Here is a 64,419-nt window from a genome sequence, read left to right on the forward strand (position 1 = left end):
ATAATGGTCACTAACAGTGAAGAAAAAACTTCAATCAGAAAGATATTGTTGGTTATGCTTACTAGGGATTAACTTTGAGAGCCGATTCCTGGAGTCCTATAAAATAGTAATAACCATTGAAATTCAATTATATTGAGTATGAGACAAATATCACCAGTGGCAATGGATAGTAATCTCAGAATTTCGCCAATTGACTGGAGTTAGAGACGTAAACTAATGGATTCCAACCCCATCGTTTGAAGGTTTAATGTCTCGCCACGAGACCTGAAATTCCTGAGGTCGATCCCTGGTAGAACTATGGATGTGCACTACTAAGGAGTCCTATGCTGGGGTGAAACAACTATCCAGCACCTCTTATTTTCAATTGTTATCAAACTAAATTCAGTCCGTAATGTAAAGCTATAAATCTAAAAAAACAATCGTTTTTGAACAGATCCCAGTTTGCTTAGTAGTTAAACAGGTGAATTATAGATAGTTTTATATGATAGAGTAATCAGTGTATTGAACATATTTCATACGGAGTAACTAACAGGCATACTACTTGGGTTAAATGCTTTGTACAGATACATAATAGTTTTGATTCCTTAACATATATAACCACAGACTTTTTAAGTCATCTAGTACTTCTGTCTTCTAAAATCTATTTGCTCGATATTTTACGATAAATATCATCAGTAAAATTCGACCTTGTCAATCATAGCCAATATTTTATCAGATTAACTGAATCGACATGGCAGTTCTCAGTAGTCAGTTTTAACATTATTAACCCCAACCGATAATACGGTGATAACAGTGAACAATTGTTGTAGATATGTGATATAATAGGTCGGAGGGGTGCAGAAATAACTTTCCTTTGTCTACCCTCAGATGAAAACTTGACATTATTTCATAGAATCATATTCTCTAATTTTAATCTTTTTGTATTATCGCTTATACTACTACTACTACTACCACCACAACTTTAGTAGTCATTTTATCAATTACATATCGCTGCGCTGCTGTTGTGGCAACTTGGAAAAATGAGCATTTGTGCCAGGTCCTAAGTTGTTCATGATTGTTAGGGTGTAGCTAATGTCTTGACTGATTTTTATTACTAGTTAAATTTTTTTGAAAGAGTTAACAGTATGACTAATATACTAAACAAATTAATATTTACGGAGCAGCACTTTATTTTTGAGTTGAGAATTTTAAAAAACGATCGATATGAAACAGTTAATCTAGGTATCCTAAATATTGATAGTAATGATACAAACAAAAAGGAGAATCGAGACAGTATCACTTGATCAAGGTACATTTCATGAAGTTTGTACAAATTAGTAAGATAGTACAAATATCCCAACCAGTATGAATACAAGTGGCTTATTATGAACTAGTTTATGAAAATTATGTATTCAATGTAGGTTACTTCAGTTGTTAGTAGTGCCAATAATAGATATCTTTCTAACGTAGCCGATTAATTTAATGTGGATCAAAAAATGAAGTTAGGCTCACGTAATAAACATGAATGATGACATATAGGTTAAACACAACAGGACTATTTATTTAGGCCTCAGACAATTAATTTCGATAAAAAACGAAGATATAGTACGGGTGATAAGAAGAGAGAAGTTAGAGTAACAAATATGCATTTGAAAACGAACAAAAAGATATTATCGAACCAGTCCAGTTCTGAAAATTCCACGTATTCAGTCAACTTCACTTCTAAGTAATTGCTCACAGTTGATATCATAAAAAAAGCACCCGGAAAATATCACAGCCCTTACACAAATCAAATGACGAACTGTGGAGCATATATATTTGAAGCCTACATGTACCAATGTTTATGTGTTTAAATAAATAAATCGGATGACCAGTCAGTCATAATTAACATAGAGCCTGGCATGGATGGAAATCGCCACACCATATTACCACAATGGAATCACGTTATGAAGGCGAATATCAAAGTAGTTGCAGTATAAGTGATAGTCCAAAAGGATTAGAACTAGAGAACATAACTTGAAAAAGAATTGGTTTGTGGAATAAAACGTATAACATAATCTCAGAATCTGAGAGAATACCAAGAGTGAATATGTATGCGTCACCAAACATCTGAAGCTAATGTTGGCGATAACTGCATGAACCCTAATCACATAGATCCCATCTAGCAGCATAGCTCAACCCAAAAGTCAGTGACTTCATGAACTATACAATATAATGGATTAGGAGCCCTTAACTTTCTTCCAACTTACTCCTAGATCATTAAATATCATACGTAGGGGTAGGCAGTGGTTGGGTATAAGCAACATAAATTTCAACCACCTCTGTCGAAAAAGATTCATAACATTACTAACTAATTTACCATTTTTGGCTAGTAAGTTGCGTCCAACACCAACAGTGGTCATCCGAACTTATGCGAATACTATTTCAAAGACATCTGTAACCGAATTCGTAGATGTAAACAAATTTTCACGGGGCTAGTTACAGACTATATATCTGAGCATTAATGATCCTCCCTAATTACTTTCCTTTTCAGATCATTTATTATTTATTCAAACACATAAACACTGGTACAAGTAGGTACCAAACAGATGTACGACACATAAATCATTCGATTTCTGTGAGGGCTGAGATACTGTCCGGGTGCCCAGACTGAAACAGGTGATTTTGGGGGAGGGGCACACCCCGAGCCTTTGACCTAAAGGTATAATCCACAAGGCAGTGGAGCAACGTAAGAAGATGCAGTCCTATGGTAGCTGATTACCGACAATAGGTTCATACGCCATTTGTTTCCTTAGGATCTTGGAGTCCATGTACACCATTGGTTTAGAATAAGGGTTTTCAAACTCCTCTAGGCAGATCTTTCATATCCACCGACCCGATAAAGCGCCGGACATTCGGTTTTTATGCACTCAATTTTGTAAACAACACCTCGCCTCAAGAAGGCAGTGAGTAGGACTTCCCTGGCAGTGGTTGTATGCACGAGGCCATAAAGCTGTAAATTATGCTAAACGAGATTTTTACATTTTCCATTCATGGACTATGTGAAATTCTTCAGCCATAGCCTCAAACCAAATATCTCGATCATGACCAACGGATGCTCTAATCATGAAAAATATATGATGAGCAGAAGTTAAAAAAAATGTCACTGGTTAACTAATGTTGCTCATTTCTACTCTTAAGTAATCGCTTTTCGATGCAATAAATCGTAATATATTGGTTGAATAGTTTTGGTAGTGGTTAGTAGCGAAATCCATGTCACGGGTTTCGTTCCAAGTGGGATTCGTCAGTTAGATGTATCTACACCCTTGCTGATAACTGAACTCGGACCCTGTACCTTTTTTCCCCGAAAATTCGACTTGTTCTTTACTTAGCTACAGAGTTCAGATAATCACCGGATTGAAATTGTTGATTATATAGTTTGCATAACTAAGAATTTCAATTAATGAGCGTATATTCAATCAATTGATTACTGGCGCAAATAAAACCCCCACAAAAACTTACTAACTTAGTCATACCAAATGTTTCAGTAATTTTATTGATGGATTCTATTGGAAGTATGATCACTTACACAAACAAACACATGCATAAAACCATGTACATATCAGGGAATTCGATACTTTCCTCAAGAAATCAAAGCGATGAATTTATTCACAAAATTCATTTTATTTCTTTGTTTTTCTTCAATCATTTATAATAATAATACTAATAGTAGTGATAGTTGTGGTAACAGTAAAAAGAAATATTGAATAACGCAAACAAGCAACATTGATATGAGGTTGAACAGGAGAAGAGAATGTAGTAACCACCGCGAAAAAGGGAAGAAAACACGGAAAAAAGTTACAGTGTGAAAGATAAGATGAAGAGTACACTTGCCGACCTCAGATTATCTTAACATGAGTATGACAACCACCATCGCCATTACAAAAGTCGAATTCTTTTTGAAAAATAAATAGATAAGTGATTAACGTGTATAGCTGCCTGAACAAAAATATACATATTTTAAAGATGAGAGAAATATATGACAAGAAAGATTAAGTAGGAGAAATAACACAAAAGAGGCGTGGCCTCTTCATTCCCATATTAACGCCACTTTAACCTAATAAACAATGAGGGAGAAAGTATAAGTACACAAAGGTGGGTTGAAGGAGGAGGTAAGAGCAATTGAACTACTGAAGAAACAATACAATCAAGGTTCAATGGATTTATAAGAATGGGGAATATAAAAAAAAAGAAAGAAACAATAGAATTATTTGTTTCATACGACTAGTCCTTTAGGTGTTAATTCTAATTGTAGTGTTTGTCAACATTTCAGTTACGTACTAATTAAACAAAAGTTGAAATATTTCACTGAGTACAATAAACAGTTTTCCATAATTTTCTTTACTACATGACCTTTTACTCTCATGTCGTGAGGTGAACAAAGTGAAGAAAAGAACGGTGTGTGTGTGTGTGAAATGGAGGGAAAGATAAATAGTTGGATAAACAAAATATTGACAAGATTTGAATTTCTATTCTTCTCACCTATTGTTATTACTACCAGAAGCTTATTACATAATACCGAAAAAAATTCCGAGGTAGACTTGATTACTCCTGAGTGTGAACATGAATGAACACATGTAATTATATATATATATTCCTTATTAGCCTGTCTCAAAAAATGCACCCAAGATATACACGCACAAACAAGGAAAATAATTTATACACAAAACTACGCAATATATATACACATAGCGCACACTGTGTAAAGGCATGTAAAAAAAAGCGAAATTTCTTAAACATACACACAAATAGAAGAGAAGACATTGGGATAAAGAGGAGAAAAGTCCTATCTGGATTGATTAACTGACTAAATACAGTGTATAAATAAAAGAAATTGAGCGATGATCTGTCTACAGAAAAGACTGATGATAGTTGATGCTAGCCCGAGAATGAGCATTTCTTGGTAACTTTCTATAACTAATATATATAAAAAGGAGTACAGCTAGAAAATATCTACACAATAACGGTATCATTACATCAGAATACATAAATATTCGAGGTAGATTAACGGAAGAAAAGTAGAAGTGACGTGAGATTGACAGCCGGTAAGAAAGTGATAAAGGCAACAGACCATAGACATACAATTATTATATTCATCTATTTAGAAATTAATTGTAGACAGATCAAAAGAAAATAAAGATGAAATACCTCTGTACATAATCAAAATAGTATAATCGAAAAAACTACTAATGAAATTCTTCTCAAATAACATTATTCACTGTATCCTATAAGTTCATTTATTTCTTTAATCGACTACAGACAAGATAACACTTGACAAAAGTATCATGAAAATGTTTGGTTTTCTCGATGAATAAAACAAAAATCCTGATGGTTGGTAATGATTGTCTTGTACAGTTTTTCGAAAAGAAGAATGAAGAAAGAGGAAAACAATACGAAGACGAAAATATAGAGTTGGGGGGGGGAACTGAAGCGATATCTTTTTTGTCCCAGTGAGACAACAACAACAACAATGGTGGTGATGATGACGACAAAAAATGGATGCCAAAATATATATATTAGATCAATATCGACACATGTACATACATATACACTATTAACACTTGCATGAATATAAACACAACATACGATATATTAGACGAAAATTAGAAGATGAAATGAAATGAGAGTAACACAAAATTAGGGAGAAAATCACGTACACACGCATAATTTGATTTTAAATGCAACAATGACGGTGACAGGAACAATAATACCCTGTCCATATATATGGAAAATGTTCTCATTTCATTGGCATTGTTGTTTACTGTAATTTATTCTACAAAAAAAGTAACAACAAAAAAAATAAATAGACCTGAGCTCAGTTGTAAAAAGGTTTAAAATAGTAAGAGTAGTTTGGAAGACAGAGAGAGGAGGAGAAAAAGGAGAGGAAAAATACACAAAATATATTCCTGTTGAAATGCATCCATACACTGATGTACATTTATTTGTATTGAATTAGAAAATACTAGGTCTGACAGCAACTGCATGTATGTGCGTAATGTGGTGAGATGAGCAGATATTTGCCTGCTAGAGAATATATGTATATATAAGTGAAATACACACTGTTTATCTTTAAGTCGAAGAAATATTTTACAGTGAAGGGGATGAAGGATCCAAGTTGACTCTTCCTTTGCAGATGGGAATATGAGGTAGATTAGTATTTTTGATTGTATTTATTTCTGTATGTCTGTGCGATAGTGGTAAAGTAATTAAATGTACCGCTTCCTACGTGTATAGTCGTAAATACCAAATAATAATTCTATTATCGGGGAAAAATGTGTAAAATGTTTAATTCACAGCCTAGTACATATACAATATAAACACGACTAGTTACAGAAAGTAATATAACAACAAAGAAAGCAACAATAATGCAGTGATATTTTGAGTTTTCAATTTCAATCTCACTTGTCATAATCATAATTATCACCATCATGAAATTCAAATTTCTTCAAGTTTTCATTTTCTTTGTTCACCTATACACAGAGTATACACCAACAGATACATGTTAAAGAGAAACCATAAATCTATTTCTGTTCAGTTTAGAAACACTGAGAGTAGAATTCTTCAAACATGAGTTGTGTAAGTGAAGTTAATATGATACCAGATTGAAAGATGACAATAGTTCTTCTTGCCTTACTTGTAGTTCTCTTTCTCTTCCCCAAAAGACACGAATATAAGATTACAAGTAAAGCAAAAAATAGATGAGCAGGGAGAAGTAGAAAAAGAGAATAAATGCTTTTCATGATAATATTGAGGTATGATTTACGAGTGTTGTTGTTGTTGTCGCCGGCATTGTTGTCACTGTTGACAAGGACTCGTGTAGTTGTTCATTAAATCTGTTAATATTATTTGCAGTAATAACATGATCATCATTGTTAATAAAACAATGATTATAAACCAGTTGATTTGTATTCGTTGGAGTATATAACGGAGAATTAGTATAAGAATTAAGAAATGCTGTACAAGACAATTGTGAATCAATGTTTTTCAATAATGATGCATCATTATTACTACAATTGTTATTTCTATTGTTCAAATGAGGAATAGAAGTAGGCAAATGAAGAGAAGTAAGTGAGAAAGTTGAAGGAATAGGAGAAGTAAATGGTGTAGTAGATAAACTTCCTGTAGTATTTATCATCATTGTAGTACCACTATTCGGATTATTTGTACATAATGAAGAAGCTTGATTAGTATGTTTTATAACTTCATCACTTAATCGACAATCAGCATCCGTAGATAATGATGATGTGGGAATAACTTTTGAATTAACATTGGTATATGCAAATTGACATGTTGGTATTACATAAGATGATGTTGTTGATGGTGGTGATTTCATTGATGATGTCATTGGATTACAATAAGACGGTTGCACAGGAAGTGATACTCGACTACGTTTTGTTAACAACATTTCACTTAATAAACTTTCATTTGGTATTTTACCAAGTCTATATCGTATGAGTAAAAAATTTTCTAACTGGAAAGCAAGAAATTTAATTTCTGCTAATTCTAACAAAATCTGACCATATCTATCTGGTACAAGAATAGTATTCAATTCATTTGGTGATCTATGATCAAGTTTTTGAGATTCACTGGATTCATTTATTAAACGCAGAAATCGTCGTGAACGTTTCAATAAGAAATGACAAAATTTTCCCTGAATTTTCAAGGCATAACTTAAGTTTGATGTGAGAAAGGTATCTGAAAAAAATAATAAGAGAGGTAACATGATTTCTATGTGTTTATCACAAATATAAAAACAGTATTGAATAACAATAGTAATCTCAATATTATCTTCCAAGCATTCAATAATTGTACCTAGTCGATTAAGTTTACAGTAGGATTGGAAATAAAACTCATAATTTCATTTCCTTGATAGTTCTTTGAATTTAGGACTAGATGGTTCTTTAAAAAGATTGATATACAGAAAGCTAAACTGGAAAGGACAGTTTAACAAGCTTCCATAATCGGGTATCATTGAGGGCTAGACGAATATCCACAGAGGACACAACTGAAGAGTTAAATATAATTGGACGAATACTCATAGAAAATGTTTTTCTTTGATACATTTTTTTGAAACTGAAAAGCTGAACAGATAGTGCTCATAGAGTACGGAAGACTTTATTTATTAACAGTGAGTCCCAAGACGATATAAGAGTAGAAATCCTGAAGAAAAATCGACTAATTTAAAAATTTGAGAAAGTCCTTTTATTTGGTGAAGTGTTGAATGGATTTTTTTCAGAGAAAAAATGTATCAATAAATAAATCAACTGTATGCTACCTCAGTGTGCATCCATCGGTCTAATCGCAGTAGGTTTAAGTGTATCTTAAGAACTAATTCATTTAATACTGTGAGCTAATTTTTCCAAACACTACTCATATGAGAGTGGGATGAGTGTGTCGGTCTAACCTTTTTTCAGTTTTCTTAAGTTGGATAAGTTTTATTGAAAAATAAAACAAAACTATAATTGTTCGACTTGAATAACACTGACAACAACAAAAGAAAAATAAACAGCCACAATCGTATTGTACTCTAATTTTCAAAAAAAAAAGTAACAAGATAGTAAATAATCACAATCATAGCAAATTACTTTAGCCCTATTCTCAACTATTTTAAGGTCAACTTGCTAAACTATCGGTAATATATTCCTAAGGTCGTTTGTTTTTACTTTATTCGACAGTGCACACATATATACACACAGTATTATTATTATTATCGCGTGAATATTAAAGCTTATGTTAATGAAAAAAAGTAATTTCAAATCAGACTAAATATTCTACATATATTTACCAAATATTTATATAATAAGGATATTAGACTGCTAGAAAATGATGGGGCTTTGAAGGGAAGAATAACCTTATATAGGGTACGGTCTATCCATGAGCTGATTAGACGAACATAATACAAAAACCGTGAACTAGTTTTAAGTATTACTAACATGTTCTTGTTAAGAATACTAGAAGATTTAACATTTGCTCAAATTTAAGATAATAAAGGTGATTCAAAAGAAATACAATAAGTGAGTTTAGTAATTTTACAGGAGAAATATATGAAGTTGTATGTTTAAAGTTGATGAATAGTCTGAGTATTTAAACAATAGGTCAGTACAAGTAACATAAATCCAAGAACAGAAACTGAAGTTTCTGCCCAAAACTCAAGATGATATCAAGTAGTCAATCTAATAAAGGCTATAGGAGACCGCATAATACAATAAACTGGGAAACAGATAAATAGACCACCTGTGATTTCACGTCAAATCGGAATAGGCATATAATGGTTCTGAACTGAGCTATCGGTTTAAGACACGAGAAATAGGTGTGTTAAACATTGTAATGTACATGTATTAGAGAAGCTTCGGGTAGTTTTAGCCATTTTTTAAAATAACAAAATATACCAATTAAGTGAATCTAATTAAGCAGTCAACTAACCCACATCAGAACTTCTCACCGAAACCATTAATAAAATCACTCACTTTCTAGAAAAATACGGTAATAATAGTGATTATATGTATTGGGAACATCCGTGAAGTCAGATACCACTACCGAAAGTTATTTTTCAATTATTACTCATTAGAAATACTCGGATAAAATGTTTTATGATATCGACAAACTATTTCAAGTATTATAAAGTCACACCGTTAACTTAACAGTTGCAAGATTATCATTATTCTAGATACACTGAACATTTATTAAACTGTAACGAAATTGATTATGAGCTACTTCACTCATTTAGTAGTGAATAATTAATATGTTATTCTAACTATATTCGTTAAAATATCAGTTTTTAACTTTCTAGGTAATGTTTATTTAATTGAACGAATTGTAGCTGCTTTCTGTCAATCAGCTTGAAACTTATCAAGTTTCAATGATCACTATGATTATAAATAAAATGACGTTGACAGTCATGAAACAAAAATCAATCAAGACTATAATTTAAAATAACACAAGATAGTGAGCTTTGGAGATTATGGAAAACAACGAACTATACAATCGATACTACTTAACTAATCAACTTGAGTTAGTAGAGTTGGTCATGAGCAGATGGTTCATTATCAAACAAGAGAGGATAAATAGATGAATAATCAGTAAAAAATCTTGGAATAAAAACACGCTTACCATGTTTCAAAGGATTAAACAAAACAATAAATTTCAAACAAGTAAATTCTTTATTATCCAACTGAAGTTTTTGAAATATTGTCAATAAATCATTTAATTTATGTTTTAAGTCTGACTGACCGCCACCACAGTTATCGACACCACCTAGAAGATTATTTAATAGATTTTCAATAAGATTACATATTTCCATAGATACAGAAGAATGGGATAGTAACGAAGATGATGTTGTCGTTGTGTTATTAGTAGTAGTGGTAGCAGCTAATGGGTTATTTTCATTACAATTAATAGGATTTGCATTCATTGGAAATAACGATGAGCAAACATTCAATGGATCCATGGCATTTTTACAACGTCTTTTAGAATCCGTTAATATCTGATGAAGGGAGCGTTAAAGAAAAACTAAATTAATCATCGTAGCGGAAACAAATATTAATTTGGAAAAAAAAGTGCTTATGACAGTTAAATTGTAATGAAGACTTGGTTAGGGTAAACCAATTTGTTATATTATGCAAAACCACACTGCATTTGTAAAATACAAAATCAATACATTGAATACACCGTTTGCACATCTTCCCTAAATTGTCTCTTACAAACCCCATCGTCCTTCCAATCCAGTTGCCACTCAGGCTGCTTTTGTTGTGGTTCAGCAAAGATACTGGCGACCGTCTGTTGCAGTTACGCCCACATAACCGTCTATTACTGGCAAACACCAACTTGAAATATAAGGAGAAACATCGCCGGAGGTGAAAACCTCTACAATCAACTGATCGATGGACTCAAATAGACCACATTGCCATAAGCCAACGTCGGAGGGGCTCGATTAAAGACTGTCGCTCATTCTGGAGCACATATTTGGACTCGGACCATGATTTAGCTCGAGTATGTATTTGTCTGTACCTTACCGGACGTAGAAAAGCCACAGCAATAAAAACACTTCAAGTTCAACTTAATGATCAAAAATTTAAGAATGTATATTAGAGACAACTGGAGGAGTTAGCCAATTGTGAAAATGATGTCTACTCTGAGGTAACTTGATATGATATAGAAACAGCAGTGATATCTACTACTAAATTAAATCAAAAGGTTAGGAAAAACCAGTGGATTTCAGTGATGTCTACAGAATTGATAGATGCTCGGAAACTCATCCCGTCTGGTTCTAAACACGATTAAAAGCGGAGGTAGCTTAAACGTAGGCTGATGAAAGCCTCCGTAATGATTGTGAGCAGTGGCGGTAACGAAGGTAGAAGCGATGGGAAAGACAGCAGATATTCGTAGGTTACTCATGTTCCATCATAAGCGTCTACGAAGCATTGCTCGTGCATTTTAGAACCGCGGAGTAAGCAATGCCTGATTTAGGAACAGAGCACTAGGTAAAAATGGGAAATCGATTGGTGAGGTAATAAATTTTCATCCACTGAGGTGGTTGGGATATGCATAACGTAGGCCCAATCACCGCCTACTTCGACGGGAGATGTTTTCTGGTGTAGTCGATTGGAAGAAAGTTAAGGGTGGCCAAACCGAAACGTCTCATCAGTCTATGACGTCATTGACAATTGGACTTTGCCACGTTAATAGGTGTAGACTACCTAGTTAGCGTCCGCGTGATTATCATAACCAATAGTTAAGGACTTCAAATAAAGTGGCTCAAAATCGTTTGCACTGACGCAGGTGCATCAATTCTTTGTCTTCCTCCAAATTATAGGATTATAAATTCCCCATAATCTTCTGTTCGTTTTTATTTCACCTAATTATATATTCTTTTCGAGTTTTATTTTTGATCCCTATTTTTTCTTATTACCATTGACATGGTTACTGAATCTACTATTCTGGGATTTGGCCTGACATCTTCATCCCTCTGTGTTAATAGAGGTTGGTAACTCGAGCCGATGTATATGCGCACAGGTTTTACATTGTGTCTAACTGACACATTATGCTTACATCTGTCCACATCAGCAGCACACATTACAAAATAATTGTAATAATGGCAACAAATGATAATCGGAGATTTGGAAACAATTGAGAATCAAACGGATAAAATTGAAAAGATTCAAGCCAAAAGAACACGGCGAGACTATAATTTATGGACGACCTTTGAACGAATCTTAAGTGACGTTGAGAAATATTGGCCAATCAGTGAACAGTCAATATAGAGTTAAAATATATTTTACAAAACCAAAGAATTAAAGTGGATACACTTCTTCTATATGGTCCAAAAACTCGTCAAGGTTAGAAAGAGGTTTAAAGGTTCTAAAATCGTAATGCATAAGGTAGAGGAATTCATCCATATGGCTCCATAATAGTCGATCTCTGGAGCCATGATAAGGACACAAAAACCCTCTCAACCTCGACCACATAGCTTCAGTATTATTTGTGTGTACTCCTGTTGCGTAAGTTTATCATTTTTATTATGGATATGTCCCCACAATATTTATACCACTGAATAGCTGAAGTTTGAGTAACATCTGCGATTATTGCAGCCAATGTTACTGGTGCTTTTATTACACAGTTCGCAGCAATTATTATAATATGCCTTAGTCTCAATCTGGGTCGAGCGAAAAAAGTTCCTATTCCAGCAAACGTCTTCCTTCAAAATATGTTACATCAAAGAACAACATCACGGTACTGTGCATAAGGTCTACAAGTCATTTGATTACTGCAATTACAAATAAAGGAACTTCTTAGTAGTCCCATTTATTGTAGCCGCTTGATTGTCACGTCTCTAAAATCCTCTGTGAACCGATCGTATATGAGCACAAGGTACTGAAATTGGCGCCGTGACCTTGAAATCCCTTAAACGCTTCTGATTGGCTCGTCTATAAATTACAATCTCGCCAAGAACACCTATCGAAGTTAAGTATAGTCACCTGTTGTGTTAATCTGTTCAATTTTACAATTGATTGATCAATGATTAGTGACTAATGTCATTTAAGTCTTGTTCTTAAATGATCACTGAATTCCATTAATTAAGTTGTGAGTCACCACCCAGTCCACATGCTTAGATATCACATATATACTATTTTGAAATTTTGGCGATCGAGGATAGTCGGCACGAAACCATGGGTCTAGGTTTCGTGCTATTTGACATAAGTACCACGGTAAGCATCGGTTCACTCAAGGTTGAAGGGACAGCAAACTGATTAATCCCAACTGGTATGAAACGTAGGACACGTACATCTTTGCAACGAACTCCAAACCACTTAAAATGTTCACTCTTGTTGATTTGTATTGTCGAAGAGGGTTTACAATAGGATGATTTGGTCGTCAAAATCTTGATTCAACTTATTTTTTTATCCTATATATTATTTTTTTATTATTATTGTGAAAAGAAATGTACAATGAAATTACAATAAAAAAACTTCGATAACTCTTACTATTAATCAATTAATTGATTAATTCCTAACTACTAGATCCTTAGTAACGCCGACAAGATACAACTGAACATTTAACTAAACCAAATTAAAAGTTTGAGGACCCCTAAAGAGTACCCAAAAAATAAGGAATATTTTGGTGATCAATCGGTCTCAGTAACCTCATCTTCAAACTTCATAGTCAAAAAATGGTAAAAACCAAATGGATATATTTGTAATAAGGGAAATATTATCCGAGCGATGTTGATGAGAAATTCATATGAATTGAAAAATAAACGAGCAAATTAAAGATGTGGACAGGGCACAGAGAAACATGAAAGAGGATTAATGTGTAAAAGTATATAATATGTCGCTCATGCATGGGATAACCTAAAAGTGGGTTATGAGGATGAATGTCCCTCTTTCAGAAACATGAATCCAGCTTTCTGGTGTTGATCCAAGAGGCTTAAAATATATAGAGAAGAACATTAACCTCCTCACTTTAGGTAGATTGCTCGGGACTGGATACAAGGTCGAGAAGGCTTTGTCTAATTTAATGTAGCACTCATTCAACTATTTCATATAAGCTCAAACAATTATTTAAATATACAATAAACAGCACATAACTTATTTGTTTAAAAGAACACATTTCGATTATCAATATGCCTATGCAAAGAAAAACATAAAGGGAACTAATAATCCTATTTCGTATTTCTTTAACAAAACCAATTGAATTCTCAGCAGTCTAAAAGAACGGAAAGTTTATGTCAGAGTAAAGGCGATCGCACAAATTAATCTGTCTTTTGATAACATGATTATAAAAAAGAAATAAATTTAAAGAAAAAGTAGAGAGAAATAATACAAAACAAAATTGCTTACTGTATTTGTCCGTTTAGCATTATTTAAATGTGTTACATAGAAATGAATAAACTCTAGTAGGATAATTTCACTCCAGCTACTATTCAACAATTGCATTTTATCTTCAACCTAAAAGTAGGGAAGTAAAAAGACAATTGTCATTTGATAAAATAATATTAAAATGATATGAATCACTCAATTATGAAGTAAAGCTTTGTGGATAACACTCAGATTTGAATCAGATATTTTTTAGAGGGTAATTATTAATACTTCCGACTACTCAAATTAAAAGAGATGAACTGGTATTTGCACCTACGATCTTGATAGTTTTGATTTGAATGTCTAAACAACTACTAGCCCATTACCAAAAAAATAATGGGGCTAGAAAGTAAAGAGCTCACTGTGACACTTGTAATTCTTCGAATTCAAACTCACATACGATCACGACTGAGTAATTCTCTGGGAAGCCCTAAATAGAATGAGAAAGAGGATTCTAGTACATAATGAGTCGCAGTAGCTCTAAAGCTAAGATCAATTTATGATAGAAATCAACTTTCAAAATAGTCCTACTGAGACCAAAAGCAGTGACATATTTTGGGAAGCATTGTTGATGGAAAAAACTTTATACTTAGAGGTTAAAATAAATAAACTTGACTCATTATTAGGTACGCTGAACTACGGTTAACAAACAATCAGTTTCTTCCATCTTAAGTATACAGTACATCTGTTCGAGGCAATCCGAACAGAATGTACATATGCAGTCCTAAAAATCAGTGGAAAGTGTCAAACAACCAATATAAAATTAATCTGTTCACATGGTTTTGTTTTATAATCATGATACACGATCTATACGAATAGAAATAGTCAAGGAAGTACATCACTTACACTGTCAAATAGATGATTGGATAGTATGTAAATAGTGCTTATCCACTCCACAGTACAATCCCAATGGAAAGGAAAGGATTGAATCAGCACACCCCATGTCATCATGATTGATAAACACATTATCAGTGTCTCATCAATGACTTAAACATCAAATAGGTCACATCTCACCGTACTTACATATATATAGAGAAATTATAGTGACAAGCAATTCACAGTAGTTAAATATGTATTCAAACAGTTGCAAAAACAACTAAACTCAAACTTACATCAACAACAACTAAAGTCCTTCTTATCTGTTTTCAAAAGGATCATAGGATAGTTCTGATAATGTATTTGTAACAACAAATAGAATTTAGACATCAATTTACTGCCTTATTGGTGTATTTCTAATTAACCAATTCATATAAAACTCGTGCAACCTTTGACAAACCACGAGAAAACCTAGTGACCTATGAGAGTATGTAATACTAAAGTTATTTTTCTTCAAACAATGAACATACTAATCAAGTCTCACGTTGGGCTACACATATAATCCAACATTTCAGTGTATCTGATACAGATGTATTGAATTCTTTGCCCAGATAATGCGATTTTACAAGTCAGTACCAGCTTGTCAATTTAACTTATTCATATGACATGAATAGCAACAAAGTCGTTTATTAAAAAACAACTGTACTCAAGGTCATCAACGCAAACTTTCATATGATGCTACTCATGAACTCTAGTCTGAAAGTTCAATTCTTGTTAAAAACCAATTCTGATAATGTCTAGAATGACAAGTGTAGGTTTTACAATTACTTCATTTAATAAGGTTAATTAGATATGGTATACAATCTATTTTTCTTGAACACTGAAGTATTTGATAATAAGTAAAAAAATGAAAGGATCATTTTAAATAATAGTGAAATAATCAAAGAAACTTGGAGATGGGACAATGATGAAGAAAGTACTTCCATATTATTTAAAACAAAAGATTATATATAACAATATGTAAGATAATATTTGATGCTACTATCACATAAAAAGATCTTTAGCAATAAACAAAGATAGTAACCTGCAAATATAAAGGGAAGTAAGGGCCGGGATAATTTGCTAAATTAAGCTCTCTCCTATCAATAAATGCATTGGAAAAAATTAATAATGCTGTTATATCTCGAACTTAGATTTTTAGTATGTCGCGTATAACTTGAGCACTCGAACGCTAGAACCTTACCAAGTCGCAAAATGAAAAGACAGAAGACAAGCGGAAGGAATGTTGTTCCCAAACAGTGTCAATTATGGTACAAAACTGTCAGGTATTCATAGTTTTTATTAAAAACGAAATCATCATTATAGTTACCCAATCCGCACACAGGGCGTTTTTAGCATTTGCCCAATAGGGAAGCCATATGTAGTGATTCTGGAATATTCTTCCCAAAGCTGATTGGATGAAAAATGTTCGGCTCCTTCTGAACTTCTTAGAGTTTCCTCAGGTTCACCTGTGGACCGTCCTCACAAATGCACTGTTCGTTTATCACTAAGAAATGTTAGACAATCTATACTGTTAAGTTTGTTGTATCCCAAATAATTATACTTGTGAGCTTGATTTGAAAACAAATTAATGCTAACGTCTACTTTACTTATATTTTAACCACCACCACCACCCATTGCTACTATGTGGATAGTTGTAATTGATAGATAGTTAAGAAAATATATTGGAAGGACAAAGCAGACTTGAAACTCAAATGATAGATAATGGTGCTTTCTCTGGGCTAGAAGATTCGATGGTGTAACTTTCACTGTTTTCGCTCTATTTGAAGTAGGACAGCAGATGAGGTTAGCCAGAATAACAATGAGATTTCCATATAATCAAACCCCATGAAGTGCACAGAAAGCATATAGGGATATAGGTTTGAAGATTAATATTCTTTTAAAAGTACTGAATCAATGTATTTTCTTCTAGATTGTATTTATCTCATTCTTTATGCTTATTTAATCGCCTTTTCTTCATTTAATCCTTTATTATTATTATTATTATTATTATTATTATTATTAGTAACCGTTACTTTCATTTTTTTAATTTTTGCTTTATCCCACTGGATTTATTTCCACTCATATATACCTTTTTAAAGCGATTAATATATTTAAGTTTAGAAAATTCCCAAATATGGAGGAAATTCAATGGGACCACTGATTGCATCATAGTTGATAACAACAATACGTTATTGATTGGGTTGTCTATTACTGTTGTCAGATAATAATAGCAATTTTGATTATTATCATTGCATACATAACAATACATTGCCCACAGTGCTTGAAAAGCAAGTCGTCTTTGTTATTGTTGCATTATTTTGTTCTTTTTTAAAGAAAGAGATAAATAAAGTGTGGAGGAGAGATACTTTCCATCATGCAAAATAAGAAGCACTGAAGTAGTCATGACAAAATGACAACTTAAACAACAAGAGGAACAATAATTATGGTTATAATAGTGTAAATGGTGGGAGGTGATGGTGAGAAAATGAATTTGTAATTGTATGAGATGATGATAATAATAATATTAATAAAGAAAAACTGAATTATTTAAATGGAAGAATGTACATGAATGAAGCAATTCAATAAGATAATTATAGTAATAATAATAATAATAACAATAATAGTTTATCAGTAGACATTTCTCCCAACACACAAATGCAAGATGGAAAAAGGCCATAGTGAAAATCAATATAAACGTACATTTGTTAAATGACGATTGAGAAAATTCCATGCAAAAATACAAATGCGAATAAGCACTGCTTTTTCTATGATAAAAATCTTATTGAATCAATCAAGGTAGTGAGCAATGCTATTGATTAGATGTAAAGGTGTCAGATAATGATGACAGACTGATTAATAAGGCTATGGATTTTAATTTACTAAAATGGCTGGGATGTGTAATACGTGTGACCCCAACAATTGTCTACTTTGAAGTGTAATGTGGGCTGGAGTATGATGAAAGTTGTGAGTAGTTAATCCAAAACGTAGCACGTGTTCGAGAAAGCAAAGGCCGTTCGACTGATTCATCCTGAAAAAAGTAGACTTCCTGGTTGAGATTCATATGATAATCGTGAACGATTGTCATAGACCTCAGGTGGCATAGCTAAACATAAGTTACAGTGGCGCAGATGTGTTCATTCTTCATTGCTGTCAAAACCTTGAGTTGCGATATTATTTAGTCCTATCAATACTTGTAGTTAATTCATTCACTTCAAACTACATATTATATATTCAAGCTTTTCAACGAACATTAACACCATTAGAATTGCAATCAATTCGTTATTCATCTTGTCAATTTCATTTCATTGTGCGGACAGGGTGTGGCAGATTGAACAATATTTATGTGTGAACATATATGCCAAGTTCTAGATTGGTTATTTCCTTAACTACTTATCCCCACTCAACCTACTTTTTCTAACAAAAAAATTCGATTTATAAAATAAACAGTTACCCAGCAGGTACATTAGAAGATGGTTGCATGTATTATTACCAATTGATTAAATTCAGAAATGTAAACCATGGAATTCAGTCCTCAGTGGTCTGGCGACCGAAGATCCTGAATCCGGTCCCTGATGTGAATGAGTACTGCTGAAAAGTCTCATGCTAAGACGAAACAACTGTCTGATACTTCTTGGTTTTCAATGATTGCTTAACTAAGACCATTTTGTGATGTTAAATATTAAAAATATTGGTAATCACATAGGAAACAAAAAACAAGTAATAGTAATAGGATGCAAAAACACAACGAGAAACAAGGACAATAACATGAACACAACTCACCGGTAATACTTTAAACGATTCAATTTGAGCCATCCAATCCACCAAATAAAATAAACATGTTTCTAATAATGAACATAAGGAAGACAATAAATCGTCTAAATATGGATTAGTAGTTGTAGCACTATTTTCATTTATTTGAGCAGTTGAAGGAGAAGAAGTACTAAGTGTTGGGAAACAATTGCCTTTATTATCTTTAAAGATTGGCACACTGGATTCAGTCGAGTCAAAATGACTAACTGATTTTACCTGAGAATCAATATCATTATTATGCAGCTGTGATTCATGTACAAGCGATGATGATGGTGACAATGGCAAGATGGAATTCGGAAAATTTCCTACAGACGATTCTCTAAACATTAACACAGGTTCCGTATTGATGCATTCACTGATTATTTCATCTCGTGATAATGACTTAGAGGAAGAGGATGATAGTATTGTAGCAGTACTGCTATTAGTCAGTTCGGGATTTTTGGATTTTAAAAATGAGCATAATTCAGATAGACTGCGTTTTAATTTCTAGAGAAAAGAAAAGAAAATACATCTAAACATTTGATTTATACAAAAATTGTAATACACTTTGAAATAGTTTATTAGATTGTGGAAATCTGTGCAATTCAGAAGAGAGAATTGAACAAATCCATTGCGAGTAGTAGTTATGAATAAAAGAAACACTCTGTTTTTGTTCTGTTTCGAACTCATCATCTGGATTTATTTGTGAATTTTAGTGTGCTGACTTTCAGTACCTTATGTAATAAGTCCTTGAACGTATAATTCACAGTACATGTAACGTTTCTACACGAACGAACGGGGTCACTTAGAATACTCGAAGATTATTTTGACCATGAATCAAAACTAACGAAACTTCTTAGGCGAGTGAAAAGGTCAACAATAAAATCCAACCACCTAGTCTTCTCAGTGTTAAATTAGGTTCGGAGAAGTTTTGGAGAAATCATTTGGATTCGGCAGGTGAGAAGCACACTTTAATCCAGGAGTTGTGATGGACGCTTGTACCTTCTTTTTACGAGACAATTTCGTTTATCTAAACAGCACAGATTACAGTAAGTGGTCGTAAAACGTTCATGTACGAAGCTATATTCCTCGATTGAATGTTCTGTCTTGTGAGAAACTATGTGCATAAGACTGGCATTATTTAGTCAACAATCTCATTTTATGAATACTTGTAAGAAATCACTGGACACTTAATAGACCTTAATGATACACAAAAACCATAACAGTTCTAAAAAAATTTGTTCAATAATAAGAAATTATGAGTAACTGATCATTTTTACTTCTAATAAATACAAGTCATTTGCTAAGTCCTGGAGCCTAAAAGCAATGTGATAGAAATTAAAACAATTATATTTAAGCGGGCTGAATTCAATGGGCTTAGATATATAAATATGTGAACACGACCAGTTCATTGCACTATGTTCCCAAAAGATGAATGGAATAGTGATATAAATACTGTTGTAATATGAGTTCGAATCTTAGTCGAAGCAGCAATCTCCTTAAAAGTGCAGGCAAGTCTGGGCGACTAGTAATCACAAGACCTACGATTTAGGAGTAGTTTCCTCCAATCACCTAACATTAATACTACCTAAAAGCATCGAAATCGCGAAATGATGTTAACAGTTATTATTATCAATAATAATAATAATAATAATGATCGAAACTGAAACTTACAGGAATAAATTTTTGAACCACTTCCACAACTTTGTAATCATGTTCTACCGATGTTGTAAATATCTGTCCAAATCTAAAGCCATTCGCATGGGTAGTGGAATTATTATTAAACAAAATCTCATTATTGCTACTATAATTATTAACTTTATTTGCACTATGATTGTTATTAGTAGTAGTACTAGTGGTACTAGTTGAAATGGTAGTATTAAGATGAGAAGTAGTGGCACTAGTATGATTCGATTCACTTTCATATTCTGATTTATGGTAAGATGATGTGGAACAGGTAAAACTAGAATGACCAGTACCTTCAGACAACTCAAGGATATCTCTTCCACCTGCTCCTCCTATACTAGTAATACCACAACCATCACCGCTGAGTTCATCATCCTCTCTATCTTCTTCATCATCAAAATTCCTATCAGGATCATCAATATCATTTTCCGTATCATCGTCATCATCATTATCATACTCGTCCACCTCATCGTAATCAGTATCTTCTTCATCATCAAGAATACTATCTGTACAATCGTCCCCATCGGTATCATCACCTGTCAGATAATCATCATCTGGAATCTCATCAATGTGACAACCATATTTTTTATTTGTTAGCAATTCATTATTCATTAATCCAAAGCTTCCATTGTTCGTATTGTTAGTAGTAGAATAGGTATTATTATTACTGCTGTGATTGTCAGCACTTCTTAAATTATCACCAGTTCTGACACCACCATAACCACAAGATACTTCAGATTCACTTGACCCTCCACCTTCTGATTCACCACGATCTTTTTCCACTGATTCAGTATCGATAAAATCTGTGGGATTTGATTGATTGATAGAGTTTGTGGAACCGACTATCACAGAGGTGGAATTCACCATCATTTGTGTATGTGATGTAGTAGTATTCATTAAATGTTCATTGGTGAATTGTGGATAAGGATGGTTAGAAAGAGAAGGGAGAGAAGGAAGAAGTGGAGGCACAATGAGCGGAGCTTTTATTTGTTGTGGTATGTTTTGATGATAATGATTATCATGGACAGAAGAGGTTAGTGAATATAAATGATTATTAATACCATTATCATTGAGAAAACATGAATTGTTTTTATCGAAATTGAAAGGTAAACATGAATTACTAGGGTTACTTGTAGATTTAGTAGTAGTATTGAGCATATTCCCACATAAATTCAAGCTAGATGATTCAGGTAAACTACAAACAACTGGACTACAAAAATTAGAATGTGGTTGATTATAAACTAAATGTAATTTAGAGTTTTGTTGAGAATGATGACAAAACGATGTGATAGACTGACTAAGATTATCGGTATGCAACGATAACTGTGAAGCACTATCACTGTTGTTGTTAATGACAGGAGAAGTAGTATTTACAGTTGCAGAACCAGGAGTAGGAACAATAGATGTGTTTCTATTGCAAGAACTATCACCATGACTAGGACTACTTTCGACATTTTGTAGCACAATATTTGAAGGATGCATGACTGATGATGACGAAGTAGGAAGATTAGGATTTAAATAAACTGACGTTGATTGGGGAGTACTTTTTATTAACGTATGGTAATTTGCGTCCATAATTTGGAGATAACTAGAACATTCATTCATTACGGGCGAGTCATGTAATTCCGATGATGTCGGAAGAAAAGATGGTTCAGAAGAATTTACAATTCCATGGCATGATGGATACCAAACACTTGCAGATGATGTTGGAGATACACCTGTTGTTAATGATGGTATCGATATTAATGGAGAAGAGGTTTTAACATATGGATGGATTCGACTATTATTATTGTTATTACTAACTTGATAGTGTGAACATTGATCATAAGAATGATTTAACATATAAGATGAAAATTGTTGATAATTATTCAGCTGCCTTGTTTCATTACATACACTGATGTCAACATGTGCAGTAGTGGGAGTAATAGTAGTAGTAGTGGTAGAATTAGCAGCAGTCGCAAAAATAGTACTATTTATGTCTGTAAAGCATAAACGTAAACGTTTAGGATCTGAATTTGACAAATCAACAAAATCTGGATTAGAAGACCGCATCCCAGTAGAACATGATAATAATGATGCTGATGAAGATGATAAACTCATCGACTTCAATGTTGATGCAGTTGTAGTATTCGTGGTGGTGGTGGTAGTAGTAGTACTGGGAATCTGGTAATAAAAAAAAATGTAAGTTCAGTCAGTAATCAGACTAAGTAATCCATCAGAAACACAATTGATTAAATAAATAGACATCACTGCTATCAAATATCCGATATATATATATGATGATGAAAACAGACTCAACCATAGATTTAAAAAGGACTAATAATAGTGTTGGTGACAATGCTTTTAATAATTATTATCATTATTATAGCAATCAGCAATATATCACATACGTACATACGCATGCGTGTATGTGTGATTACACACAAATATATACAACAATAAACACCAATGGTCATCAATGCTGCTGAGCACAATTATTAATTAAAACACAAAACCAATAAGAAAGATGAATAAACGGAATTATACAACAAAGAAAGAAAGAAAATGAACTCAAAATTATTATTATTTTCTATACATACACGATGAAAGGCTCATCTGTTTGCATTCTCTTGATTAGTATTATAATTATTTAGTAGTAGTAAATTTTTAGAACAAACCTGGTAACCTCCTCCTGACCGCGAAATATTCATCACGGTGTCAACAATTATCAATATTTTCATTAAAGCACTATTATTCTTATCGTGGAATGGACACTTAGATCTCTAGTGTAGTTGTAAGTTCAATTGTAAGGGTGATATATATATATATATATATATATATATATATATATATATATATATAAGGCACTACACAAAATACTACATCGGAATTATACCTCAGTAATAATTTGTACAGCTAAATGATATTGATGTTCTATCAACAAAATTTATTCATTGACCTATATAAGACAAATAACAAAATGGTTCTATCTATAACTGACAACCTAAGGTATTCGACAGTATTTTCTATCATTATTATTATTATTACTATTACTGTTATGATTAATACTATTATTATTAGTAGTAGTAAAAGTTTGGGTTTTCCAATTGTTGACACTGATGACTTAATTCTAGTTGGTCTTTACTGGAGTATGAGCTCCTATCGAACTCTCCGATATAGTATTTGTAATTACTATGTTTATAATATTCTTAGTGATTGGTAATGAAATTCACGTTCGATCTCATTCGGGATTCAGTGGCTTAATAGATAATGTATGTTGAAGCTTAAAGTGATAGTAACTAGAGATCAAGTATCAATGTATACATCAACACTGGGATACAAGCACATTCACATGATAAGTCTGGAATAAGATGAAATGGGAGTCTCATATTTCAGTGTTAACCACTATCACCTAAAGGTGTAATCAAAGTTTTTAAAAAAATTTAATTACATTTATCACCACCACAAGTAACAACAGCGTTTTTATAATCTATAACATAATACTATAGTTTACCAAGAAAACAGCACTTTTGTTAAATAATAGCTTAGTTTCAAACATTTTTTTAAATATCAGTATGAGGATAGGATGTGGTCGGTGAATTTGTGTAATATTTAGCTTTTTTCGTTCATTCAGTGAGTGCACGCTGCGTATAAGATCATAATTTTCACTAGAAATTTCATTTGAAGCTCTAAATCCCATCGTTTTTTTTCTTTTTTTCATCCGGTAAGTTGGAATAAGCTACCATTACGTGTTCACAGAAGAAATATGTAGATAAAGTTGATTAAAATCAAGTCCATAGCAAAGACTACATTGTTATGTGCGGCATTGATACATTAGCTGAACGGAAAATGATTAGAAAGTGTCACATATCGCACTTTTATTGAAGACTGAAAAAGGTGGATTATCTTCATAATGTGATTTTAAGTGTCAATTTTACAGCCGGCAGCTCCAAAGGAGAACAGGTAACAAAAAACAAAATCAAGAAATCTAAAAAAACAAAAGTATGTTGGTTTGACTTTAAAAAGCTGCGATCTCAAAATTAGTAGCAGCGAAGCCTAATGACATATTGAAAAATTGTTAAAACAATACACACACATATGACATGATTAACATTGTAGTATTGAGAAATGGATTAAAAACTTTGCAAGCCCATAGAAAACAGGTTAAGCAATAACAGATCCTGAGACAGTAGGAATTCAACATTGTATAAAGTCACATAAATCTATCAGATTATAAATATTGATTGAGTAAATACTAATACACACAAACACAATATGTCACTTTATGAACTCAAAGAAAAAGCTATTATGACAAACTTAGCAACACAAGAATTAATCGAAAACCGAAAGAAAACATCCAGTTGAACTCTATACGGCCAGTATAAAAAAAACTACATAGATCAGCAATTATCTTAAAAACTTAAGTGACAAGTTATTTCTATCCGATACAATGTTAAAATCGATTATATTTCTATTTACTACAACAGATATTCAAATTATCAAAAATTTAGATTAAAAACTATTTTATATAAACAAGTGATACATACACGTACATACCATAACACCTTTTGATTCATTTCCAAAACAATGGTAATAGTTTTTTTGGAACTGAATGATAGTGCTACATTTCAAACAGTAAGAATGTAATTTTCCGGGTCAAGGACATAATAGACAATGCAACAGTAATGCAACTTACTCATCAAGTATAAGTTCATGTACTAGGAGGTTTGAAGTCAAGTATTTTGTATGAGGATTAGTGATACTGTGGTGTGCGCTACTTATGCGGACAGACATAAGTAGTACGTAGAAGGAATTGGAATTGAAATGCTTACCAGCAGAAGATTGAAATAAAGAGAATAGGAAGGAAAGCGAAGAGCAACCGGAATAACAACAGGATTAGAAAAATGATAGAGTGTCTAAAGGACAACTCAAGGAAGATATACAGATGATGTACTTAATGTACAATTTTCATAATTTACAAGTCCACTGTGTGGTTTTGCATAAAACAATAAATTGGTTTACCGTACCTGAGTTTTTATTCACTACAATACTAGTCACCTCTGTTCAAATCGAAGTAAGTCGGTTTTCAAATCAATAGTCAAAAGTTTATTGCTGTAGCTACTAAGCTATCATTCAAATGGTAAGTAGATATTATCCTACTAGATAGTCATTTGATAATAGTACATGAATAATAGCACCATGATTTCTTACATCAGTTCTATTAATGAATTTAGTTAAAATGAAACTATATTCACTTGGTAATTTTATGTTGATTCAAAAAATAACAATGGGAAATGTAAACAACTTGAGAAAATACAAAAATGGAAGCATTGAAAAATGACTATTATATTGAACACTGTTGGGTTCCACGTAAAAGGATTGGTTACCATAAATAATAAATTTCCATTATCAAGAAGTAGATATCCAAAGGATGCATGGTATTGAGTCCAAATATAAAAATAAAGTTTTCTATGTTAAATGAAATCCACTATATTCTTTTAAAAATGGTACCCGTATGTGAAAATTAAACCTAATAGTTGTCATTATTCCTAGTATTTTCACTTGGATTGTTCAGTTCAAAAAAAAGATATGCTATTAATATGACCAAATGATACATCAACTATGTCATAATATCAATATACAGATATACTTTTATCAGAAGGGGTTTTTGTGGAGATTTAGTATTTTCATAGTTGAAAGCGAGAGTCAATTGAAGCTAGACCACCAGGGAAAACCTGGGAGCACTGGACGGCCGTTTCGTCCTATTCTGGGACTGCTGAGTTCGAATCTCGCGAGGCGAGGTCGTGAATGCGGGTTGCTGAGGAGTCCCACAATAGGACGAAACGACCGTCCAGTGCTTCCAGGTTTTTCCTGATGGTCTAGCTTCAATTGACTCACGCTTTCAACTATGAAGATATACTTTTACAAATAATGCAAAACTGAATACATATAGTCTTAATACTTCATCTAATTATTGTTCATCGTCAATACTGTATCAAATTAAAGAATATAAAATAAATAGAGTAATTGAATAGATACTTTTAACATTACAATATGAACAAGACATTATTGTTTCTAAAATAAGAGTTCTATTGAGGAATAGGATTATAAATTAAAGATCAAAAATTATGGTTTATTCCATAAGCTTATACAAGTAATATTATTGATAGTAATGTATTGAATGCACGCATTCAAAAGTTGTTGCAAGCATATGTAAATATATGCGCATGTAGAAAGATGTGGATGGATGAGTTTGTGTACAAAAACCTTAGAAGACGAATAGAAAACGTAGGAAAAAATGCAATGTCTACATACTTAAACATGAACTGAGGTGAACTGAACAGAACTAAACTGATCTGGTCGAATATAATGCAAAATATAGATCAATCAGGCAAAAAATTTGATACATGTGTACAGGATGAGAGCGAGAGAGGAAAAATAATGAACTGAAGTTTATATTATATATATATATATAATATGTCCTCATGAGGTCATATATATTACACAAAAATGCATATTTATTTATATGATAATGGTAACGCATAAACACAGATAGATAAATACATATTAAACATAATACAGTGCAGTTTGGTTTATGCTACACACTACGTTACATGGAGTGTAATTTATTAGATTGATATATATATATGGTCACCAGAATAAATGGAATGATTGGAGTGCACAGCTACTTCACTTTTGATTACTGAACTATGTATCTGTACGAACCAATCTATAAAGAAAGTTTTCGCACTTAAAAGTGTGCAAACAACTTAAAAGTCGCACCATTTGTTAATTTGTTTGATGGAATTCGCAAGTGCTCCTTTCACCATTCCAGTGTACAACGACCTATGTTGAGTGATACCACAACGTTCTAGACCAAAAAGAATCCTAGTAAGTCAAAGTAGGGACGCTATTACTTAGTGAACAATGCGCCTTATAGAGACTGAAGTGAGAACTTCCATATGATGCTCCAGCTCATCTAAGATATCAGCACTGAGAAGCCTGAAGAGTCACGTGACGATCTGTGGCCACAGATAATAAACTGTCTTCATTTTACGTACACCAGATGAAAAAATATTGTAAAAGGTGAAGCATACAAAACAATCGTTGTATTACGAAATATCCCAGCTGGCCACGATTCGTTTGATGGTGGAATTTTTTATAGAAGTGAAATGTTTTTAAAAAATTGTGATGAAAGTCATCCTACACAATGATTAGAAGTCAAAAACTTTAACAACCAAGGTACCGCAACAAAATGTAACTATGACACCAAGTAAACCAGTTTCCATCATTGTGAATGTCCTTGTCCAATTAATGGAGTCTTGAAAGAACAGTTTTAGTGGCTCAGATGCATTTTACGTGACATTTAAGCGAATCCACTCTGAGCCTAACAAAAAGGAACTAGTATGGAGAAGTAATCAGTTTATGATGTGATAGCTGTATGTTACTAAATTAACACGACTTGTTTCATTATAAATCCTCCAACTGAGTTAAACAGATCAAACAGATCATTGGTGATTCTACCAAAGTTATTTTTCTTATATAAACAGTAAAGTGTATTTTGTAAGGGGAGGAGCAATCGTGATCTGAAAATTAGGGTGGGTGAACATGTACCAAAATGGTTGCAAAAACAAATAGAGTCGAATGACCCAATAAGAGTAGAGGATAAACATCTATCATCCTCTATTGCCAAACATATAATTGAAACAGGTCATAAGATTGATCTTAACTCGGCTTTCGTTGTGTTGTTTAAAAGTGTAAAAGGGCGTATACTGAGGTTTATTGAAGCCTTAGCTATATGAAAATTCAAACTCCCTTTGTGTATTCAAAAACATTGGATGCCAGCTCAGTGGTCTATCGGTTAAGGGCTCTGGCTCGAGACTGGTAGGTCCTGGGTTCGAATCTCGCGAACGCGGGTTCGTGGATGCGCACTGCCGATGAGTCCCATAATAGGACGAAACGGCCGTCCAGTGTTTCCAGGTTTCCCATGGTGGTCTAGCTTCAATTGACTCATGCTTTCAACTATTCAAAAACAGTTTGTTCTCTGCTTAAACCTACCCTGGTAATATATGCTTATTATCCAGAGTGATTAGGTGTCAAATTGTTTTCACATTATTTTATCATTATTACCATTGTCTATTCTTCATCCCCATTTCCAGTCTAGTTGACCTTTTATTTTTATACATAAATGTTCTTAACAAGTATATGTGTGATCAGATTGTTCGAAATGTATTGCGCTAGTATATCACATAGTTCTGATAATCTTCGTCTTCTCATTACATTATCGAAATTTATCAAAGGGACTAATTGCTTTATATTTTGTAAGAACCAAAATCTCCTTATAGGTATCACTATGATGGAACATGAAGACGAAGATAAATTCCATTTCCTAGATATTGGAATTAGACGAACACCAGTGGGTACTTTACAAAGATATGTTCATCACAAAAACACTTGGAGTGGACTGTATCTCAATTACTACAGTTTCTGTCCAATTAGTTACAAAAAGGGTATTGTACGAACCCTTTTCGACCGCGCACGCAAAATCTGCTCCAATGAGTGTCTTGAGGAAGAAATGATTTTAATCACCAAATGCCTACGTGAAAATGCATATCCAGAGAAATTCATCCACAAATATGCAAACACCAACCGTCGAATAAAGTATGATCGAGTTGAAAAGAAAACATGCTTCCTATACCTACGTTTCAAAGGGGACGAAATCGCTGGAATAATTAATCACAGACTTAATTCCGCGTTGAAAGTGACCTACCCAGCAGCTAAACTGACAACGGTGTGGGAAACAAACTGCTCACTCAAACAAACTAAAATCGACAATTCCTCTTTTCTCAGTAGCTCCAACTGCATTTACCAATTTACATGTACGTGCCAAAGCACATACATTGAAAGAACTGAGAGAAGAGTGCATGTCCGCATTTCTGAGCATGTTCCTAAGAAACTGAGGCTGCAAGGGTCCAGGGCTCTCAACAGTGCGATAGCTCGGCATTTACTCGACACCGGGCACAGCATTGACATTTCTCATGCCTTTAAAATCATTAGTAAACAAAGAAGTACAACTGCTCTCCGGTTTGCTGAAGCGATCGCGATAAAAAAACTCAAACCGGATCTGTGCCCTCAAAAAGAGACAGTGATAAACTTATTACTACCCTGGTAATCCTTTTTTTTTGTTTGCTTGTTTCAGTTTTGTTGTTATTAGTTTAATTTTGGTTAATATTCAGTGAACAGACTACTCACCTCCCCTTACCCAATTCTTAAACCACCCTTTCTCTCACACATTTCCGCTCATTTGTCTCTCCTAATTATATGAACTATCCAAATTTTATTCAATTATTACGTAACCCACCCTAATTGTTTTCAACTACCTTTAAAAATTATTCAATTATTACGTAACCCACCCTAATTGTTTTAATTATCTCTAAAATAATCACACTTTTGATCTTATCTGTCTTTGAATTCCACTCAACTATTACGCCACCCTTCATTCTAATACCTAATAACCTCTGACCTTTCCTTGCACATATATATATAGTTATCATTGATGATCTTTTGTTATTCCAATCCTTTACATTCACTTATGCCAGCCGTTCCATCCTATTTATTACCCTAATGCTAAAACTCTAATGCATATTTGGTTGTAAGCAGCTGATGAGAAACCACGAAATATAATGAATTCATATTATTCTGCATCAATATTTGTTCTGTCTTTATTTAATCCGGTTATCTATTTACTCTGAAAAAGTGGTTTACATTAGGTCACAAAATTTCAGAGATACAACTTTTCTACTCATTGGGATATAACAAAAAAGAAATATATTTATTACCACAATATCCTTAGTTTAACATTAGTGTAAACCATTTTGTTTAATAGTTTTATTGCCGATACAAGTTTTGTTTTCTTATTTGTCCGTAACATTACTATTACATATTTCTTGATGTCTCAATAATATTGAGGCTTAGTGTTTAACAAATGCAAATACAAATAAACTTGAGTTAGAAATTTCTACTTATTTTTCTATCCATTCTTCTTAGATGTAGAGAGCATATAATAATATGGTGAAAAATAGAAGAAATTTACTGTTGTTCTATCATGATCAGATATTTTTTTATAGGAGAAACAAGGAAGAGAATATAATAACGATAGTAGGGAAAAAAACATGGTTATAATTTTACAGGGCAAAAAAATTCTACACAATATAACAAGTGATTTGAAGAAATGAATTATTAAAATGATTTCCATTAAATCTCATTAGATATTTAACCTATTATTAATCACGAAATGATTGGTTATGATAAGATAGTTTTATAGTTTTAAGAACAGTAAGATAAGTCTATAGTTGGTTAAGTAAGACAACTGAATCAATCAGGGGAGGGAGATGGAGAGGGAAGACAAATACACATTATCACTATTTCTAAATTAGGTATTCTGATCCAATTGTTAAATATGATACACATATTCTTGATTTATATATATATATATATATATATATATATACCATACCATTTCAATTATTTCTATCTCTGTCTATTTCATGCACATATAGACTTGTGTTTTCAACAACTTTTTGTCATTTAATAATAACTCTCTCCCATTACATTAATGAATAATAAACGAGTTAGGTGATAGAACAAGATACATATTTAAATATGGAGATATGATTCTGTAAGCAAAATTTTTTTTCGATTTGAGTGTATACACACTGAGAAGTAAAAGAAATATCTTACAAATAATTGGAAATAAGCCATTAGAATAAAATATCAACTATGCTTTATGTATTTAACTTTTATCTTGAATGTGTAATTCTTAGTCTAAAGAATGATTTTAAAATGTTACCTAGATACAGAGTACGACAGCAATACCTACTTCTTTCATACATTAATTCATACAAAAAATAAGGGGATATCGAATAATTAATCGTAAGTAGTATACTGCGATAGCATGAGTGGTCGAATATAATAACAAAAGACAGATTGGTCAACTCGACTACTATTTACAGTATACAGTTAAATCATATAATTAGATCATTTAAGTATGACCTATTCAGTTCATAAGCTAAATTACTACAACGAGATCAAATTATCAAGATAAATTAAATGGTGATATTCAAACTAATGCATTTTAGTTTGAAAGTAAGTGACACCATAAACTGGCTTTGTGTCTTGATTTGGTTGTCATCTGGCTAATTAACATATTTAAACGTGTCGAGAGAGTAACTAATACCAGTTGGAGAATCATTAAAAACCAAGGTGTACTGAACAGTTATCTCATCTTAGTTAAGACAGCATTAGGGATTGTGTGCCCATAACTCCACACACAAATGGATTAATCATAAGATAATCTTAATAGTGAAATATTTTAAAAGAAAGTGATAAATGCAACCTAAGATTTTTTGAAAAATAAACCAATATATAGATACTTACCTTCTGAGTTAAATCAATGAAGCCTGAAGAACTCATATTAGATGTGGGTAAATGAGAATGACTTTGACAAACCAAAGAATCATTGAAAGGTAGATTAACCATACTTGTGTATGTATCCGTGGATAGGCCGGTAGATGAAGAAGCAATATTCATAATAGAATCGGTAGTATTATTAACAGAAGATTTAACTGAAACTAAATCCAAAGAATCAGTAGTGATGAAAGGAGTTGTTGTTAAACTACAAATAACAGTAGAACTACCGGGCATATCTATATTTGAATGATCAATGGGTTTAAGTGAAGTTTGATGATAAATTGGACTTGAAGAAGAACAAGAGTTAACCGACGAAATATTGTATGAATTAGGTCTAGAATCATTCTGATAATTTGATTGCTTTGATATTGATGATGATGATGATGACGATGATGTTGATAAATGATCATTCTCAGTGTTCATTTCTTCAACTGATGATACAGGTTTCAGATTAAATATATTTTGAGAACTACAATGATCAAAGTTTGGAAAGAACATGATATAAGATAAACATTATTATGAAACTATATTTGATAAATGAGTATTTATGATAAAAATGAAAAGACTGTCAGTAGTGAACTTTTATGCCACCGTTCTCAATTCCTATGAGATCTAACAGAGAAAATCAATCAATAACAGATAAGAACTAAACAAATTCACTGAACAAACGATAGAAACCAGTACAAACCTTAAACAGTAGAAGAACAACAAGGTTTACATAGTAAAATTAATTCGTTTTATTCTGGAAACTTTATTCTTTTATTATTTAAATGTATCAAGGGGACAGGATGAATGAAATACAAACTTTATTAGAAAATAATATCTATTAATATTCATGAAAGTAGATTAGATGAGATGGATAGCATTCTTTAAAAGAAGGCTAGGGATAGTATTTTAAGGTGTTATTGTTAATTGAATAACGATATCCACTTTACTCTAAACTACATTATCAAATGTTAGAATTACCTACATGGTGTTGCCACCGATTACGAGCAATCTGATAGAAGACAACCATGATAGAACATAGATTTGCTCTATCCAAATTAATTAAGATCATAGATAACGAAGGTCTGAAAATCAGTCAGTCGGCCACAACGTAGAACCTGGTGCATCTGAAAGCTGACCTTCATAATTAAAAGCAATCAATGATGAACTTTTGACTGTATTGATACTGAAAATGAATAATATCTTTTTTCACACCTATAATTACTATTAAGTTCAAATCAACTATTCTTATCTTATCACACATGTGTTATAATTATGCAATAAAATTCCTATGAATACTTTTCAGGCCTATTACTTCAGTTATTTCTGTAAAAGCATTTCCAAAACGAAAATGAAACTATATTACAATTTTGCCAGCTAAACGTTTCACTGGTACTATAATGAGAAATTCGTTCCGTGAATGTTATAGTTTATTGAAATTTTTCATGAAATAAACTTATAGGGTTGAGAACGCAATCAACGTACAGTAATTGATTTTAAGAAATTTCATTCTCGTTTAATTTTTCTAAGAAAGTAAAAGTAAGTGGAACGTAGTGAGAAAGGAGATTTAACTAAACATTCTATTAAAACCTTCAAAATACAACAGTGTTATGTGACGAAATACAATAAAAAATGGGATATGTTGCTAGTTGGCTACCATACAAATAAATGATTTTTGATTGACATATACAAACTGGAATCATGTTATTGTTTCGTTAAATATTTACGAAATTTCCCAGTTGCCCCCTTCGCGACCAAAAAAATTTATAACGACAAACTTACAAACAAAAAGTAATTACTTTATTTTTGCTTTCGCATTGTTGAAGTTAAAAACCATAATTGATCAGTCTCTAATGGCATGAGTAGATCTTGAGCGGATTATCTCCTTATTAACATCTATTCACAAGTTATTTAGTTAATTTGAAAAGCAGCAAGAAGTGGAATCCAACATGCACATTACGCTCTTTTTGGAACTCATTAGATAAAGATAGATGCACCTGTATCCCAGTGTTGATGTTCACACTGAGATTCAAATACGGTAAATAAGTTCGCTTCACATACTGTCACATTATCCACTAAGTCACGAGAACTATTACTTTACTAGAAATCATTTGGTACTATTATTATTACCTTAAACATACTAAGGTATTAATTTTAATTAAATAGGAAATAAACTTATCTACTTCACCGATACATGTCATTGTAAAATAGAAACTGTAGAACAGGCTAAGTGTATTCAACGTGTGATGAGAAGTCAACACTCCATTACTAAATAATACAGAAATTCCCAAACAATCACTTGGTGAAATTTATTCATTCATTTATTTGGACACAAAAATATTGGTACAAAGGAGCACCAAATACACATGAGCCACACAATCACAATGAGAATGTGAAGAGACAAAGAATATAAAGTGTGTATAAGAAAAAGTAGAACAATAATGAACATAAATTAGTGTATAAGAGTGAAATAATAATAAGGATATTAGTAATAATAATAATAGAGGCAGTTCAGTTAACAAAAGTACAACCAGAAAGAATTCTTTCAGTTAAAAAATGTTACGCTAGTTTTTTTATGAAGAAAGTAACAGCACGATCACGACTGGTTTTTATTCTGAGCCATGTCTAACAACGTCTCAAGCTACTGTGTTACACCATCTCTATGACCTCTTGTATTGACTAGTAAAAAACTTTAAGATGGAGGGTTGGGCGGAAAATGTCGAGGATTGATGGAATGAAAAAATCTGACAACAGTGAATTATTGCCACGTTACATCGTTTAGTTAACTACAGCCGGAAAATACTGATAAATTGGGTACTAACTTAACGATAGGATGATATTGTGTTCACCATGAGACCTGTTGATTCTCGGTTTAATATACAGGGGATATGAATGTACACTGCTAAAACGTTTCAAACTAAAGACTTTTATTCAGATTTTCACTGACGAAAATTCATCTAATATGTGGTATAATTATCAAATTACGAATGGTAACTTTAAAGCACTAAAACAATGAAGAAAGCTACAAAATAAGCTTAAGTTATGAGAAAAAGTAAGTTATGGAAAAGCTTGTTATTTTATCTGTTGGTATTGACTTCTTGTAATTTCAAAGAAATTACAAACAAGAACAAAGTTTTATCTAAGTTGAATCAACATATAAGTAAATACGGCATAATTAAATGATTGGTCAAATATAATTAAAGTAGGAACTGCCACAAATAAATGTGCATCGGCCTAATTTGTCACAGAACAACAATACAGTGAGACGATTATCAAACAATTCGAGATAATAAAAGTATCAATGATAGTAAAAGACTGAAAATGTAAAGTATATTTTGAGAAATAGGAATAAGCATGAGAAATACATGTTGCAGACATCTCAGTTGATCGACAAACTGATTTTATCGTTTTTAATAAATGCTTAAGATTTATTGTTTCGACATCAAAAAAGAGAATACTATTGTAAAACGCGTTTCTATATCCATTCCATATAAACCTGTAGTAGATACACAATATTTATTTATCGAACAAAGAAGCTAACTGGTTGACAAATAGAGTAGTGACATATTATCATACATCAGATCCTTTGTATAATAAAATGCCTGCACACCACTGCATCAACCAAAGTTACTATAAACAACAGCGATGGAAACTCAACTTCCGTTTGTAACTCCGACTCAACAATATATATATCGTCACTCCCATTCACATGTATATTCCTATTATTCTAATGAAATATCAGTCGGATATTAACATAAAAACATACATGTAGACAAAAGCCACAAACAATCTATTTCCCTTATTATCTAATGTACTGACTGATAAAACTACGTTGCTCTGGTAAACAAAAAGTCAATGGCGTATGACTTCTGATAATAAAAAAAGACAACCTAGGGAATGAAATTGTTTTTTTTCTGGAAAAGAGCATACTCGTCAAAGTAGGTGAGTTATAATCAAGTTTATATGAGCCATGAGAACACAAACAAATATTGATATATATTTAAGAATCAACAAAAGCCGTGCTTTATTTCGAAAACAATGGAAACAATATGCTATGCTTTAGCCTCAAACTCTAGGTTCATAGCTTTTATTGTTGACTGAAATGAGTGTTAAAACAATGTTCTTTTTATACGATAATACGGAAAAGAGCTAGTTGTTGATGTGAGTGTGGATTAGGAAAGAGAATAAAAGCAATACTAGTGATAGTGACTGAAAAAGAAACAATATTATATTTATTCTATTTCAATGGGTTCCTATTTCTATTGAAAAATATCAAAAGACGGGATTCAGTGAATTGATTAGAGCTACAAACAAACAATGTTAAACTCCAAACCCAAATGCTAAAAACTTTAATGGACTTGCAACAAGATTTGAGGGTCCCCAAATCAATCTCTGATAGGATTGTAAGTAAAGATTGCTAGGAAACTGTAACTGAGACAACACATCCGCCTGATAATTCCTGATTTCTAACAGTTCTCCGTATGACGCTAGCAGGTGATGAAAATCGTTCAAAAAATTATGATCAATATGTTTGATTCGATCGATTTAAACACCTGAAACAGCGTTTTCTGCACCGTATATGTGTATAAGGAAAAGATTGAAATTCGAATATATAAATTAAGTTGAATGGAAATTATCTATAATGAATATATAAGGAACTGACATCGTTAAGGAGGGTTATTAATTGGAATCTATCACAAGGCTTATTTTGGATGCTGTCAAATAAAGTCGTTACCTAGTCAAGAAAACAAGTATATATATGAATAATAGGGGATTGATGTTGTCAGTCCATTAGTGAGATACCCTACCGAGAGAATGAGATACTCAACTTGAAAAATGAAATCATTGTTTATAAAAACTACACTAGGTCTAAATCTGATTAGGTTGTAATTGACATTATACGGTGATAGGACCATTAAGGAAAAATGTGCAACTTTCATAAACATTTTATTGCTGGTTAGTTTAAATATTTCGTAGATCAAGCTTTAATAACTTTATGCTTTTATGGTTAGAATTAAAACAATGGTTCAATGATGAAAACAATTAACTATTCGACTGTTAGTGTGAAATCCAATGCACTCTATTAAATTCTAAACAGATGAGTAAAATCATTAGCTTAGATCTGTACATGGCTACCGAATCACCATGATTCGAAGTTGTCCATGATTTATCATTATTTGTTCTAAAATGATTTAGGATTTATAAGTACTTATGAATTAAATTACAATGGTGTCATCAATTTTTCAGGCATGAATAATTAAGTTGTGTAATGAATACTGATATGTGAAAACTATTGTATTCTGACCTTGTAACTAATCTCCATAATTGCATAGTTCATATGTATGAACATAGATAAACGATAATCATAAATTCTTGTGATTACTACCACTGACTGTTATGATTTCAAACTAAATGATGAGGAAAAGAAGAATCGACGACAAATTGCATGTGTGAGGTCAAGTTCATGAAAGTCAAGAATTTGGAGGTGATATGAAGTCTACTCAGAATCACCTGCTAACAACTAATATCAATGTTTGGTCAACTTAGCTAGACAAGACAAAAAACCGTACACTAATTTACCACTGAAAAACAGTCAATGTTATGCCTGTGTAACCCTGAGTGCTGATTGGATTCGATCTGTCAACGTAAAATATAGCCACTATTTTAAGGGACTCAATATAATATGTACCATAATATGTTATTAAGTTCAGGGCTTCCCACTAATTGTCGACAACTACATACAAAGCAAACACAGAGAGTAATTAAACAGCCCCCATAGTAGGAATGTAGTAAGTCCCTTTTGACTATGTGGATAAACTTGTTATACATGAGAATTAAACAATAGTTATACAAGAGTAATTACAGAACTTTGGTATATGAGTAAACCTCCAAGCAATTTCTAGTCTAGATATTATACTACACACTAAATATCACGTAACCATGGTGAACAGTACGGGAGATGGAATGATAAACACATACTAATCTTATCAGTTGATAGTTAATAGTTACATAACTTTCGGGTCTTAGGAAAAAAATAACGAAGCATCCATTCAATAATTTTACATGGGAAACAGGTTAGTGTTCAAACAGTAGGAGAATGTCAATATCCCTAGTGTAAAACACCAAGTGTCTATATTTTTTCACTTGGCCAGCTCCACAGATTATCTTCTCCAGTGGCAATAATCGTAATCAACCGCTTATAATGAAATCGATTAAAGAAAATAAAATTTTCTTGACATTTTTTTGTTTATTGATATGCAGAATAACAAACCCAATAGGAAGGACAGAAAAACAAAGGGAAGTTACAAGGAATAAAAAAATGACGAATAAACACACAAGGTCATATAAATAATAATAATAATAGTAATCACATCTAAAAGTATTGAATTATTATGATCAATGCTGAATCACCACTGTTGTTACTTGTTGTATACTTTTGGATAAGAAAAAAGGTAAATTCATTTGTTAATCGAAAGAAATGGAATGTTAATTACATAAGTTTATATTTACCAAAGTAAGTTGTGCACTACAATTTATGTAAGAATGCATACATTCAATTAGTGGGTAAACAGTTGGTTTTCAAGTTCGAACTCGGCTTTACTTGGTAAATGAATCATATTATTATCATTATTATTATTATTGAAATAGACTTCTGATATTATGAGGTTGAAATGCAGATCATAGCAACACATAAAAACCTGGTATATAAGTTGCTTTACATCGAGTGATGAAACTCTAATAGTGGTAAATTGTCTAAAGAATTAGGAATGCCATGAACTCAGGAATGTAGGGTCCTTAAGTTGAATTTCAGCAAAATCCAGGGACACACAAATGAGGAAATGTATACTACGTCGATTTGCCTTCTAAGCAATAAAGAATTGTTCACTGGCATATATTGCTGATGGTTCAATATGAATTCCGTGTACATATGTTTAGAATACGTATTAATATCTACATTATCAGTTTCTCCAAGGACTACTATATTTTTTGGGGATCAACTAACAGTACAACCTTCCCTAATGAGTTTATCTTTTTTGAATAATCAACTTCTAACCTTGTTAAATAACCGATTAAACCAATCCCACCTAATTTGACATGGGCAATCTGGTATTAGATAGTATACGTAACTAAATTTTCAAGTAAGTAGTAGGTCAAGGTTACGTAACTCCAATTATTCATGTACAGTTTCCCTCCCTCACTAAATTACGTAATAAAAGTAGACAAATTAATTAATATTGAACTGATAATTTACATGTATGATCACTGAACAAATTCTACTACTATTTAGAATGAAACAAAAAACAATATAAATTGACAAAGTTTCAAAAATCGAGAGTATCCTAGATGAAATCAATGACCTTGAGCCTATTTATTACATTCAACAGGAAGAGTGCAGTGTTAGGATACAATCCCGACAAAGTATTTGCTATTGTTATATGATAATAATCACAAATAAACGACATGAATGGTTATGGCACGATATATATATATATAGGGAGAGAAAGACTTGAATTACAACTATTATCCCTACGAAAAAGTAGTTTGTCTAGCAAACAACATTATAATGATGATATGATTGATGAAGATATAATACATACAAACATAAAAATGTTATGATGAACGCAACAAATAGACAAACTAAGGTCAGAATACAGAGATATTAAAAATCTGATGCCAATAGCTGGGTTAAAATAAGAAAAATAAACAGAACGAAGCATAGAAATAAAGTAGTAAGTCCTAACAAAAACAACAACAGTACAATGAATAACAAGTCAGACAGAATTTGAGGGAAGTAAACAACCTTACCCAAGACAATATACCATAGGAAATAGTGGGTTTTATCTTGTTTTACAGGAAATACATCATCAGACATAGTGAAAATGGATTTTATCCCATTATTACACAACGTATTAATCATTATATATCTAATATTTTAGTGCTATAAGTGAACTAAGACAAAGTGCAGTACATGTAATATAGATAAAATAGGACATAAATAAAGTAACAACAGGTTTGAAGAAAATGATTATTCATATGTACATACTTTACAGAAACTAATAGAATTTAATTTACTTATACCAGAAGCTTACTGAATGGTTGGAAATTGAAGCCGTTTGCTGATTCAAAGTAAAAGACAGAAAGGCATTTTTTAGATGCATACGTAGTATTAAGATCCCAATAGATCTTACAGGGGTAGTTGGATTACAAATGTTTACAGACTATTTATATTAAAACATTTGTTATTTTATGAGATTTATTGAACATAGACTGTAATTTCTGTTTGACTGAAACTCAATTACATTAGACAAGATAGCAAGTAAGAAAATTTCCTTTGAGGATAATCACATAGAGCGATGGTTTAAGGGTAGGTGAATTTGAATTTCAAACATTAGGTTGCAGATTAACACTCCACTCCGATGATTATGGTTTGCACAACCAGATAGCATAATTAGTCCTTATAATAAAAGTTTATCTTAAAACCAAATATATAAACGTCTAACTTAGTTACTGTGTTACATTAACAGCTAATTAATTTATTATACATGAAGATATTTTGGAGGTTATTGTTTGTTGGATCCTAATCATTAACTAAAAAAGGGAAAACGAAAGGTATATATATACTTTACGAAGCATTCTGTATTAATGCCTTCATCTAAGGAAAAGAATACTACGTCAACAGTGGACTACTGGTTAATTAGAGGGAAAAAATTATGGTCATCACATCTCAATGTAGGTAATAGTTAAAATTTACTCTCATATCTACCAAAAAAAAAATCAAATTTTCGAGTTGTAATATAATCTGTTTTTTATTATGTCAATATTACGGAATGGCAGAAAAAATATTCTAGAAAGAATGAACTGATTGTTTCTGTGATAAAGTCAACCCCGTTCATTAAATCAATGTGGTAAAATCTATTCATTAATCGTAGCAGCGAGCTTAATTACGAAAATCGGCTACGCAAACCATTAAAATACAGCTTAATATACAGGGAGTATTATGGTTATTATCTTGGTGAATTATTTTAAATGCTGAGATATAAATTTCTCAAGAGTATCTACAGAGAAAATGATGCGATGTCACGATGAGCAATTTTTTATCAAGACACAATGAGACATTCAGTTATACACAAAGTAAAACCTGGTACATATGTGAATCGGTTCAAGCTGTTCGTATTCTTTTACATCAAAAAATTAAAAGGAAAATTAAGATAATATGTTTTCACCTGTACATTCATAACCTCACTGACTGAGTTTTTTGTGATTTACAACGTTATTCGAATGTCAAGACAGAACGAACATCTCTAGTTGTACATAAATAACGGTCATGTTCATAATGTTTATGAGTTTTATTGTTTAAAACAAACCTGCATCATTAAGATCAATTATCTACGAGTGATATATAGCACATTAATTTATTCACACACTAAATGTGTATGGGTTAAGGTATGAAAAGTGAACTGAATCTTTTAACTAATCACATTCTATGTACATTCAATGTATTAATTATACGACACACAATTAACGTACATCTAGTAATAGTTTCTTCCATTCAAAAAAAACACGCAACTAATATCGTAGACGTGCAGAGAAAAAAAGGAAACCGAATGAAGTAATAATCCTTACAATGGAATACAATATAAATTTTATTAGTTTTCTTTATTAACAAATAAATTGAACACTAGTATGAAGTTTTAAAAAAATAATAGTTAAACAAACAAACAACAACGACCTTTCTAAAATTGTGCACAATAACCATCTTAGGAGGAAAACCAAAACAACAGGGTGTAACATTACTAGGAGAGAAAAAGTGTGAGCAGTTGTTGATCAATCTAGCAAAATTTAATTCATTAAGATTTATCACTGAAACAAATTAGTGATGGTGATGATGACCGTACACACAAACATCAGTACTAAGAAAATTAGAATACTGAACATTAGGTTTATTTCTTTTTTAAAAGACTAACATTTCATCACAATTTACTTGTTTAATATGCTATATTTGGGTTTAATTTAAAAGAAAGAAAATAATCATAATTTGCATATTTCTACAACTGTTTTTTCTTTAAAAATGAATAACTTGGTGACAAAAATATACTATTGCGAAAGTGAGTTTCAACTAAAAAGGACATTCTTTAATTTATTGGTTGCTATTTGTTACAGAGGATAAAGTTATAGAATTAGTAATGATGAACATGACTTTTCAAGTCGTTAGAATGATGAATAATATCCTAATCAATCAATGATGTGGTACGACACGGTGCAACCGAACCAATAAGTACTCACAAGATCCCAAATCAGTGGATATCAAAAAATAATAGATCTAACAATATAATAGTCTATTTATTAAAGTATAATGATGTGCGCAAATTGAAAATTAAAGATGTTTGTAAACGACTTGAAATATGGGTGACTAGAAGAGACGGGTTTTGTAGGTCACTCAAGACTCAATCAAGTTAATCTAGCCGTCGTACAGCTTATACTACAGTGCACTAATCAATTGAAATAATGTAGCACTTGTAATTTTTTTGTAGTAGTTACCGAGTCATTAACTATTTGAACTAATGAACTGAGATTAGGGACAAGCAATTACATCAATGTCTTAACAGCACTCGATTCAGGTTAGACAATGGAAATCCTAGAGGAATTCATTCATTTTACAATCAACTACTAGGATGATAACAAACGAAGGGTACGATTATTTGTACTGACACTGCCACGGAAGAGCAAGTTAGGCTGAAGCTCAGTGGTTTGAATTATTTGTACGGATCTAACTTTACCTACCACGATTTAAAGCAGCCATGCAATACCACTGACAAATTACTACCACATGTTACAATAAACGAGACGATTATCTATAAATGTTTGCAAAGTGAATAAATTTGTTTAAGGAGTGTCAAGTGTTGATCCTGTTACATAATTTGAAATTAAACACAACGCAAGAAAAAAAACAACGAACAAAAGTACATGGCATCTCTCATGTATATTTTTTGACCTCACAATAATCAAACAGACACGGGAAATTCACTAGGTTTTTTGTAGCTCACGATAAATGACAAGGTAGTATGATGAAAAACATCTGTATTTATACAAAAATTTGAGTTATGTTAGATAAACATAAACCGATAATGGGAGTTTCATCTAACCAGATTCCATCTAACAGATTTCATAATAATGATCTAAAAAAAATCCCTTCTTCGAATGATTCTGGCAAAAATTTTACGGAAATATTGTATTTCTGAACTAGAATAAAAGTATAGCATCAGGAGATGAATATTTATTCTCAATAATTATTAGAAAGAAAATAGAACAAATATTGATAGTGAAATTGAAATTTCCTTCAATTGTATAAAGTCTAATATTTTTAAGAAGGAAAATTTCCACTTTGAATTGTTTTTATTTCCAGAACAGAACAATCATCACTTTTTAAAACTTTATATTTTCAATGTCAATATTTGAAATCCAGCTTTGGTTTGGGCACCCGAGCAGTATCACAGCCCTCACACAAATCTTATTTGATTTGTGTGGTGCATATATATCTGGTGCCTCTTTGTACCAATATTTATGTGTTCATCATTATGAATATCTTTGCAGATATGCTCATATTTCAAGAAGCGGATTGCACTTGTAACTGACTGATCATTAGATAGTGATCAATGTCCTTTACGTCTAATCCTTTTCGTAATGATAGAATCCTATCGATCAAGCTACAATGTGGACACTTGTCTAGGTGACTCAACATCAAATGAACAGTGTCAAGATTTTAGCTGGCTGGAGGTAGTCGATTAAAAATTCCGAATCTAGGTTTCGTATTATTTGTCACTCGCTGGCAAGGAATACCTGAAATCCAGGAACTGATACTTCCCGTAAGATTCGAACACAAACAACTTGGGTTGTTTCCTGTCGACTACTTCCTACTACATAGCCTCTCAACAAAATAGATTGCACTTTTATGGATATCAGCTGAACACAAAAAAGACTTTATTTGTACACAAATATTTTGAAAGCATTATTGATTATTATTGATTTATAGTTAAAAAATAATGATAATCAAATGCTTCAAACATATACTACTTACAAGTAATTAAGTAAGGGCATAGTGAATTTCTGTTTGAAAATTAGTAATTTAGGACTGTTAAAAATAGATTTAACTGGTTGAGTCAGATTCTGTATGAAGAGTATTGACTTTTCAGGGCAATTTTAATCTCCCTCAGTTTGAATCAAAGAATTTAAGATTACTATATTAGTGTTATGCTAACAAATATGGTCGACATGACTGCTTCTCAGGCACATTTAAAAAGTATGAAGTTAACTACGATTGATTTAATCTGTTCAACAAAAATAAAGCTACATTTTTTAAGGAAGTGACACGCGATACTGAACATCAAGTACAAAACTTGAGAATTTACAATAAAGTATACATTTTTTGTTGGATGGAGAATGCTGGTGAGAGACTTATGCTACTACATGAGGGGTAACAGGTGTAAGTAAGCAAGTAATACATTTGTTTACTAAAGGATATAGTCTGATGAAAACATATACATAAATGGTTTTTGATTAAATAGATGTTCCCAGACTAAATGTGTATTGAAACCACAACTGAAAAAGTGATAACCAATTATCTCGGTAGACGTTGAGTCAATAGTTTACAAATGGTGATAATCCAAAATGGGTTAGAAACCACTGCACTAACTCGTACATGTACTACTTAAGAAATATTTATTTTATGATGGAGGTCATGGAATATGTTACTGTTGATCATGTATATTGAGCAGTGACTCTGTTGTAACCAGTTTTATAGTGATTAGAAAATTCTATGGATTTATTTTACAGTGCAATCACTTAGACCAATGATTCACAAACACTTCAGATGTTAACATAAAAAGATTTGGAACAGAGACTGCAAACTTGAAGTCTGTGGTATTAATACACACGCGAACAGTTGGAAGGAAAAAATTAAGATGTTTGAGGGTGTACTGCTACTATAACATTACAACTGATTGATCTCGTACGAAATTCGATACACATTAATTTCAAATCTAGTTTCTGGTACATTGAATTGCAATCCATTGTTTAGTGTTCCGATTGCAACCATTAGGTCACAAGTTTTCAGCGTAACTCTTGTTGACTCGGTCTGAAAACACGGTTGACCATCATTTACAGTTGAGTACAGAAACCTGAGAGATTCCTAATTTGAACCTAAGTATTATCAACACAACCTAATGTCTTAATTAACTAAACATTAATTCTAAAGTCAATAGCTTGTGATAACTTACTAAAGAAGTAAGTTATATCAAAATGACATATGTTAAGTGTCAGTAACAACCTTAAAACATATATGTGACAATTATACATGGTCGAAAAATGGTCTACATACATATAGGGATGAGTTATGCACGTATCATGTATACCTCTACACGCTCAAACATGCATACAAACATATCACTTCTAAGGTCATATACAAAAACTACAATCTATTGATTTGACATCACGAGGTCGACACACAAAGAGATACTACTATCATCTCTAATATCATGTGAATCGTTAGAATACACACATATTTCAGTATTATTTTTTATAGTTTTGGAAAAAACCTGTTTTCCTGAAGAAGAAACAGTTTTCACAAAAATCGACAAGTACTAATTCCATTTGTAACTGAACTAAGTATATTAAACCTTAAAAATAATTCCGAAAAAGTGTATCTAATGCTGTTATCCACTTGATGAGTAGAACCTTTTAAGTATGAGGAAAAATTAGTTACAAATTTCGATGTAAGCCGTAGATGATTAGAAAATTTTAACATAAACAGTTATACACTACGTTTGGTTGGTTAATATTTCCAGCGTTATTTCTAGAGTTACAATAAAAACTATGTTGATGGAACATACAAAGTGTTAAAGAAATCTACAAAAATTAGTATATGAAGACCAGATGATTAGCTGTGAGCAGACTATTACTGAATATTTGGTTAACCATAAGCTTCTCTAAGCATAAGAGAAACTACTTTGTTTTTACAGTTTTGGTAGAAAACACCAGGTAATGTAAATATTCTACTTTACTTCGATGAAGTGACAATAAGTCGAATATTTATAATAATAATAATAATAATAATAATAATAATAATAATAATAGTAAAGATTATTGTGAAATTGAGCCAATTTATCACCAAATAAAAAGGTTAGACATTCACTGGACAAAACTAGTTTAAAAGATAACTTATGTATTGGTTCTTGAGGTCGATTCTCATTAACTGGTGATATCTTACATAGTTAGACAAATAATGGTATTTCAGATATATATGGGGAGTATTTTAAGTGATTATTCTGATAAATTTATTATTGCATTGTACTATGTTGCAGTTTAATCTCCTATTCCTTACCTCAATCAGCTTGAAACTGTGTCAGATATATCTGGGTTGTTTATGTTGTACTTTTAATTATTTATTCAATCAAGAGGGGATTATTATCTCGGTTATATCAGCAACAACCATTCACAAAGTGACCGAGTAATTCACTTCTAACTGAACCATGAATAACGAAAAGTATAAAGCCTAGAAGTTTACAGTTTATTAAGAATAAAAATGAAACAACTGTGGTTTAAATTTATTGTTTGCATCCGCCCCGCATTAATGAACAATTTTTCCTAACTCCTCCCCCTTTTGCACTACTTAAACTTGTCGCCCAATAAATATTGGTAACTTTACAATCGTTTATCAATGTTTTAAGATGGATATAAAAGTCAATAATTTGTGCAGTGATTACCTTCTTAACAAAAATTAACTCTAGTAATCGTGTTATCACCAGTTTAACTTCAAATCCAAACGCAGTTACAGCCAGAGATAATTCATAGCTTAGAATGCCAAAATTTTTATGTACATGTGTGGAAAAAGTGAGCGGCTAAACTTACTCAGTACTTATTTCCATAATACTTGAGTCGATCGCTATTTTGTAATATTTATAGTCATACCCTTCAAGCATATTGTTGGGGTTAAAGAAAATAAACCATAGTCGTTTTACTGTCAGTCGTTCATTAATGATCGTTTCTATGCAGTAAATACCAAGATAGTCATACTACCGAGATGCAGTTTTGCTATTTTCTGACGGCCAAGTGTTAGGTAATGAGAGCCGAAAAAGTTATTGCTAATCGGGTTTAAGTTGACTGACTGAATAGCGTACTCTATGCTCCTCCTGACTAGAGGAATGTCTAAATCAAATATTTATTTTAATGAAAGCTTTCTAGTCTCTTACAAAAGAATAGACAGACAAGTACAATCATTATAGAGGATGACTTTAATGCTCAAGGTCATGTGTTAGACTAAGCGGAATGTCATCCGACTGATAAGTTAAAAATTTCAAATTGATAAACACCCAAAAGTTATAATTGATAGCATCGTTACTGATTTCTGGAGAGAATCAGTTTTAGGAATAATAAAGGGCACTTTCTCACCTGTTGACCAACAAGCTGTGCTTGATGTTTGATAAAGGAATCGTCCCTTTATCAGGACAGTGACTCGAAAATAGTTGGGCTTAATCACTTGTGTGGATCTACTTTTTAACGAACACACAGATCTCAACTGAATCACTTTTTAAAGCTCAGATGAAGCGAGTTAGAAAACTGTCAGAAAAAACTTGATGGTACGGAAATTTTCGTGGCTTCTATTTTGATGATAGACACTTGAAAACTGATACTGGATTGTATTAAACATGGTGGGAAGGAAACTAATAGAGGGAGAAAGTCTGAAGGGAAAGGATCATAAGTAATGACAAGTGACGCAATCAAATATATTTAATTAATAAAACAGTTTAGAGCTATTATAAAGATAGAATTATTCACTCAATATTCTTACTATACGCGAGTACTGCTTTCAAGACGTCTATGACCAAGTAAAGCTGGTCAAAAATGTCGCAAGAGATTTAAATCTTCTGGTTGTGATGAGCACTATGGTCATAATCAATAGTTGCAAGTTTTAAGTGAGATGGTTCAACAGGTACTTTTAACCTTGGCTTTGTTTACCGTACTACTACGTACGTTCGGTTTTCCGACTTCGCCTGTTATTCTGATTTTACCTATTACCTTTCAGCTATGGCTGATATTATTTTCATTTCTTGTCATTTCCCCTAGTTAGTTGTGCTGGTACAAAATGTGACAAATCCGAATGACAACTATATATGTTAGGACCATAGTTGTCCATTTTTCTTCCTCTATTTGAAGGAATGAATTTTTCCCATGAACCCAATATGAAAAAAAGAGAGCAGGAGGCTGAGAGGACACCAAATTTCAGTTCATCTCTAAACAATATAGAGAGATATGTGTTAAACTTTTTTGTTCGACCGGTTTGCTCACATGAGAACAAATATAAATGACCACATACAAAACGTCACTTAGCAACAATACATATATGTGTAATACAATAAAAGACACGCCTATTATGTGAAGGTTAAATGATAATAACAGAATGTTGGAGCTTCAATAAGCGAAAAAAAAGTTTTAAAAATCCAGTAGGCTAAAATTGAATAATTTAATCAATAGGATATTTGGTTTAATTAATTATGACAACAAACCACATGAAGTAACTTCATCTGTTAATAAGAATGATTATATTTTTAGTGCTAATTTATCGGACCCAAATGATGATCACCTCAGTTGGAGCAATGAATACTTGTTCAAAGGACCAAATATGATAGTATTCTGAATAGTATTTGACATTCAAATTTATGAATTATGCTAAGTGCTATTAAGAAGTTGATAACTGGATGTATCTTAATCAGAGTGATTGTCCATGTTTGTGTTGATGTTTACTATGGTTTAATGGACGTAGTTAGCTGACCAGTTATAAGATTTTATTTCATGAAATTAGCCCAAAGGTTAGAGAGAAACAGAAAACAACCATGAGTAGACAGGTTATCGGAACTGCAAATAATACGTGTAACACTGACAGTATTCACTAAACCGAATAGACATATATATTAAGGTCATAAAAAAATGTTTGTTTGCAAGACCAACGGTACCAGGTTTGATTCTAAGTAGTGAGGTTGTGAATGCACACTATTGAAAAGTCCCATATTACCATGGAACAGTCGTTCAGTGCTTTCAGGTTTGCAATGGTGGTCTAACTGAGATTAGTTCATTTCAATAAAATTCAACAATATTCACAAACCCCATATGAATATATATACATATATATATGACTATCATATCAAGGAAATAGTACTATGTCACCACAATCACTTATCAATACTATTAAACGCAATCTTATTCGCCAGTACCGTTCACACATCTTATAATCCTGTTTCTATATATAGGAACGTTTAGCAAATATGAATCGCATTATGTGCTTCGTGAATCTATATCATTCCAAAGTTCAATTATTGGTCAATGATATACAGTCTCAACATATGAACGCTAGGTCAATTCGGTTTATACGAAACAAAAGCGATTACAAAGGCATAAAAACATAGATCACTTGGTTCATGGAGTTAAAAAAACAAAAATATTTTATTATTCTGCACATATTTTTATTAACCATGCAAAGCCATTTCGTCTTCATTTTTCTAGTTTTTTACTAGTACTACTGCTACAGTATTGGAACAGTGGCTTAAAGTGTCCAGAATCCGGCCACTAGGTCTCAGGTTTGAACCTCGCTTTATCTACTTCGTCTAGGGTAACTGGGTAGTGTCAGTGACCCTTACACAGTGTGGCTCATATCCAAGTACATGGTGAATGAGTGAATTTGTATGTTTTTTTATATTGCTACAGTTATCAGCAATTTTGCATCTCAACTATTGGATTTATCTTCACAATATTTTTTGAGAGTTATAACAATTTAGAACCATACGATATAAAATTAAGTCTTATGTAATCATTGTTTATTTGTCGCCCTGACTACTTACTGTTTTATCAGATTAATAATCTAAAATTAAAATTTCAAAAAATGTTCTTTCTACATATTGATTTGAATATATCAAAACGAAAAATAACGTGTAATGATTTAAAATAATGTCAGCTTTTATGTCTCAAGTTTAGAAGTTTATCAACAATGTAATTACGAGTTACACATATCAGGCAGCTTTCCACAGTATCATCTAGTCCATCTAATTGAATTAAGTAAAGTGGCTTTGAACTAATGTTCTAATGTAAACTATGTCACTGAATATGAGCTTCACATACAAATCAACACATAAAGGAAACTCCTACCACGAAAAGACATCAACTGAAAGACTATTGTAAACCAAGAAGCAATTAATAGGTTTATTTTCTCCGTACTAGTTCGAGCTCAGGATCTACAGGTGTATCACAACAGCACAATACCTTTCAGCTCCTGGATCTAAATTAAATGATTCATATTTTTAATTTCAGTCAACTAGACGTATAGTGCATAATTTTTATCTGATATCGCCCATTGATTATTAATAGGATTTCGATGTGATTGAATCTACTACAACTTTTCGAGAAGACAAACAGAAACATTTAGCTTACTATGGAGCATTTTACAACTCACTCTCTTGATATAAATTCTAACAAATCAAAAACAATAACATTTAGAAAATGCTATGGAATATGTATTCGAATGAAAGCAGTTGTCAACCTTTCTTAGCCCTGAGTAACATAACTCACATTCGACACCACATTATCTTTTAATTTTTATCTAGTTGTAATTCTTCTATAATTTTCTAATCTTATTTTATAACCAACTTAGCTTAAATCATAACGTATATTATACTTATTTGTTACTAACCAGAACTTATTTTTTTTTGAATAGTATAATAATCATTTAATCCAAACTCCATGATCTATTGTTTCTATTCTAATCGATAATTCAGATTTCTCCATTTTTTGCATATGATATATATTTGTAATAACTTGTTCAATCGTTTTAATATTAATTAAATGATTATAATTTTTGTTACACTATATCAATACGTGTTTATATTAACTTTTGACCAAATTCATTGTTATACGGTATGTTAAACTACATTTTTGACTTTCTATATCTAGTAAGTGTAAGCAACTAATGAGAAGTTAATGAAATATCAATGAATTTATCATAGTTTTTTTGTTTGTGTACTCAATTCATTACTGTCCTTGATTATGATAAAGTATTAAATCAGTTTTAAAATTATTAACTAGAATGATAGTAAGTAGTTAGTAGTAATATAAATTTTACTTTCAAAAATGAAATCTTTCTAAGGATATAGTTGATAAGTGAATTAGTGAGAATCAATCGTTCTGATTTGATCACCAAAATTAATTGTTATTTAAAAGTTAATTTAAGGGAAAAAGAAAAACAATTTTCAATTAATACAGTATGATATAAATATTAGATTAAATTTCTATTTACTGAATATCTTGATAAAAATAACTATAGACAAGATGTGAGAGAGAAAAAAATTTTTTTCTAAATGGATGTGTTAGATGTACAAAAAAGACACCATTAGTCAACTATATGACTGTTCAATTATCATTAACACCAAAATTATACTGTATTATAATAGAATGAAATAGAATAAGTCAATACCTTTATTCCTTTGAGAAACTGTCATCCTATAAAACTTAAAAAGAAAGTCATCCAATTAAGAAGTAGGTTTTCTTTTTTGCAAAATACAATTGAAAAAATAGAAACTGTGAAGTAATTAGCGATTAAGAAAATTATTATCAGTATAGGGTTGTGGAGATTGTTGAATCTTTTTTTGAGATCGTGAACTGATCAATGTTAGGCCACCATTGAAAACCTGGAAGCATTGGACAGCTGTTTTGTGCTAGTACGTGACTTCTAAATAGTGTGCATCCATGATCCCGTATGTCTGAAGAGTTCCACATTAGCACGAAACAGTTGTCCAGTGCTTCCAGGTTTTCAATGGTGGTCTAACATTGATTGATTCATGATTTCAATAAGAAAATTATTAAGCAAACATTTATAAAGATAATTGTTTAATAGATGAAAAATGTTTTAGTAAAAAAACCGAACTAATCATAGTTTTCCTTCAATGCACTCTAATCGAAGCTACAACTCTAAATAAGTATCGTTAGGAGTTAGCTTAAATGTGTAGAATACATACAATAACATAGCATATGTACTTTATCTAACTTACACAATGATTTTGTCATATAAGCTAATTAAAATTCAATTGTAAACACAAACGAACATGAAATCTCTTTTCATTTATTTCTAATCATTAATCTAGTCAATTTTTATGCATGTTGCATGTAGAAAAGTTCAAGCATGACATAATAACTTTGTTGTATTTCCAATGTATAAGTATTGGTGATAAATTATAAAGAAAATGATCGATAATTTAACAGATGAAAAACCATAAACTAGAGTGGAATATCGCAATTAACTCTAACAATGAAATTTATACAAACATAATTGTTTATTAGAAACGAAAAAGAAAGAAATTGGGACTCTTTTCTAAAGTGGATTTTCAAATTAAGTTTGGTGTATATTTTTAGTAGTAAAGAGAGGAAACATTAGTGTTATAGAAGTTGAACAGTAAATCGAATGCAACACATATTTCTAAGAATCTTATTGTATCAACACTAAAAATAGGTTGGAATTTAGCAAACGATTGTTTGAGAATCTTGGATTTAAGTTTTTTAGTAGACCCATACATGTTTTATAAATGTTATCCAAGTGGCTTTAACGCTGCGTACTCTATTTACCGACACCAGGACTGAGTGGAAACGGTAGAGAGGTGGTAAAATTACAATGGGGAAGTGTGGAATCAAAGATAACGGTATAGGACTAACAGATATTGGTCCATCGCGACTTTCTGGGTAGGATCCTAGATATTATGAAATTCTGTAGTTTAAGGCTTTATCATAAACGACTCAAAACAAAAGCCAGTGGGAATCTTGATCTACATTCTACATAAGATATCAAGCTTCTCAACTAAAAGAAATTCGACTCGGTTGTATTTTTAATTGAACCGTATCACCGACTAAATACTATTATTTATTAATGATTGATTATACGAATTTTCTCTCTTTTGTCTTTATAATGTTATCACATTCCAACTTGTTTGAATGATTTTTCTGGTGCTCTGTTATACCAAGATTTTTTCACGTTGTAAATGAATAAAAACTGCAACACACTTCTGACTGAATTCCAAAGGAAGCATGAGTTTTCCTTAATTTACAAATATATCTGGTTAACTAATATCTAAGACTGTGATACATAAAACTAAACACAATAATTAAGAGATATTTTCAGTATGTGGTTGTGGAGATAGTTGAATTTCATCCATGGTTGACAGATGCAGACTACTTGGTTGGGGTCCGTGTGGCTACCGTAACCAATGGTTGGAGACTGTGTGACATGGCTCAGAATCGATCACAATGGCGTAGGTGTATACACTCTTTATCTTCCCTTAAATCTTGAGATTAAAATTGCTTCATATCTGTCTTTCTTCCTTATATACAACCTTTCTTTTATATATTGCCACCACTAAATTAGCTACTTTTATGAATTCGGTGTTCATCTTGTTGTGCTAACGAGGTTTGGCAACTTGGACCGATGCATATGTGTGTCTGGTCCTACGTTGTAGCCGATATGTACTATGTCACCACAATCACTTATCAATACTGTTAAATGTAATCTTATTCACCAGTACCGTTCACACATCTTATAATCCTGTTTCTATGTAGGAACGTTTAGCAAATATGAGTCCCATACTACAATGAAATGGCCTTCCAGTACTTACATCTTTTTTAATGGTGGTCAAACTTAGATTGGTTCATAATTTCAATGAAGTTAAACGATTTATTGAGAGTAATAAATATTTAACGGTATAGTCGTTTTGAATTTGTGGACGAAGATTGAAATTATGTAAATTTGCAGCTCAAAGTAGGTCATTTTGGCAGTGTTATGTTCTCTGAGCTAGTTGATCTGATTTCCGAGTTTATATTGTTAGTTTAGACCACCTCGTTATTGCCTTTTTCATGAATTAGTTGCTGATGATGTTGTCCAAAAAGACAGTGAAAGCTCCTCAATCAAATCATTTATTTCAGAGAACACAACAGCGTCAAGTCAGTCATGATTTACGTAGAGCCTGGGACAAATGTACGATAGACAAAGTGGCCTTACCACATTAGTGTGACAAGATAAAAGTACCAAGATGATGAACAACATTGTTGAATGATGAAAACGCTTCTACTTGATCAACGTGAAATTTATTAACAGAGGTTGCATTAAAAAAAAGCAAATTTTATTATTGTAGCAACTAAATAACCAGCTATATAAATCATTACTTAAACGATAAAAACTCACTAATTTGGGTTAAATAGGCCAGATTCGTACAACAAAGATGAATGGCTCGGTGATACTGTCACTGTCTCAGTACATGTTGTTGTAACTTGTGGAATTGAATACGTTAAGGATAAAGAACATGGGGCCAAGTTTTCTTCACATATCGTTTTACTCACTGTGCATAACGATGGGACAATTATTGGTGACCGTCTGATACAGTAGTCTTTATCATATGGAACTGATGTTGTAATATTATTAGAAGTGTCAATGCCACTGTTTGAAGGATGAGTATTGTTAACATTGATAGTAGAAGTAGAAGTATGAGAAAGTGGAGGAGGAGTAATACTACTGTATAGTTCACTGTCAACAGATTTTGAATACATCACAGAGGAGTTAGATGAAAGTAAATGTTTTACATGATCCATTTTAGAATTACTGTTATTATTACTATTGCTTGAATTAGGTGTTGTTACAACACAGTAGGATGAACGTCCACGTCGACTACGTCCACCTCTCATTCTATCTTCACGAACCGCTACAAAATTAAAAGAAGAATTAGAATAGGGGTGATTACAGGTACAATTAGTAATGATGTTAGTAGTATAGGTAGTAGCAACAACAACAGTACAATGAACATTGTCAATAAGATTAGTGTGATTACTATAAACAAAATGTGAAGAAAATAATGGGACTAAATAACTAGGTGATAATGAATTAAATGATACAGCATTAGATTGATTCTGTAGATGAGAAATATTATCAAATAATTCGTGTTGATTATTATTTTCATCGTAAAATATTACATGATTCTCACAATGATTAGAATTCCACAAAGTTTTACATTTATCAGTATCATTATGATTACTATCCAGACATACGAATTTTTCTACTGATCTATGATGAAATTTACTGTTTTCATCATCATCATTCTCATTCTCGTCAGTATTGAGAATAGAAGATTGTAAAGATTTATAAACATTGTTAGGGTATAACATTATGAGGAAGATAGTATTAATGATGTGTTAGCACATAGATTAAAACTAATTACTACAGGAAGAAATGGAATATACTGAATTTGAAGGTATATTATACCAATTGGTTGCATAATGTTTCACCTATTTATGTAGACATATACGTCTAGATGAAATCATTTTTTCATTAATCAGCGTGAATAATTTTTTTATTTGTACGTGGATAAATGAGAGAAACGTTGATGAACAAAATTCATAAGGGATGAAAAATTGTCTGTCTACTCATATATATATAACTCGTTCATTATACAAGTTCATCTATTTTCGTTTCGTCACCCATAGTATCATGACTTCCCTGTTTTTTTAAAAAATATACACAAATGCTTTCCACATTGTCACTTGACTAAAACAGGAACTACTACCATTATAGTGTACAGATGATTAATTGATCGATTTGAAAATTCACTCTAATTTGTTTTGATCCTGGACGTGAATGAGTATGTATCTGATCATATTTGTACGCATTCATAAATATGACCTAATTTATTTACAACTTCCCTACCACTTATCTCAGCCAATTTACACGGAGTTAATCGGTTTTTATTTATTTGTATAGGAAGAGCAAGTAAACCAATATGCCATGGTGTGATTCTAATATCAACTGAAAAAAAAGTTTTTTTCGATTGCAAAAGGTATACATTCATTTAAAAAGAAAACACGACATATATTCTGAAACTCGTTACAAAATGAGGATATCAAACTGATCCGCTTAAGATGTACATATTCCAACAAAGACTGGTCAAAATTCAGTCGCAAATAGCGGCAACGCAGTAATACGAATCCTAACAATTAGATATTATATCTATTGAATATGTTAATGTCTGTTTAGACTCCGTACCTCAGTGGATAATGCGTTGGCTATTAAATTGAATAATATGGGGTACGAATCTCAGTCAATACTGGGACCCAGGTATACATAACTGACAAGCTCCAGGTAGAACGATATGTGCTAGTTACAATCCATAAACTCTGAAACTTGAAAAAGTATTGTTGCGTGGAAGAGCCAACCACATGTGACGCAGAATCTGGCAAATGGAAATCGACCCAAGTTTCCACACCACATCAGCACAGCGAGGTAAAATCGTTAGGAGAAAAACTCCAGAGTAGTAGAATTAGTAACAGCATCAAGTATACCAAGTATAGGAAGAAGGAAAGTGTATGAGATTTAGGGATTCAGAATCTAGTGGAAAGCAAAGAGTGGATACATCTCCATCATTACGATCGATTGTGACCTATGTCAACCAACGTTTCTAACTACTGGTGAAGATAATCGCGTGGACTCCAATCAGATAGTCTGTAAGCATCTGCATGGCATTGTTTGAAAGAAATTTAGATAGGAGCTTGATGTTTGTACTCATAAATGAACATTCGTAATTACTTTGGGTTTGGGGAATCACACCTATGTATACTCATGAAAAATCTTAACAATTAAGGCAGAAGGATAGGAAAGGTTGTTTGAATTTCTGGGTTAACTATTTTCCAACTACGTAAGTGTTACAAAAATCTATATCGTTTTTTTATTGCTTACGACCAACCGATTATTTATGTTAACCCTCTAATGTATTTAAGGGCTTTAATAAAATGTCTGTAACCTATCGCAAAGATAAATACTAGTAAATTCAAATGAGACCACCGTGGTGATCGGTGTACTTTCTTCGTCGTACGTTTTTTAGAAAAAATCAGGAAGCAATCGTACTGGAATTCATGTATCAAATATATTAAACGATGAAAAGACACGTCATAGAAGAAAAACTGGTCAAAACATTTGTGGGTGATGAATGCTAACTAATCACTATTGAAAGACATTTTTAAAAGTAAAATATTTGAAATATCAGTAGATGAGATTGGCATAAAACGGGATATTTCTGCAATATTATACATTTGAGCCCGAAATCCTCCACTGCAATCAAGCATGTGACATTGAATAATAAGGTTATACACATAAATATAGCTTTACTCGATTTAAGTACATAATCCATTGTCGAATAAGTAGTACAAAATTAGGATCATCAGAATGGAGAACACAAGGAATGAAATAAAAAAAGACCATGAAAGTTATAAATAACGGTATCTTGCACATTTATCTATCTATTTTACAAATAGATGGTGTTTACGCCCTATAAAACGGGAGCATAATCACGGGTTTTTTTAAATTTTAGACTACAGTTATATATATATATATATATATATATATATAATATATAGTTCCAAGTTGGTAAAAACAAATTGAGTTTTATTTACTAAATACAAAAAACAGTCTACATGAGCTTTTACTACTTGTGTAATACACTTTTTTCCGGATACCACAGTAAACGGAATTAGTAAACATGGTTCGCACCAAAACATGAGTAAACTGTAATAAAAACAGACAATTAGAAAACTCTTGCATGTATGTGTGTAATAAAACTAGCTTTACTGTCAACAGACCAAACTAAAACATAGAATTTTGACTCGGACTTCACATATCTTAGCATACTGAATCTAAAACAAGGTTCACTTTCAAGCAATAACCCAGATTAGGCAAACAAAAGAGCAAATCAATAGATATATTATTACTGGATTGTATAGTGAATTTTGTAGACTAATACATAAAAGAGTGGAACGGTAAAACAAAATCCAATGACACATCTAAGATCTAGATTTCATTACGGCATTAGACATATATTTACATAAGTTAACTCCATAAGAACCAACGAGACTGAAATCGGGATAGCCAACAACTTCTTATGCTACCAAAAACTTGATGATACTTACAGTGTGTAGCAGATCAACCTAACTAACTAACAAATGAATCTTCCATTGATTGTGGTGGGTCTACAATATATTAAGGGTACCTCTCGTTTTAACCAACACTGCTGTCATGATTAAAAAAGTAAAACCTGGTCTAATATACTTATTGATCTTCGATTCCCCACCGTAATTCGACTTTAGCAATTGAGCAGTATCAACAGACAATAAGAACACGAGTACATATACCTGTGAGTGATTAGTGAACTGAACCAATTACAACCCGTATTACTGAGACTTTTTAGATACTAGTTTCTGACATCCTGTGGATCAAACTACCGAGTCCACAGGTACGCATAATAATTAAAAGATATAGACAACTCTATAAATTGATGTTACATTTAATCAACTTTAAACGATTTTAGTCCTTTTTTAAGCTTCGACTACAATCCCACATTGATCAGACACCATGAATGCATAAATTAAAGTACGTTGCATAACTGAAAAGCAAACGATGAAGGTAAATTGACCAAATGAACAACCAACCTGAAACAAAACACAACGAAGACTCACCTTCTACTCTCATACCAACAATTAAGCACTTCTGAAATCGGCAATAAGCACATCTTTTCCGATGTAATCTATCAACAACACAATTTCCTTGTTCATTACAATGATATTCTTTCTTGTTTTGCACAGTACGTTTAAAAAATCCTTAATTTTATAGAAAAAGAGGGAAAATCAAAAATTTATTAGGAAGTATACTATTTACCTTTACAAGATTCACATGTAGGAAGACCATAGTGATAACCAGATACCTTATCTCCACATATAGGACAATTTTCACAATGAAAAAGGGACGATGATGATGATGATAATGAAAGATCTGTTATACTTGAAGGAAATGAGGTAGCCTTACTGTTTAAATTTAGTATACAATTGCTATTATTGTTATTACTAATTGGACTGTTATGATGTATGCTATTTAAAAGTTCCTGAGTTCTACGTTCAGATGAATCGATGCATAAAGAATCACTTATAAGATTATTAGTATTTTGATTAGTATTAAATTGTATTGTTTGAGCATGTTCGTCGACAGATAATAATTTCACTGAAGAGGGTGGTGTTGTTGTATCAGAATTAGTTGAAGATGTAGTAAACATTTTTCTCGCACTTTAACAATTGATAACTTGACGAGGATGATTTGATTAAAAATATAAAGTATGGTCAGAAATCTCATTGAGCATGTTAATTGATTGTAGAAAGGAAAGAAAAATATGGATCAACAATTCTTTCATGCAGTATTTAAGTCATGAACATGAAGTGTTGAAATAAAAATAAAAATCACACTACAAATCCCTGAGATAAGATTATTTTACGACTAGACCTGTAAGGAAAAGAAAAGAGAGGGCAACAAATAATCAATCATCAAAATATGAACGTAAACTAAAGAAATAACAGTACTTGTAAGAAAAGACTATGATAACATGAGTAAAAAGCATGCAAAAAATAATAAATAAGTGTTAGAGAACCCTTCAGGTAGAAATTAGAGTTCACACTATTCTACATCACACTGAATTTTCAGGTCTTAATTTTTATGGTACACTTCAGCTTAATTTGATACTTTTATTGTAACAATGGAGTATGCGGCAGCTTGAGCTTATACGTTACTGTATCAAATTGCACATTATTTCGGTCAGTCACGAAAGAATAATTGTAACACATACTGTATACGTTATAGGTTCTGAAAGTATTTTTTCAGTGTTTGTTGCTTATAATGAAAGAATATTTGTCTTATTGAAATCGAATCTATGGATTTGGCAGGATACTTAACAAGACTCGATATATATATATATATATATATATATAGTTTGTACGGGAAGATACCATACAAGACTTATCAGTGAATCGGTTCAACAAATAGTGTGCATAGGTTACAAATATTAAGCCAAGGAATGCATTATTCTAATAAGTGAGGAAGCCTCAAAGAAAGCACAAAACGGCAAACCTAGTATGGTGTTGGTGAGAGCAGAAAGTATACTTATTTATACTACTAAACTTGGTAAAAAATCGATAAACCTTTAATAAGCTCACTTTAGAGTGATATCTCTATTGAGATCATAGTGTACGAAACTAAACCACGCTACTGTTACAGAATCGTTTCAACTTTTAACCTAGGGATTTAAGTGGAAGCTAATTACGATGTTTAGAATTGATCAGTAAAAGGTAGTCAACAGATTCTTCAATAATACCACGAGTTTAATTGTTAAAAATAACAGTGGAGCTTAATAGGGTGGGAGAGTGGTGGAATATATGAGATGGTAACTACTGAAAAGGTAAAACAATCCTTCAGTGCTCATGGTGTTACATTCACAACAGAAACTTTTTCAAGGGATTTTGCTTGGTGAATAGCTATATATATATATATATATACCACCTGCATAGTATAAAAAGTAGAGGAAATCTGATCATATTCACACGATGTAACTAACTATTAAAAACTACATTAAACCTAAGCATTTATTTTATTCTGTTCTCACTAGTTCCAATTAGTTCTTCCTGTTCTACAACCATTAATTGCGAAATTAGTTGACAAAATACCATTCCAGGCATCTTGAAAACACTAGGCGAGTGGATGTTGGAGTTTTCAGCATCTAAATCTCATAAAGTGAAAACTCTAGTACTACATTATAAGTGCACGTTCTACTTCCGGAACAGATATAGGATTCAAACGTGACTATAAAAAAAATCTCGAGTAATGTGACAAGTCAGTAAGATTCATACTACAGGTGCTTAAAGATTCAGTTAGTAGGCAACACGGGCCTGGATTTGTCGAGATAGCATCAATCGTACTAGAGAGAGGAAATTGAAGAGAAGCATATACTAATCGTTTTCCTTAAAATAAAAATGTTTTTCGTGACTCGCCCTGTCAAAAAGTCTGATGAGTGTTTAACTTTGGAGAAAATAAGAACACTTTATTCCACCTCACTGAGTAGTGCAAGAGCTTGTGGGGAATTTCCATCAAAGATGATAACAATAAGCGACATCAATTAAATATTTAGGCTAACTCCTTATTGGCTGGAATGCTCAACTCATAATAACAATGATTGGACGATGTAACCCCGATTCAATTTAGGTTGGGCAGCTACACAATATCCAGTCTATGTACAGAAAACAGGGCTCAGTCTGGTAAATGTACCTACCTGAATTCAGGTACTGAGCTAGATCATTTTTATGAAAGTATTATTTGAAGGATGTTTAGTGTAATCATTTTCGATCAATTTTGTCACACATACTGACTGAGACCACTTCAACTTCTGATGAAAAATGACAAAGGCACACACATAGATTATAAATACTTTATTAAAAATATTCTTATGATTTGTCTTACATAGTAAAGCCACTGAAGGAACAATGCTCATATTACGAGAACTCTCTGTAAGAGGTCAATTCAGTCAACGAGGTTGAGGACTTGAACTGATTGAGATGAATTATGTAATTTGGTTTGGGATGCCCTTAAATGCCTCGGTACGGCCGAGGGTGGAGAGAGTCAGCTCTGCCTTTCAAAATGCTCTCACATAGCCACGTGTATACAGTCACTGATAGGGAAGTCCTACTCACTGCCTTCTCACACCAGGAGTGTTGTTTACAAAATTGGGAGGACAAAATGAGGATTTTGGCGCTTTAACCGGGTTGGTGGATATGGAGGATCCACTCAGGGGAATTGGAAAACCATGATTCCAAACCAATGGTGCACAAGGACTCCAGAATCCTGAAGTAACAAATGGCGTATGAACCATTGGTTGGTCACAGCTACCACGGGCCCACATCTCCTTACGTTGCTCCACTGCCTTGCGGATCAGACCTTTAGGTCGAAGGCTCTGGGTGTGGCCCCCTACGGAAACCACCTGCTTCGGTGTGGGCACCCGGGCGGTATCACAGCCCACACACAAAGTGACTTGTGTGGCGCATATGTATTCGGTGCCCCTTTGTACCAATATTTATGTGTTCAAATTAATTAATTAATTAATTCGAGTATAAAGACATTAAATCCGAAAGCGCAATAAGTTTAAGGTATGACAACAAAAAATTAGTTTGATGATACGTGGCTTTGGTTGAACACATTTCTAAAAGATTTAATAACCGTTATTTTTCACATAACCATATTGGGAGCTATTTCCTTACTTGAAGAAAATTGTTCCTCAATGAACTTATCGGCTCAGCTTCACGAGAGAATGAACAACCGTAATACATAAAATTGACCAAACAAGATACTTTGTTAAGTATAGTGATACCAGCCAGATACCCGAACTATAGCGGAAAGCGTGGTGCTTTAGTTAGGTAATCCATATAGGTTTGTGCTTTTGTTCTTCGATTAATTTGGATTGGTATGAACTGGTGGTTGTATACTTTACAAATGTTTGAGTCCAACTACTAACTTGTTTAATGTAACTTAGTAACTACGTGTACGTAATCAGTTCTGAGATCAGTGACTGAGTGGCTAGGGCGTTCAACTCTCGTAACTAAGCCTTAGGTTTAAACACTACATTACCTGATTCGGCTCGGGCAACCATGTAGTTTCCTTCTCTCATACCAGAACTGTGGCTCAGATCCCAGCACACGAATTTATACCTGGTGAACCCGCTAAATATACAAGTTGGCGGTTAATCAAACAGAAAATGATAAAGCAAGGGTCCAAACAAACACAGGAATGAAATGAAATAATCCCACCACTGCAAGATTCGCATAATACAGAATGTACATTATGTAAGTGAAAGTAACAAATGCATTGATATGAAAATTGCACTCGAAAACAATACTAAGTGTTGGGAAAAACATACTGGAACTTCCAGTAAAAGCATATATAAACACTGAAACAGTCCAATAACTAGTGGTTATATACTATGAAACTAATAATGTTTTATACGGTTAAAAAGTCTCAATGATTTGTACACATAAAAGGACCAACGTTTGAGCTCAAACAACATATTAACTTTGATCATTTACCTTCGAAATATGTTATGACCACAGCAGAAAACCTGTAAACACACGACCGCTTTGCTATTCGTTATTCTTCCTGAAGTTTATGAAAGTCACTGACTGAAGCACTATACGACACCCTTATTAGCACTACCAACACACTAACAAACCAGTCTCAGCGATGCAGTATCTAGTAACAATAATTCAATCTGCCTTTAAACCAGGGGTGTATAGGTGAAATGATGATGATACTGAACAACCGAAAGTTATTTTCGGGAACTTAGAAGCTGTTTCGATTTTTTTTGAGTAACTTATAAGACATAAATACCTTTGTACTCCAGATAGGAAGGAACCATTGCATTGTGGTATCTAATCCACATTTTGAGGATTATTATGCATCTATTCAAGGTACAATTAAGAACGTATATAGTATACAGCTCTGCACACAGCTCACAGATTATGAGCAGTAATTCAGTGAGACGAATATCTCTCATTAGGTTTATTTCAGTAGGTTTCTGAGCACAATATTCACTTGGCTATGGATTTAGACAAATTTTTGATCAGTGTTAAAAGTAAGCCTAGAAGTATATATGCAGTGAGAGGAATCCCAAGCCAACAAAGTTCATGCAAATAAACCCAATATATTAGAAAAACCAGAATTGTTACAACGTGTTATTATAAGATAAAAAAAGAGCCTTAATCTCACTTTTAAAACTACTTGCACAACTCAGGAACCCTGTTGCGGCATTTTCGGAAAACCCTCCTGTAAATAAATTTTCACTCCTCGATTATCGTCTATTAAACATAGTATTCAGTAATCAGCAATAAATATGATAATTAACTGCCATTTTAATAATTCCTGCAACGCATTTAACTTTGAAGACTAAGTCTCACTATGAAAGTCCTAAACAATGTAAGTATCTATTTCCGGTTATTCATAAAGTATTGACATCCCAATATGTCACATTACCGTGCTGAGCTATGAATCTACATGTTCACTCCTTGTTGATCAGGAGTAATATAGTGCTAATTATCAAAGTTTGGGTCAGGCTTTTATGGTATACCTCGATGTTTAAAGATATGATCTTTGTTTCTGTCTTTCTCCAACCCTGGCTAATAAACTATGATATTTATTGTTTTGAAAAGAGTGATCCAGAAAGTCTATTTTGTTCTACGAAATCTTATGTATATATGAATAGTTATCAATGAGTCACTGAGTCAAAATTCAGTAGGCTATGTTTTCAAATTCACTTAGTTCGCAATAGTCTGAAACTATCGTTCACCAAAATCAATAATGTTC

The 64,419-nt window shown here is 32.3% G+C and overlaps 1 protein-coding gene across 1 annotated transcript; it reads right to left on the minus strand.

The window, feature by feature from the left end:
* Nucleotides 1-10,885: 10,885 nt before the first annotated feature.
* On the minus strand, nt 10,886-59,302 carry Smp_130200 (putative steroidogenic factor 1 (stf-1) (sf-1) (adrenal 4 binding protein) (steroid hormone receptor ad4bp) (fushi tarazu factor homolog 1); the record flags this gene model as incomplete). Its single annotated transcript, XM_018795728.1, has 8 exons — nt 10,886-11,025; nt 14,355-14,462; nt 19,011-19,526; nt 20,694-22,868; nt 32,121-32,622; nt 54,403-54,916; nt 58,713-58,853; nt 58,912-59,302. 8 exons carry the CDS (start codon nt 59,300-59,302, stop codon nt 10,999-11,001), a joined length of 4,374 nt encoding a protein of 1,457 aa, XP_018650011.1. The 3' UTR covers nt 10,886-10,998.
* Nucleotides 59,303-64,419: the final 5,117 nt, after the last annotated feature.

This window comes from Schistosoma mansoni, chromosome 2, assembly GCF_000237925.1.
Source record: "Schistosoma mansoni strain Puerto Rico chromosome 2, complete genome".
Taxonomy (NCBI): domain Eukaryota; kingdom Metazoa; phylum Platyhelminthes; class Trematoda; order Strigeidida; family Schistosomatidae; genus Schistosoma; species Schistosoma mansoni.